At 34.8% G+C, this 52,670-nt stretch overlaps 3 protein-coding genes across 4 annotated transcripts; 1 reads left to right on the top strand and 2 right to left on the bottom strand.

Annotated features, from left to right (window-relative positions):
* The first annotated feature begins 14,262 nt into the window (after positions 1-14,262).
* On the top strand, positions 14,263-18,083 carry LOC145018214 (protein kinase family protein / protein phosphatase 2C (PP2C) family protein). The gene is made up of 12 exons (XM_078976117.1): positions 14,263-14,532; positions 14,608-14,725; positions 15,054-15,220; positions 15,313-15,380; positions 15,776-15,999; positions 16,094-16,145; positions 16,261-16,804; positions 16,892-16,964; positions 17,053-17,266; positions 17,366-17,470; positions 17,553-17,648; positions 17,736-18,083. Exons 1-12 carry the CDS (start codon positions 14,367-14,369, stop codon positions 17,928-17,930), a joined length of 2,022 nt encoding a protein of 673 aa, XP_078832243.1. The 5' UTR covers positions 14,263-14,366; the 3' UTR covers positions 17,931-18,083.
* Positions 18,084-18,603: 520 nt separating this feature from the next.
* On the bottom strand, positions 18,604-21,941 carry LOC145018215 (SNF1-related protein kinase catalytic subunit alpha KIN10-like). Its single transcript, XM_078976118.1, has 11 exons — positions 21,671-21,941; positions 21,064-21,290; positions 20,788-20,972; positions 20,442-20,624; positions 20,241-20,372; positions 19,981-20,166; positions 19,774-19,863; positions 19,607-19,687; positions 19,380-19,460; positions 19,018-19,257; positions 18,604-18,858 (listed from the first exon to the last, which is right to left on the bottom strand). The coding sequence occupies exons 2-11, from the start codon at positions 21,245-21,247 to the stop codon at positions 18,751-18,753; spliced, it is 1,470 nt and encodes a 489-aa protein (XP_078832244.1). The 5' UTR covers positions 21,248-21,290; positions 21,671-21,941; the 3' UTR covers positions 18,604-18,750.
* Positions 21,942-24,570: 2,629 nt separating this feature from the next.
* On the bottom strand, positions 24,571-32,175 carry LOC145014862 (transcription elongation factor SPT6-like). 2 transcript variants are annotated; one of them, XM_078973301.1, is made up of 13 exons: positions 31,673-32,175; positions 31,520-31,573; positions 31,127-31,226; positions 30,959-31,043; positions 30,718-30,859; positions 30,498-30,612; positions 30,153-30,405; positions 29,835-30,047; positions 28,368-29,756; positions 28,140-28,263; positions 26,844-28,048; positions 26,539-26,748; positions 24,571-26,437 (listed from the first exon to the last, which is right to left on the bottom strand). In XM_078973301.1, the coding sequence occupies exons 1-13, from the start codon at positions 31,701-31,703 to the stop codon at positions 24,719-24,721; spliced, it is 5,640 nt and encodes a 1,879-aa protein (XP_078829427.1). In that variant the 5' UTR covers positions 31,704-32,175; the 3' UTR covers positions 24,571-24,718. The 2 variants fall into 2 exon arrangements, with proteins under 2 accessions (XP_078829427.1, XP_078829428.1); XM_078973302.1 differs by having other exon boundaries at positions 28,140-28,254.
* Positions 32,176-52,670: the final 20,495 nt, after the last annotated feature.

The following is a 52,670-nucleotide window of genomic DNA, read 5'->3' as shown; positions in this document are numbered from 1 at the left end:
ATAATAATGTTACTTAATTTAAACCTATATTAACAACTAATATACCATTTTTTTCATTGCGTTAAATATTGTTAACTATTTCATTTATTCAAATAAAGTCATAGAGTATAATTTATGGAATGTTAAATGTTATATGGATTTAATTTTAATATTAAATATTGACAACTATTTTATTTTTTCAAATAAAGTCATTGGGTTTCCCATGACCAAGATATGATCTTTCAAGGACAATGATAGAGTAGGAAAAATGTTGAAATAAGGGCTTTGGCTTTTTAAATCAAAAAAATCACATACACACATTGCTATTAACTAAATATGTTAAAAACAAAATAAAAATTACAATACACTTTGTATCCTCTGAACATAGTTACAACAACTCAAAAGAAATTTAGAAATTATAATTCAAAACATTATAGATTAAAGTCAAAGTACATTGCTATTAACTAAATATGTTAAAAAGCAAGAATTATGGACAAATATTTCAAATTAATAGCAGTATAATATTGATAATTAAAAACATTGAAGGGTAAATGGTAGTTTTCAATCATCAACTACCATGCAATCCAAATAATCTCAAATAAAAAAAATCAAGACACACATAGATACATATAGTTAATCAAAAATCACTATGCTTTTCTCATGAGCATTTTATCCAACATGTAGAATGCAACATTAAATGCAAGGTTAAAAAGACAAAACTAAAATATTTCAAAGCAAATACTGACCCAAACATCTCTGGTAGTTGTTCCTGGAACAACGTGGCAACCTCATCATGCAGGATCTCTCGAATCCTGGCGTCCAACTCATCTGTCCCCATCTGCACCACAGGCTTAGGTGTTGCTGGCCTCTCCTGACCTTCGTCTCCGGATCCGGATCCCATCAAAATGCATCTCGTCATCACCATTCTGAAACATACGAAACGATATCAGATAATCCACATAAATAACTGGGAACCAACTCCCGACTATACTCTAGGGATTGTAACTTCCTTGCAACGTGTATGGGTCATGTGCTTTCAGTAGTACGGGCTCATACTACCTTCCACACCTACCCATATTTTTCTCAAGTATCACCACAACACCCTAACAATATACATAAACATCGTGAGCGCTCAATCCTCACTCCTAGAGGGATGCTAACATCACATAACTGGCCTCCCGGCCTTTCACAACTCACCTATCCATGAAACTTCCATCAACCCTGTAGCACTAGTGTATGCTATCCATACATAACGTTGGACCCAATAGATTTTCGAATATCCAATCCTACCCTAAGCCCCCAATCAGACAAGAACAGAACGTAAGGCCAAATCAAACATTTTCATGCTATAAGATCTTAATTATGTATAATCGTGACGCATACACTAAACAACTACGGTAATGATGTCATTCTCATATAAAGGAAACCCTAGGCTAGCATGCATCATGTAATCAGGCAATTCTATCATGCAATTCTTGAAGATCCCTAGCTAGTACTAGCATGTTGTTCTAAACATATCACAATATCAAATAACCGTATGGTATTTTGGGGTCTACTTACTGGCTCCGGCTGATCGTACACTCTGCATCCTCCTTTTCTTATTTTGAAAACATTAAAAAAATCATTTAAAAAATCCTTTCCTTGATTTGAGACTGGATTCACACGAATATTCCTCCAATTCACTCAAACCAAGGCTCTGATACCAAATTGTAACATCCAAAATTTCAATTTAAATTTTTCCAAAACATTTAAAACCATTAAAAATCATTATAATATTGTTTTCAACATATATAATATCAGAGTTTTCCTAGAAACATAAACAAACATGAGGAACTGTACGATCATGCCTTCGCCTTATCGCGATCCCCTGATAAACCTGAAACAATAAACTAAAACTGTAAGCCCGAAAGCTTAGTGAGTTCCCCCAAAATACCGATACACATACATTCCAATAATACATGTACAAATAACAGCACGTATCGGGTCCACGACCTTACATACTAGAATATCCATGGGCCCACAGTGTGAGTCTGGATTGCCTACCGGGCCCACAACTCACATTTGGATTGCCACCGAGCCCATAATACGAGTCTGGATTGCCTACCGGGCCCACAACTCGTATCAGAAATGCTCCTAGGTTTTTTTGGCTACCGCACGGAGCAGTACAACCTCAACCCATCCCACATAACATGTCGACATGTAACAGATAAATGCACACACCAATAATAATTAATATCACAGGTAGTCCTACAGGCCTACCAAACTATTATATCCAACTAGTATGCATATCTAACACATACTTATTATAACAACTACTAGGATATTAATCCAATGGGTCAGCCTTGGTGCCTTAGACCCCTTAGTATAGTGAGGTAACTCACATCGCACTGTCAACTCGAAGATAAACTCAAGCTCATGGATTGCCGGTACAAACTCCACCACATAAATGCACCATAGAAGCATGCTTGTGAATTTCCAATTTCCCAAAATGTCCCAAAAGTCCAATAGTCAACCCTTGGTCAAAGTCAAAGTCAACTATCAAAGTCAACAATCCATGTTGACCTCAACTCGTCGAGTACAACCAACCACTCGCCGATTTTCTTGCATAACTCGCTAACTCGCCGAGTCACTTGAGCGACTCATCGATTTCCTAGTGTCAGTGTTCGTAAACTCCTTGGCCAACTCATCGAGTTTCCCTTTACAGCTCGTCGGGTTCATACATGTCCAAAGGTTGGGAAAACCCTACCCGACTCGCCGAGTTATTCGACTGACTCGCCGAGCCCAAGGCAATCTTCATCAGACTCGCCGAGTCGTTCATCCGACTCGTCGAGCCTACGACTATCTTCATCTGACTCGTTGAGTTGTCCTGACACTCGTCGATTCCATTCGGTACTTCATCCGTACAGAGGCTTTTTAAGCCATGCTAAGGCTCCATATCGTAGATCCAGTCCCCCAAGGCATGTTTATCACGTAAAGTTGCAAACTTTACGTGCATGCAAGGTGCTAATGAGCTAAATCAAGAGAAAGAATAGGTTCTAGGAAAAAGAGCTTCACCAACATGCTAAAGATTGAGACTTTACGATGATAAGAGCAAATATGAGCCTAGATCTGAAGTTGCAACTTCAGATCTTGGTTCATCACTCGAAATGCAACACCAAATGCCCAAGATGGCCCCAAAACTCAAATATAAAAGGGATCTAGCTTGAAGAAGCTCAAGGTGGTGAATTGATACCTCCAAATGATGATAAACTGAGGTAGACTTCAGATCCCCAATCGTTCCTTGCTCAAAGCTTCTTGATCTTCAAGCCTTTCCTCACCAAGATCCACCTTTCAAGCTTAAACACACAAGTATGGAGAGAAAATGGAGATTTAGGGTTTCTAGACTCACAAGGGCTGCAAGGGAAGGCTAAGGGGGCAAAGGATCCTTTAAATAGGGTGCAAAACCCAGGGGATTCAGGTTTCACCTCCAGCTCCAACTCGTCGAGTCACTATTTTGACTCGGCGAGTTGGTCACTTAAATATGTGGCCCAATCCTGCTCCTACTCGACGATTCGAGACATCCACTCGTCGAGTAGACCTTGAAACTTGAAATTTAAAGTATATTATCAATACCTGAGAATCAGGGCGTTACAGAAATGGTAACTTTCTGCATTTTTTTAGTATTGGACTTTTCGGATTTCTTTTTGTATTTTGTCATTGAGTTCTTGAATTACACGAAGAAAAAATAATTTCTAAATTCAACTTTTTTGCTTTTTGTTTCCAGTGAATTGAAGTTGGAATTCCTTTCTTGGAAATCAGTTTAAATGATTCCATAGTCATTACTGCTTCCATCAAAGGTACTTAATATTTTCATTTTTTTTCTTTTTTATTAAAGACCAAAATACTCTCATTACACATATTGAAATAAATAAAAATAAAAAATTTAGTTTTATGCATTTACAATAAAAAAAATATTTAAATATAAATACATATTTCATTTTTATTATTTAATTCCATTTCGTCCAACCAAAATTTCACATTTCAATTTCAATTCCAATTCAAATCTTGAATTTACATATCTACATTTGTATCATTCCAATCATAACAATTTTCCAATATTTAATTTACATATTTACTACCCTTAAATTCACATGTAAATCACAAGTGAATTACATAAGAGTTACATGTGCTTTGTGAATCACATATGAATTCACATGTAAATCACAAGTGATTTACATATGAATCACATGTAAATCACAAGAGTTATGAGTGAATCACATATGAATTACGTCTATATGCATACATGTATTTTGTGTGAGGGTTCTTCGTTTTTATTTTCTTGTAAATTTCACATTTGAATCTTAAAAGATACAATCACATGTGAATATCATATTATATAATCGCTTATAAATCTTACATGATATATACATATGCATATTTGTGAGTGTTCTTGCATTAATAATTTTTTTAAGATAAAATTACAAAAAATGGTCCCTGTGGTTTGCCTAAAGTAACAAAGTCAGTCCCTGCTAATTTTTTTGATGCAAATGGCCCCTGTGGTTTGCAAAACTTGCATAGATGACCCTTTTTACTAACACCATTACTATTCTGCCGTTAGGGACTGAATCTGTAAGGACATTTTCGTCTTTTCAAGTATAAATGGACTGAAATCGTGACATTTACTAAACCACAGGGACCATTTTTGAAATTTTTATGAAAAAATTAATTAAATTGCTAAGGGAAGGGCTCAAACTCATAACCTCAACCCCTTAAATTACGAAAACCTTAACCAATTAAGCTGAATGCTCTTTTGGTTTATTCTTTCTTAAAACTAATTTATATATTAACAAAATCGTTAAAACATAAACAATAAATAAATTATAAAAAACATTTTTTTACATAATTTTTTTTAAATAAAACAAAATGTATTTTAGTCGTACTATAAACAATAGTTTTTCACAAACAAATTGTATGTATTTTTATGTATTTATTTTACATAAAGTATATATTTTTTGTCTTTGAAAAATATGTTTTTGTATAAAAAATACGTTTTTGGAAAGAAAAAAAAAATTATGTCTTTGAAATATTAATAATTAAAACTACACACAACATAAAAAAATGTATAAATTCTTTTAGGTAGCTAGTTCTAAAACCGTTTTTTCGGTTATATGTATTAAAAACAAATTAACAACGATTTTGTTATCTATCTAAAAAATTAATATGGTTTTTTTATGCCAATAGTAATGTTAATAATTGTTATTTCAAAAAGATATATCACTATGTCTTTTCATCTTCATTTTAACCATACAATTTAAAACTTGTGATTAAAATGAAATACGTATTTTAAAGAAGATATATAATCAATATGTTTTTTTTATGTTTTTTTACATACATATAAAAAACCGTATGTCTTAAATAAGATATATACATATTCAGTTATATGTATTTTAACCGAATAAGTTTGTTATGTATCTAAACAATTTATACGGTTTTTTTTATGTTTTTTTTAATACGATTTAGAACCATACATATTTTAATTAAGATATATATGTATTCGGTTATATGTATATAAACAATTTATACAGTTTTTTTTTTTTTAAGTTTTTTAAATACGATTTAGAACCATACATATTTTAAATAAGATATATATATATATATATATATATATATATATATATATATATATATATATATATATATATATATGTTCGATTATATGTATCTAAACAATTTATACAGTTTTTTATGTTTTTTTAAATACGATTTAGAACAATAGGTATTTTAGATAAGATATATATACATATCCGGTTATATGTAGCTAAACAATTTATATAGTTTTTTAGGTTTTTTTAAATACGTATTTCATATTAATCGCAAATTCTAAATTGTATGGTTACAATGAAGACGGAAATACATAGTGATATATCTTTTTGAAGTAACAATTATTAACACTACTCTTGATATAAAAAAAACCGTATAAATTGTTTAGATACATAACAAAATCGTTATTAATTTGTTTTAATACATATAACCGAAAAAACGGTTAGAACTAGTGATCCAAAAGAATTTATACATTTTTTTATGTCATGAGTAATGTTAATTATTACTATTTCAAAGACATAAAAATAACATTTTTTACAAAAACATATTTTTTATACGAAAACGTATTTTTTAAAGATAAAAAATATATACTTTACGTAAAATAAATACATAAAAATACATACAATTTGTTTGTATGGAAAAGTGAAATTGAAGAAAATATGGAAATCTTGATATAAAGAAATGATATCACTATGAATCTTTATAGTTTTTATTTTTTTATTTTTTTATTTTGTATTCAATAAAATACTTGTACTATTATATGTATAGATTGATTAATAAAAATAAGATTTTTTTATAATTTACTTATGAATATTATAATATAAGAAATATGCAAATATGCATTTGAAAAAATTTGCATATATACACCTACAACGTTGATTTTTTTTATTAAAAAAAATTAGGGTTTTTTTTTTTTAAATATTCTAGTTTTTTTTCTAAATTGGAGTTTTTTTTTAAAAGAATTACATTTTTTATTAAAAATTAATTTTTTTCATTGTTTTTTAAATTTATGTTTTCTGAAAAAATTAAAAAATCTCCATTTAAAAAAAATCAAAAATTATTTTTAAAAAAATCCAAAATTTGATTTATTATGTTAATTTTGTTCAATATCAAAAAAAAAAAAAAAAAAAAAACATTAAATGAGATCGCTAAAATTACGATCAATGCCCTTAATGAATTAATTTTGATCTAACACTTCACCTTTAGTTTTTAGGTTCTCGGAAAAGTATGAGTAATATATATATATATATATATATATATATATATATATATATATATATATATATATATATATATATATATAACGAATATACATTACATCCCCACCTAAGCTTAGGTACTAAACCTCTAAAATATATCGTTTTAGCATGCTAAATATACCCGGTTTGGTTTCACTTGGTAAATATATCATTCTCCATAATATTTCTTTCTTTCATTATCGTTTTATCATCTCCGTTTTCTTTCCTCAATTATCGTTTATTACTTCATCCAAGTGAACATTACTAAACCCTAAACCTAAACCTAAACCCTAAATTTAAACCCTAAATACTAAAGCTAAACCCTAAACCCTAAATCTAAACACTAAACCCTAAACCCTAAACATAAACCTAAACCCTAAACCCTAAACTTTAAACCCTAAACCCTATTGTGTCGATCTTGAATTTACATCTTGAAGTATTAATCGTGAATCCATTAACCGTAATCTTTATATAGTAAAACAATGTATTTTCAAGAGATTTAGTACCTAAGCTTAAGTGGGGTTGTAATGTATATTCTATTATATATATATATATATATATATATATATATATATATATATATATATATATATATATATACTAGCAGTGTACCCGCGCAAAGCGGCGGGGCGTGTAAATTCTTTCGGTGATATGTTTCCTCTACAAAAATGTTATTTTACAAAAGAAAGTACATGTCGAAGACAAAATAATCAAACTATGGTGTTATTTGGGAGATGAAGTCATTTTTTGTTCCTGGACGGTGGGCTTTATAGCAGAGGAGGGAACAAAGAGGTATATGCGATTGGAGGGATATTTGAATCAACATGCTAAATTTAAGGATATCTAAAAGGGTTCAAAATTTGAATGAATCCGGGATTTGAGGGAACCATATCAAATTGTTGAGAAATATAAGGAGATTTGATGATAAATATTTGAATTCAAAATGTGGTTAAAATTTAATATTATTTTATTAATGGTTACTTGTACTATCAGCTTCATCATTTGGACGTCTTAAAAAAATAATATTATTATAATCAATCTATTTTTAGAAATAGGTAGATTTCTTTTATAAGATAGTAAAGATATATATATATATATATATATATATATATATATATATATATATATATATATATATATATATATATATATATATATATATATATATATATATATATATATATATATATATATAATTAGCGCACTTGTGCATATATTAGCCCATTTATGTATATCTTAACTTTGGGCCCAAGGCATTTGATGTATGTATTTATTTGTTGCGTAGATTGTGATTTGCTTAGTAAGAAAGATAGTAAAATACACATTAACATGCTATCATAACTTACATCTTGCGCACGTTATAAGCTATTATTCCATCCTTTTACGAGAGACGTTAAACGATCCGTTTGACCCAATTGAAATTTAAGTGTATTCTTGAGATCGTATATAAACGATTTACTTAGAAAATAAATAGTAATCGAACAATCTGACCAAATAGTAATTGAGATCGTATATCGGGTTTGACTTTTGAGGACCACTTTGACCATTCCAGAAGTGAGTTCGCATAGCCGGTTGATTCTTGGTATCACGATTGTTCGAACATGTGGATTGTATTGCGATTATGAAAGAATTACGAAATGTATGAATGAGGTATTAAAATATATATCTTATATAAAAAAGGACAAATCATGTAAAAGACATAGACATAACATTTGTTGCTAAAATGTTGAGGAGACATTCAAACGTGTTTTGTGTGATATGAACCATTTTTTATAACAAGTCAAAATAAAACGGGAATAACAACACCCCATAGATCATTTTCCTTATTTGTAAGCGCAAAGAATGCAATAACCTTCTTAGTTACGATCTTCTGGTATATTTTAATATTATTTTTTATCTAAATAACCATAGACATGTTCTTGCATTTTATCTTTTTATATTGTTTTATTACAAAAACGATTTTTTTCATTTTTGCATGGACATGCATATATCATACATATAACATAACAATGTCAAAGTAGTGTAAATTGTACATATGGTTTGCACAAAAAGTACCATGAATAGTTCTTATGATAACTTTTTGACACAATGATCTTTGTGGTTTGAAAAAATTGAATCCTGATTCTTTATAGCTAACACTCTTAGAAAATAAGAATTAAACACATATGAAATATCAAACATACCCCTAGTTATTTTTTCAATTTTTTTTAAATGACCAATATCCAATGGGACCCACATATCGCCCCCACCTTACCCCTCCTCCAACTTCACATGTTATTGTGGGAAATATATCAAAGGAAATAGAGAGGACTCTAGTCATCTGGTGACTCTAATAGTAGCGATGATAGAAAAACAAGAGAGATAAGAATTGAGATGATAAGGTTCAATTTCAATCGTCACCTAGTGACGTGAATGATCCTTGTGGTTTGAAAAAACTTACATTGTAAGTCCTTATGGCTAATATCATTAGAAAAATAAAAGTTAAGTATATATGAAATAAACAATATACCGATTGTTATTTTTTTCCCCTTTTCTTTAAGTGACCAACATCTAATGGGACCCACATATCAAGCTCACTCAATCTCTACTCCAACTTTACATGTTATTACGATAAACGGAGAGAGAATGTAAGAGAAATTTGGGAATAACTTTGGGCTCATCTTCTCTGGTGACTCGATATTAGTGATGAGAGAAAAACAAGAGAAATAAGGAATGAGAGAATAAGAGTCTATTCTAGTCATCACCTAGTGGCTCACTTGGTTAAGACAAAATAGGGGAGGTCACCGGTTTAAATCTGGATGGCTTCAACTAGGGGTGGCTAGGAAAAAGCTCATAATGTCGTTTGGCAGTCGTATCTAAATCTTTCACCAAACTGTGAACTTTCTTCGGAGGAGCCCATAAACAACACAAGTACTCTTTTAAAACAAAACAAAGAATAAGATTTCATCCAATAAATCTTTATGTGTTCTATGGCCAACATCAACATACTAGAAGTAGGAATGAAAGAGTAGACAAAGTATCATTTAGCATTCGGTATGTTATAATGGACTTCTTATTTAACAGTCTTTTCAAGATAAAATTCATTATTGAGAGATAAATGGAGAAAGATATATGTTGGTGGGCTTCGATGACCCCTGATAGTGACTAGAAGAAGACAAAAGAAGAATTGGAAAGAATTAATAATGGTATCTAATGATCCTTTAGGTGTTACACTATGTTGGTACTTGATCCGGTTCACGATTTATTTAAACTTAAAAGATTATCTCTTTTGGTCTTATTAAGGCCATCTACAATTTAAGGCTAAAAAGTTTTAACATGTGTAGTTTTCCTTTGTGTATATATATAGCCCCATATTGGTTAGTTTTGTGAAGTGCCCCCTGCTTTTTTAATTACTATAACCTTAAAATAATCCATATTATACCTTGAATAATAAGATGGGATAATGACTTAAAAAGATAATATATTTTTTGATTTGTAAACATTTGGTAATTGAGTTTTTTTTCGTCCACATTACCCATTCATCTTCTTCAACTGTATACATTTAGTCATTATGATCGGCTACTCCAGATAAGCTGGAAAAATGACTTAAAAGGGTAATATATTTCTTACTTTGCACACATTTAGTCCTTAAAATTTTTGCACATTTAGTCTTTAATAAATTTTTGTTGTAAAAAAAATCCTTATTGTTTTTGTACACATTCAATACTCATGACCGTTTTTTATGGTTTTATCACGTCATCCTACATGATACAATCATTAATAAGGTGTTCGGGATTGTTCATGATTATGGCCATCGCGACATCGGCTATTTGGTTGCCTAGTTCTTGTGGTTTGGCTTAGGTCTTATGTGTTGAATGTCGTAGCTTCTTCATACGATCACAGATTTTAATGATCTTTATGTCAACACGTTCGTATTTGAGTCTACTAAATTTTCTTTTAGATTACTTCAGTTAAAAAGTAATATATTTTTTACTTAGGATCTTTATATTCATGTGTTCTTTATGAATGTATGTATGCACATTTTTTTTAAATATTATTAAAAATATATTATTTTTATAACGGGAGTAATCTAAACGAAAATTGTAGTAGAGTCAAATACAGACATGTGGATATAAAAATTGTAAATATATGTGATCGTATGAAGAAGTCACGACGTCCACAACACAAGATCTAAGCCAAACCACAAGAACTAAGCAACCAATCAGTCGAATTTGCGGTGACGCTGGCCATAAGCATGAATAGCCGTGAACACCTTATTAATGATTGTCCCGCGTAGAATGTCGTGAGAAAAACCTAAAAGAAAAAAATACGATCATAAGTACTAAATGTACAAAAACAACAAAAACTTATTTTGCAACAAAAAAATTATTAAGGACTAAATGTGTAAAATATGAGAAATATATTACCCTTTTACGTCATTTTTTCCGGCTTACCTGGAGTAGTCGGTCATAAGAACTAAATTTGTATAGGTAAACAAAGTGAAAGTATAAATGTGGACGAAAGAAACCCTCAGTGTCCAAATATATACAAATCAAAAAATATATTAATCATTATAAGGTAATCAGGTATGACTAACTTTTTGACATGTAAAAGCTAAGGTGGCAGGGTTGTTCACGCGTGAACACCACCCCCTAGCCCGTAAATGTGATGTGGAATGATACCGGCTACGCATTCTTACGACCAAAGTCAAAAATTGACTCGTTAACCAATTTTATAAAAAAATTACTTTCTAACTTTAAATTAAACTATATAAATACCAACACTTTTATACCGTTTCACACCTCAAAACCACTCAAATATCTTTCTATTTTTTCATCTTTTTTCTCAAATTATGAATCAAAATCAAAATGCTCCAAACACCCCAACAATCTCAAACACTCCAAATGATCAATATCAACATCTTAACTACGTGCAGATGTTAGCATACTCAATCCAACAACATCTATTTACCAACATTATATATCAAATCAAATTACTTCCAACAACAACAACCACAACAATTCAATCAATCTCAATAAACACAACCATCTCGAGTCTCATTATCTCAATCGCAACCTATAAACCTCAACAACGACGACAACGAACGGGTCCACGAAACACAACCATCTAGAAGACAACCAAAAGGAAAAGCTAAAAAATATGAGGAACGAAGATGGGTAGAAAGCTTTATCTAAAGCTTAGATTTTTATATCGTGTGACTCGAGGACGGACAACGCGCAAACGGGAAACAATTTTTGGTTTTGTGTTTTAGACCACTTTCACTCGCTTTTGGGAAAACAAATGGATCAAACGTACGATGCGGTTAATGGAAAACCGCATGAACTACAAGCGACTTGCATCAAGTTTAATGACATTTGAAAATCTGAAAAAATATGCATAAAAGTAGTAGCAACTATTTCAATATTTTGTCAGCCACTTGCCAACAATACAAGGTTACGAACGACGGTAAAGCATTCGGCCACCAAAAAGCATGAGAAATTTGTCATAAGAGTCCAAAATGGGTACTTAAACCGGAGGGTTCGCATTCGGAATTCACCACCGGTTCCAACAAAAGGCAAAGAACTTTCGAGTCAGATGTGGGTTTTGGTGTCGACCTCAAAGAAGACTTCGACGACACCGAGGAGAAGGGTCCATCGGGAAGGGACAAAGGGAAAAAGACGGCGTCTTCATGCGGAAAAACGACTAGTGAAGACGTAATTGCAGAAAAAATTGACAAATTTTTTTTTTACAAAAATAAAATGAAGCAACGGAGGAAGCTCGTTGTCGAAAACTAGCACTTATTGATCTTCAAATTTAAAACACAAAGCCGCAACCGGATATCAACCCGGAAAATTTAGCCGCGTTTCTACAAATCCAACAAGTTCGTGACAAGTATTGGAATTAGGTTTTAACATTTTAGCATTTATTATGTTTAATTTTCTATGGTTTTTAAGTCATTTAGGTTTAAATTTCTATGGGATTATGTTTTTTTTTTAGTAATTTAGGTTTGAATTTTATGTTTTTATGTTTTTTTAGTAATTTAAGTTATTTAATGTGTTTTTATGTAATTGAAATATTTATTTATGTTTATTAATTATGTTTTTTCTTTAATTTAAATAACATAATTTTTTTTAAAGATAGGTGTTGTGGTGCATAGGTAGCATCAATTTTCTAGTGAACATAGCTCTACTCATAGCTACAAATAATGTGTAAGGAACCAACATACGATTTTGTATGGAGTTGACAAAAATTGGCTAAATCCACTAATCCAACTCGAATCCAATCCAAAATTAGCAGGTTAAGTTAAGATTTTCAATCCATTTAGGATGAATAGGTCAACCCGCCTAACTCATTTAATTAAATAGGTTGGGTAGGGTAAATATTGTCGGTACGTTTTCAACCTACCAATCCATTTAACTTAATATATATTTAATTTAATAATTATTTAAATATTACCATGTACTAATCTATAGGGCTGACAATTCTCGACACGACTCGCAACACGAACCGCGACACGACACAAAATAAATGGGTTTGGGCTGAGTTTTTCAACCCGTCAACCCGTTTATTAAACGGGTCATATATGGGTTTTTCAAAAAATAAACGGGTTGACCTGTTAACCTGTTTATCTTCTTAATAAAAAAATTGTTTTATTTTTAAATGTATTCATGTATCAAGTACTAATATTTAATAAGTATTATATAATATATATATCATTGATTCATAGACCATTTGATTATTTCGATATTTTAACTCGTAGTGGATGGTCTAATGTGTAAGTCGTAACTTATAAGGCTAAGTCTGTAACATGTTTCTATGAATGTTTTTAATTTTCATTTGGATGTTTAAGACTTAAATGTCTAAAATTCGGACCCACGAATCGAAATCTGACCTACGAATCCGCCAACCTATGAACCTGTATAAATAAATGGGTTGACAGGTTATATATGGGTTTATATTCCAAACCCGTCAACTCGTGACTTGTATATTTAAATGGGTCGTGTTTGGGTTGACATATTTTGACCCATTAACCCGTCAGTCCGCCAACCCGCGACACCGCAACCCGAACATAACACGATTATCAGACCTACTAATCTAAGTATTAATTTATAAATTACAGTGTTATATTATTATTTATGTTTTAAAAAATCCAATCATAATTGTTATATTTTTTTTCTTTGCACCGACAACAGTAGGAACTCTTCAAAATTATTTTAAAATTATATATCTTTAATATTATTTGAAATTTCTCTTTGTATTTGTGAACTGGAATTATTATACTTTAAAAATTTATTTAAGCTTTAAATACACCATTTAGTTAATTTATTTATTCTTTTAATTTTAAGTGGGTTAACCTATTTATTTAATAGATTGGTTGCCGGTGAAAACTCTTTATTTGAAAGGTTAAATTGTATTTGAAATATCTACCTATTTAAATACTACTATTTAAATAAAAAGATTAGACTGGATTGCTCTATTAAAAACCCGTATCAACTTAGATCGACCCGTCTCTGTTTCTTTGATTGTGTCGCTTTTCGATTTGCCTCCTGTTGCCATTAAAGTGAAAAGCCTCTGTAGTATGTAGCTTGCATGATACATATACATACACCAATCATTAGCCGTCCCCAAACCAAAATCGGGATGGTTTTAGAGATCGTACATCCTAATTCTTGTATCAGAGGATGCTGCAGCAGCGATTCGATCCCTCTGCACCTCCCTTCGTCTTCCTACTCTCTCTTACTTCCAATTGCTCGAGGTATGAACCACTTCCATTTTTAACTTGAACTAAAAGGAATTAACATATGCAGAAACCCCAATTTTACGGTAGCAGGTGCTGAAAGTGTTGTTTATGATGCAACTTTGGAGGGGAAAAGAGTTGCTGTTAAAAAGCCCGTTTTATCCACCTCCGACGACATCAATAAGTTTCATAAAGAATTGCAATTGCTATGGTCAGTTCTTCTATTCTTTCCTATCTTCAAATAAGTCATGTGCTTCGTTCAGATAACTGGATACTCCCTTAGTTCTATTATACCTTTTGATGTCAAAATTCTTATGCAAACATAATTGGCACAGATTTTGATACCAAGTTTGTTGCACTTCTTATAAACTTATGTAATTTGAAATTTCCAAATAAGCCAAGGGTTCATAAAAGTTAAGTTGCATACCAACTGTTTGATTCTTCAAAAAGACAAAATATGATCTGTTTTTCTGCAATGGAAGGAGAGTATGAACTTGCTGGCATATCTTTAACTTGTTTGTATGATTTGAAACGTGAAGCAAGTTAAATCATCAAGGGATTGCAACATTGGTAGCAGCACATGCAAGACCACCAAACTACATGTTCTTCTTCAAGTTGTATGAGTTTGGAAATCTTTCTCAGAAGTTACATGTTGAGGAATGGAATCCAAGTATCAACCAAGCACTTATGATCACCAGACAGCTAGGTAAAAACACTTGCACTCCTTATTAACCGACTTGATAGTTTAATTTGGGTACAAAAGCTAAGTTAACATTATTTGTGATGTCTCTTTTGCAGCAAATGCTTTACAGTATCTTCATAACATTGGAATTATACATAGAGATGTGAAGCCAGCGAATGTTCTTGTAAGTTAATGTAGTAATTTAATCTCAAATTTCTAATATATATATGTGCGTCTAAATGCAAGATTTGCAACACACTTTCATATATTATGTCCTCCTACTTATATTTCTTTCTATTGCACCGTTTACTTTCAATATTTTTCTTATTAAAGCATCATACTTTGATGAATCTACCCACTTTCAATTCTTTTCATATTCTAGCAGTGAAAATTGCTTTGTCTTTGGATGACATTGCTATAAGTAGGTAGATTTTTCAAAGTAAGATGTTATGGGAAGAAGTTGAAGGATGATGCTATAATAAGCAAATTGGTTCTCTATCGTTTATATAGAAGCTTTTGCTTTTGCAGTTCCATACTGTGTTTTTAGTGGTTGATTACATGATTCTGACTTTGATGCAGCTTGACAAAAGCCTGCGTCCACATCTTGCAGACTTTGGTTTGTCTGAATACAAACAAGATCTTAAACAAGTCACACTGGAAAACTGGAGATCATCAGGAAAGCCAACAGGTGGATTTCATAAGAAGAATATGGTAGGTACTCTCATTTACATGGCACCTGAAGTATTGAGAAAGGAGATTCAGACCGAAAAATCCGACGTATACAGTTTTGGAATTTCAATCAAGTAAGAATCCAATGACAGACCTTTTATGACATAATATTTGTATTTCCTTCAGTTATGAGGAGAAATCCAAAACTTGAAGCTTAACCCATTGTAGTGAACTTCTCACAGGTGTTGTCCCATATACCGATCTTCGCACTGAAGCACAGGTTAGCTATTTTAATCGAGCTAAATGCAAGAAATAGCAATGTAGTTTCATTTTCATATATTGATGTATTATATTTATAAGTTATAACATAATAATATAATATCTCCTGATGTCAGGCTCACACTGTGCTGGAAATGAACTACACTGAACAGCAACTGACAGCAGCTGTTGTGTCTGAAGGGTTAAGACCTGCTCTTGCAGGGACTGAATCAGGTGCACCACCAAGATTACTATCTCTGATACAAAGGTGCTGGGATGCTGACATGCACAATAGGCCTTCATTTGATGATATCATCACCGAAGTTGATCTCATCATGGAAAATAATAAGATGTTAAAAGTGGAGGAGAAAGAGAATATTCTCCCTCAATCATCCTCAAATGATGACATTGGTCGGATAATCCAACCTTATAAAGAGAACATCAACTGGTTTGTTCAGGGTGAAAATATTTTGAAGACTGCAAATGGAAATGGCAGTGGTGTAGGTGTGAAAAATTGGAATATTGATTCGGATAGTTCTTCAGTGTATCTTCCTGTTCTATCATGGGGTTCTTTTGCTACTTGTGGAAGAAGGGAATCCATGGAGGATACTCATTTCCTTATGCCTCATGTGGAGAATCAAAAAGATGTCCATATGTTTGGAATCTTTGATGGCCACAGAGGTACATACTACATACACAGTATGTGAATTAAGGTATGATTGTTTTAAGAAACTTTAAGTATGTATTGTTGGGTATTATCATATGCAGGTGGTGCAGCTGCAGAATTTTGTGTTGGAGCACTACCAAGACTGTTATTGCAAAGTCTAGATCATGCCACCAGGTTCGTATTATCATAAAGTATTATTTATTTTATTTTTTTAAACGAAAATTTACCTTTAGCTTTTTTATTATACTAATGACAAATGCAGTCCGCATGATGCACTTAAAGAAGCATTCATCAACACAGATGTGGCATTCAGAAAGGAATTGAATTCCAATTCTGAATGTAAATCCAAGAAAGATTATCATCCAGGCTGTACAGCAATTGGTGCTGTTATAGTTGAAAATAGGCTTTTTGTTGCTAATGCTGGTGATTGCAGAGCAATCTTATGTCGTGCAGGTTCTGCCATTCCTTTAAGTAAGGTTGTTATCAATCTCATCCATTTTTATGACATATATATTTTTCTTCATTGATTTATACATACATTACATACATGCTTAATTTATATTTGTTTTGTGTAGGACCATGTTGCAAGTAGTCACGAAGAGAGAGAACGGGTTATGAGTGTAGGTGGTGAGGTCAAATGGCAGCTTGACACGTGGAGGGTTGGTCAAGCTGCCCTACAGGTTAATTTTGTTTGCTTAATTCAGTATAGATAAACCCTAGTTCTATTATATATAAAGCAAGTGTTTAATTTTTAATTAATAGGTTACACGGTCAATTGGTGATGATGATCTGAAGCCTGGGGTAACTGCAGAACCAGAGGTTACGGAGACCATACTTTCAGATGAGGATGAATACCTGGTATTATTATTATGCACTTTACCATGTTTGATAAAAGTAGGTAGCTGTAATGGGTAAATAAATATATATATACACTGAAAATTTCAGGTAATGGGTAGTGATGGACTGTGGGATGTTGTGCGGAATGATGAAGTGGTTGAGATAATGAAGAAGACAGTGAAAGAGCCTGGAATGTGCTCCAAGAGATTGGCCATGGAGGCTGCAGAGCGTGGCAGCAACGATAATATAACAGTCATTGTTGTCTTTCTTCATCCCGTATCCACTGCTGAGAGAATTTACTAGAAATTTATATATAATATATTACTTTTGTAGTTTGATTCTTAACAATATTTATGTATTCTGTTTTACTCATACAGAAGTTCAATGGACTACTTGTATATTCATTTATCTGTATCTGTATGTTGATTGTTGATTAAGATCTTTTTTTGAGTGAAATTTTTAATAAACTTGTATTGTTTATCAGGTAATTACTTGTTTCCTCCTTCCCATTAGAGAATGAAGTATCATGTTAGAAAATATTTTTCAAGTTTAGTGAACTATATACACAAATCAAAATGAGGGGTTATTACAAGTTTAGTTTAGTTGGAATTAAAACTAATTTGTATTGCAACATAAAGTAGAGATTGCTTAAGGAATAAGTGTAATCAAACATATTCTTATTCATTAGTTCCTATGTATAGTTCAATTTCTTTCTGTCTTCCAGCCAAAACATTATCCCTTTGCAACTCTTATATCCAATTTGTGGCTTCAAGGCAAAACATATTTCCTGCAGAAAATAGCATTTCCTTTTCTTAGTTTTGTAATTTGTCTTTAGATTATCAAGTAAAAAGTAATGTACTTTCACTTCATTTCTAATTTGTTTACCTTTTACTTGTGAAAATTGATTATTTACAGTAAATTTTCCCTGCAAACTTGTAAAATGCTGACACATAATGGTTTTTTTAACACATTGATATGATTACCATGCCGCCGATTATAACTTGCCTTTAAGATGTGTATAGTTTGTTACAAAAGAAAACCGAATTTACAAAATGTACATGATAATTGATAAATGGAGTCCTGGATGTTATAGAATATAAATCATAATATTGAGGCTATGCAATTACACAACACAAGCACGAAATCCAGCACAAAGTTCCATGAACAGAAAAGGAGGTCCAATAACTCTTTGCCAGTCCACAAGATATGATTCTGCACTGCCTTTGTATAGCTGATCCAACAAAAAATATTTCCTTCATTACCAATATTCTAAAACACCAAAATGCAAGAAATGACAACCTACTTTCATTTATTTGTGCATTATAGCATCCTACTTTTATTTTTTTTATAATTGAGCGAGTAAAAAAAAAAAGTAATTTGCATTTCTTGCCTGAATTTCAAACTTGACTGCATCACACAAACTAAAGGCTTCCATGTTTGAGGTCTTGATTGGTATACTCTGACAGGTGGCATCATCTCTATGGATGCCTATAGACTTGGAATAGCTTTCAAGTGCTGCTGGTTTCCATAGACATTTCAAGTTGTATGCCCCGATCTTCTTCCATTGTACATTCAAGCTCTTGAGGACGCTTAAAACATGTCTCATAGTTTCATGTGGTGATGCACAGGACTGCATTCAGAAATATATACTACCAATTTATATCCAAAAAGATCTAGGGCACCAAATTTTATGAAGTAACCCAAGAAAGTTTGTCCAATCCTGTTATAACAATGCATAAAGACGAAAATGACCTTGAATCCAAGTACCCATTTCCCTTGAACAGGAGAAACTGGTCTTACATATATTTCTCGCCGATCTGTGCATTCCAGTGGCTACAAAAACAAATAAATAAATAAATAAGACCCCTTTTTTTTTTTTTAATCTATGTTATCTTTTCATGATGAAAATTATACTTTTGTCTTCCCAAAACGGTAATACAAGTTGCAATTCATGATAATAAAAGAATAACTGAAGTTACCAAAGATGCTAGAGGATTGTCTTTGTTGTAATTATGGTTACTCAACAACTTATGCAATAATATAGAATATGTAACAGTTGCCTGAAAGGAAAATATTTAAAAAAAAATGGTCACTTTTACAGTTGAAATATATGTAATGGAATCAACAATTGAGAGAGTTTCATCACCTGATTTTGCAACAGGTTGTTCAAAGATCCAATAACTTCTTGAACATTGAACCCTAAGATATCCATCTCTTCTAGGACTCTAACATCAACCTTGGAATATACATACACATGATTATTAGATTTCAGATAACTGTATCAAGAACGGATAAATAAAGAAGTTACTTTTTACTGATTATAGAAATTTTGAAATTTGATAACTTTATACACCTTTCTTGCACTCCATGAAGTATCGATCGAATGGCCTGCAATGTATTTTGGAAGATGTTCTTGAAACCATGGATGCTTGTATATTTCTGGAATAGTAATACGATTAACTGAATCAACAATAAGCATCTTTCTAATCAAGTCACGTGCTCCAAGAGACAAGTAGTTTGGGTATGTGTATATTCCACTCTGATAACAAGTGATTAATACCCATGTCAGTATATATATAAGTTTCACTTGGGAGCTTAAATATATATACAAACCTTTATCTTTGCATATAAGCCAGAAAGATTGTCATCATCAAAAGGAAGACTTCCGCATAAAAGAGCATATAAAATAACCCCACAACTCCAAACATCAACTTCAGGTCCAGCATAAAGACGTTCTGAGATAACCTACACCAAAAAAAAAAAAAAAAAAAATTATATTAAGTTCATTAAGTAGAAAAGAATCAACTCACACACCTCTGGAGAAGCATAATTAGGGCTTCCACAACTAGTTTTTAGAAGATGTCCATCTCGCATGATATTAGCAAGTCCAAAGTCAGCAATTTTGACATTTCCTTTTGAGTCAAGAAGTAGATTTTCAGGCTTAAGATCTCGGTGAACCACCATGTGAAGGTGGCAACTCTCTACACCTGAAATAATCTACATGGAATCATCATCCATTAGCTTGTGCCTTGTGGAATGGAATATATAAATTTGTATCTTTAAAATCTTGAAAAATTCAACAACAAAACACAAGGTGATAGTGTGATATAAAAAGAGCAGGATGAGGATGATTTTGTGCAATAAACATGAGCATGGATACCTGTTGAAAGAGATGGCGAGCTTCACCTTCCTCAAGTCTACCATTTTCAGTGATATAATCAAATAGTTCACCTGAGTTCATATACTCCATGATGACATATATGCATGATCGAGTCTCTATGACTTCATAAAGCCGAACAATATGAGGATGGGAAAGAAGCCTCATTATATTAATCTCTCGTCTCACTGAAAATACAATCATGAAGAAGTAAAGGAAATCATCAACTTCATCACTTCACAGGAAAGAAAGCGGCAATTGTTGTAATTTTAGGAATACCTTTCTCTGCAGCAGAATCATTGATTGATTGACGAGCAAGGATCTTTATGGCCACTTTGACTCCGGTCAAAATATGTTGGGCTACTTTGACTCTACCGAATGCTCCAATCCCAAGGGTTTTCCCCATTCTATAGTTTGATAGAGGTGGTATTGGTAAGCTTCCATTACCACTGGTTTCACCCATTTTAAGAGACCCGGAGTTTCAATACCCTCAATCTTCAGGGTGCCTACATAAGAAAAAGAAAGGGAACACATAGTAACAAAATAGATCGATCGTTCATCGTTTTCACAGATTAACAAATAGATCGATTGTTTTCACTAGGAAAGAACACATAATTAATCAAAATATAAGAAATTGAGGACGCAAAAGCGATTCACCTCTGAAAATTAGCAAATACCCATATGATTTGATGTACATGTATTTACAGTTTCCAGGAAGCGAAACGAATCATAGAGCCAAATAGTGAACTTGTTTCAACAAAAAGTAATCTAACCAAGTTGGAAAATAACACTCATCTGTCTTTTTTTACAAGCAAGGTAATTTACATATAATCAACTCATATCAAATTCCCTGTTGGTAAACAAATGATGAATTTCTGCAACTAACCTGGGAGCAGAGTATTTCTAGGCTTCTAGCAGTGATCACTCGAAGAAAAGGTGTAAGTGGCAATGATCAAGTTAGGGGGGAAAGATGGACACGGAAAGTAAGAAATGGAGTGAGTATTACATTTTTGTCTCCGGTAGAAGCCATTGATACATAGAGACAAAAGCTTTGACGGAGTCGCAAAGAGAAATTGCCGGAAAACTCATGGGTTTATCCGTTGAAAGAAGGGCAAGGACATAAAAGCCATTTACCTCCACCTTCCTCAACTTTTCAAATTATTTTGGGGCACTTTATTTTATACATTGTTTGGAGATTTTGCAATTTTAGTCACCCTGACATAGTTGGATCTAGGTTGTTTGTTTAAAAATGAGTTTTTTTTATATATTATCCGTTTCATATGGGTATAAGTTAAAAAAAAATGTTTGGATAAAATAGTTTATAGCTTGGTAAACTTTAATAAGTCAAAAAGTGATAAATAAGGTACACTTTATTTATTAAAAACTTTTTATTTTACCAAATAAGTTATAATCAAAAAATTATAACTTTTTCTAAATAAACTTGGCCAAACACCCTCTTAAGACAATGCCAAAAACATAATTTATTATACATATTGTACAACCCAAAAATATTTTTATAATAAACTTTATGACATGTTTGGATATCAGTCGAAAAATTAGCTACTAAAAAATAATGTTTTGTAAAATTAGTTGATAACTTAGATTAAGATATAAAATAACTTCAAGGATAATGAGTATTTTATAACCAATGAAGGATATTTTTGAAAATATTTTAAAAAAACTTATGTTTTTTTTAAAAAAAAATGTAAATGTGAAAATTTATAAAAACTTGAAAATAAACTAGCTTATAAACTAATTGTAGTACCAAACAAAACCTACGTTAAGTTATTTATTAGATACTTTCATTTATCGATAAATTTATTTGGTGGAAACACTTAGACCATTTCAAGGTTATGTATTTAATTCGTATAAAATCTATTTCAAACATAATTGTGATCATGGTATTTGGAACATTTATATTAGGCTAATTAAATATTAGAACACTCACCTTGGCGTAATTTATTTAAAAGTCAAATCATCAAAAATTTCTTTTGATTGGTGCCACAATGCTTACAACAACGTATATTTTTCAATCAAAACAATACAAAATATGCATATGCAGGCTTAAAGATTTCATGAAGAAAAAAAAAATGATATTTTTTCGGAACTAAAAAAATCATTTTTCTATATTTTTTTTCAAGAGAACCCTATAATCACCATTATATGGTATATATTACTTAAATTAAGATGTATTTTAAAATTGCAAATTAGTTATTGATGTCTTAATATGTTTTCTTTGAAATTGTGTTATTATTTTATTTGTATGTGTGTAATTGAAAAGGTTATAAGACACAACTGAAACATCATTTGTTTTTTATTTAGGCCTTCAAGAGTACTCTCCACGTTAATAGTTATAGAGAGCTTTCAGATCAGCTATCACGAACCACCGGAGTACTTTCCACCTTAAAGGAGAGAGAGAGAGAGAGAGAGAGAGAGAGAGAGAGAGAGAAATAAGAAGATTTGCAAGAGAGAAGAAACCCACCACGATCACTGTCATAGACGGTGTGCATAGTCATCGTCGTTGTCAACTCAATCAAGAATTTTTTTCAAAACATTTATTCTAGAAGGTCTTAGGCTATGGGGAATTGAGTGCGGTAAGAATGACGCCTATGTGGCATAGTAAACACCGCCCCTCTATGCAGTTTGAGGTGTGCGGCCAAAATTAAGAGAGTCCTCTCTCTATCTCTTTCTTATTTCTCTTTTGTCTTTTCATGGTATACCACTCCTTGAGTGTGGTAAGGAAGTGTGGCAAAATAAGGGAGTGATATCATTCTTTCGAACCTTATAGCCTTTAAAGTATTGAATCTTGTATTTTATGTTTCTGATAATTATTTGTTTTTTATATAATGTAAATATATAATATATGTTATCTTTAATCATTTTTATAATTTGTAGTTATTTTATGTACCTTTTATCTTATTAATTTTTATTATTTAAAAAGAATTAATTGATTGCAAAAGTTAATAATAATTTTTTTAAGTGAACGTATTGGTTTTAATTAGTTGTAAACAAATTTATAAAAAAATTTAATATTGCATTTAATGGTGATCATATTTTAAAGTCATCATATTCTTTATCTTAAATTTCTTTTAAATGTGATTAATAATCTTGTTTCAAGTAACCAACTATTTGATTACTATTTTGTAAAATGTTTGAAAACATTTAAATTATGTTTGATATGTGCCTAACAAAGCAACGATCATAAATAACTTTTAACTTTTTTGGTGAACAATGTTCTTACAAAAAATAATTATTATATTTTATTATTAGTTATTAACTTCTAAATAAAATATTTATGTTTAGATATATTTTCTTTATACTGTATTTTTATATATTTAATGTAATTAATTAATATTGGTGTCTAATTTAAAAAATATAAATTAAATTATATACATTAAATTAATATTTTAAAAATGACATTTTGATACAAATTATATTTTTTTAAAACCTTCTTTAATTCAAGTATTTAAACTTTTAAAGGTATTAATGAACTATTTATTTATAATTGATTTGTACAAAAAATAATATCTTATAATACAATTATGATTATATTATAATTGACTTATACCTCTTAAAATTCAAAATATAATTATTATGCTTTATAATATAATATAAAAAAATTTGATCAACCGTTCTATTATTGTAATTATAATAATGTTATTTACGAAAAAAAAATATGTATATGTTATTATAATAAAGAGCCACTGTGAACGCATAACGCATTGAGAAACAAACTTAAAAACTTAAAACGATCGAGCAAACATGTAGTAGTTGGCTAAGAAGAAGTTGTACAAACTACTACATTCCCATTGGATTTGATTTCAACAAAAGACAGGTAGAATAAATAGGATCCGAATTTCCACATAAACATTAAAACATATCCTAAAAAAAAAGTCAAGACAGAAAATAAGATATACCAGATTTACCATCACCATCACCAACCACCACCCCCAGAGCTTTTCTTACCCCATCCACTGTTGTTATCTGCATCTTTGTTGGCGTCACCTGAGCCAGATGCACTGTTATTCTTCGACCCCCAACCACCACCACCAGCACTGCCACCACCGCCACCGCCACTTGTACCACCACCACGGCCACCACCTCCAGACCATCCACCACGGCCACCGCCACCAGACCATCCACCACGGCCACCGCCACCACCAGACCATCCACCACTTTCTCTGCCGTCACTGCCGCCACTTGCACCACCACCTCCAGACCATCCACCACGACCACCACCACCATCACCACGGCTGCCACCACCAGACCATCCACCACGGCCACCACCACCAGACCATCCACCACTTTCACCGCCATCACTGCCGCCACTTGCACCACCACCTCCAGACCATCCACCACGGCCACCACGACCTCCACCGCCACCACCACCAGACCATCCACCACTTGCACCACGGCCACCACCACCACCAGACCATCCACCACTTTCACCACCATCACTGCCACCACTTGCACCACCACCGCCAGACCATCCGCCAATTGCACCACCACCGGTACTTTTCTTTCCGCCACCCCACCCTGTATTATCTGCATCCTTGTTGGCATCACCTGAACCAGAAGCACCACTATTCTTCTGTCCCCAACTGCTGCCCCCACCACCGGACCAACCACCACTTGCATCACCACCAGCACTTTTCTTGCCTCCACCCCACCCAGTACTATCTGCATCCTTGTCGGCACCGCCTGAACCAGAAGCACCACTATTCTTCTGTCCCCAACTACCGCCACTGCCACTTGCACCCCCACCACCACCAGACCATCCACCACCTGCATCACCACCAGTACTTTTCTTGCTGCCACCCCACCCACCGCTATCAGCTTCCTTGTTTGAATCATCAGCACCACTATTCTTCTTCCCCCAACTTCCACCGCCACCGCCACCAGACCATCCACCACCATCAGTACTTTTCTTAGTGCCACCCCACCCACCACTATCTGCATCCTTGATGGCATCTCCCGAACCAGAATCGTTACTTTTCTGTCCCCAACCACCACTTGCACCACCAGACCATCCACCACTTTCTCCTGCCTGAGTACTTTTCTTGCTGCCACCCCACCCACTATCATCTGCATCCTTGTTGGCATCACCTGAATCAGAAGCCTTTTGCCCCCAACTGCCACCACCACCAGCACCCCCACCCCAACTGCTGCCACCACCATCTCCATAACCTGAATCCTGGTTTTCATTCTCAGAATCATTTCCCCTGCCACGACCACGCCCTCTCCCCCGCCCCCTACCTCTTCCTCCTCTTCCCCGGCCACGACCACCACCATCATCACCGACCCCGCCCCAGCCAGCAGAATCCCCAGGACGTTCACGGGGATCATCAATATGTTGTTGAAAATATGCTACCAACCGATCAACTTCCTCAAACATATTCTTCCGGAATCTAAACCCTTTTGGATACAATCCAATATACTCATGATGCGCGTTGGAAGTCCTTATGTATGTCAGAATGAAGGTCCCCGGATGTTCATGAGAGACACCAAAAGAATAAACAATTCTTGAAGGGTGCTCCGACTTTTCCTTCCTCAGTATCTCATCTACCTCAGCTTTTGTCCCATGCTTAAACATTCGGTAGCCTAACATTTTCTTCAAATGTCCTGCCAAGGGTTCCGCATATCCCGCAATTACCTATCAATCAATCAAAACAATACAACACAAACATATAAGAAAACAGCAACCTACTTTCATTGATTTTTTTATAGCAAAACAAAAAAGAAAAACTGACCGACCTCATCAAGGTTAGCAAACACATCCTCTCCTATTTTAAGTGTTTTCCCAAGACGAAGCAAGCTTGTAATGTCCTTATGCTCTTTTCCACCTTCTAGAATGTCCTTGTGAGCATACACCCCATTGTAGACTTTGAGCGTTAACGTTAAATATGAGGCTCCACGAGAGCTAGGCCGGAAAACACTCTCACCGGCTTCTTTCTCCGCCAGTAACTGAGTAAGTAAATTAATATTTAATATTTAATATTTAATCAATCAACAATAAAAGTATGCTATTATTATTTAATTTAATAGTAAATAATAAGTACCTCTATGGCTTCATCTATAGTAACATTCTTGAAGCGAGGATGAGCAATCATTCTTGGCTTGAAAAGCTTCTTTGTTATCTCCTTAACTTTACTGCTACTACTACCACTCGGAGTCGGAGGCTTTTCCCCTGAACTGTCGCGAACTTCATTATAATACGGATCCACGGGTTTGTCATTTTGTGACACCCACTTACTCCTCATAACATTTTCCTTACAACTAAGGTAAACCTGATACCTATCTTTCACAACTGACTTTATCTTGCAAGTCAAAACATCACCTTCCTTCAACTTCTCAGTCAACTCTTCATCGTTTAAATCATCACTATAATCTTCCTTGTTCAGCATACCACTCAACCCGGACTCAAGACTACATATCGCCCTCTGAGGTAGCACACGCCGGACCGTAGCCTGCACGATTCTTCCTTCCGAAAGCGTGCTCTCCGTCTCCCCGGAAATCATCAAGAACTCCTCGTCCTGACTCGGTTCTACATACCCTCTTCGCCAATCTTGAAACCCGTTTATCAGTTCTTGTTTTATAAGGTTAAAAGTCTCTTTTTTATCTTCCCGCTTCTTGGATTTGGCATATGAGTCGATGTCAAGACTCTTCAATAGGTCCGGATTTTCTCTCACGTGCTCCATTGCTGTCTCGATGACATCATCATCATCATCATTGTCATCATTCACAGCTACATCATCTTGGGCATCTGCACGATAAATCTCTTTAGCCAATTCCTCAGCTAAATTATACGATTCCGGGTGAATCCTTGTATCGTCTAGCAAATCAAACGATTGGCTACTGCTAGTGGCATTCCCACTTCTTTTTACACGTAAGAAACCAACCGAATTTATGAACACCTTTCTGCCAAGACCATGGGTCAACAGATCCTTCCGGGTGCATATCGAACCCGACCGAATTAAAGATCTTTGTAAAGAAACCGCCTTTGTGGGTCCCAGCCCAGAAATGAACTGTAGAGGAGCAAACAACCATTCGTGGGTTATGGCCAAATTTAACTCCACCCCAACTTGGTTGGTTGCATCTACCATGATTTGTTCAACTATGCTGTACTTCTCATCCGAAGTTATAAAGCTCTCTAAAGGACTAAGTTTCCAGGATAATATCTCTTTCCCGGGCCCACAGAGAGTTGCAGCCATCGTTAACGGGTTTTGAAGGTATCGTCCAAGTGCAATACCACGCTTCACAATGCCTGAAAAAGATTAATGAATTAAAGTTAAGGGCGTTTTTGGAAGGAATGAAATATGTAAAGAAATCGACAGGATTCAATCAAAGTAACTTGCCAGATTGAGACGGAAACTGCTCAGATGATATATTTGAATTTTCATACAAACGGGGTAGAGACTCGTCGCCATATACAACGCTTAGTCCATCTTCTGAACTATCTTCCAGCGCCTTCTGAATTATCTTTCATCATAAATAATATATTCAGACAGAATTATGTATATATGCAAACAAACCAATGATTGTTGCAGCATACTGTAAAAATTACTATATGAAAACACAATCACCTCAGTAATATCCTCTTTCAGCCTGCTGCAAGGCACATTCACAGCTCCCAAAACAACAACATCAGGTTTGTGATCCATCATGAACTTCACAATCCGTTGTTGATCGTTTTTCTTCCTTTGTTGATCATTCACATTTTGACCACGGATACTGAGAGATCCCGCAGATAAAACATCAACAATTTCACCAAATGAATCCAACATCACAAAAGTGGTTGCAGGCCTTCCGGGACCCCAACAGCATGCCATGACTCTCGCTGGAACTTTTGATATATTCCCATCTTGTCCCTTCTTCTGATACAGCCCCACCGAGACTTTCTTCCATAATATCCTTCCATATTCCATTAACAACCAGCTTTTTGCTCTGCTTCTTAATAAAGATCTTGCTTCCTTCTCCATGGAAGGTAGAAGAAAACCATCAAAAGCATCTTTGATTATCTGTCTCCTTTGTTCATTCCATAACTGTGCGTATTTGCTCACACCACCACTAACATAATACTCCTGAGCATCACTTATTAATTTATCGTGTGAAGATGCGGGAAGCTTGATTGAAACTTGAATCAGGTTGTCTTCTTCAGCTTTTTGAATAAGAAGCCACTGTGCATCATCAAATTTTGTCAGAGGCTTTTCTTTTAACCACTTAATCCCTGCAAACTGATGATGGGAATCTATGGTCGCCTTCCCTTCAGCAGTGGGGCTTGTTGATATTGTTACATTTTCCATAAATACCCCCCGAACATGTTTCCTGACAAATGGCTCACAGCTAATCTCAAGTGCAGCCATGTGTCTAGCTCCTCTGAGCACAGCTTGTGGATTCTCAAACGTTTGACATGTAAACTTTGATGCCACGTCATCTGGTGTTTCTTCAACATCCTCAAGTTCATCCATTCTCATTTGTTCAAGAGAAATCAATAATCCAAATTCTTCAGAACTATAGCCGATTTTGCAAGCAACTTCACGCAATCCAGCTTCACTGCAAATCCCATATTGTGATTTTCTTCTTGGTCTCTTGAATTCTCCTTCATCTACAACATCACCTGGCGGGAAGTGGAGGTTGAACTTTGAGTCCACATCATCGATTTCCCTTTCTGTTTCTGCTATATTGAGTGACTTGATAATCGACTCAAAAAACTTTTGATCTAAATGAAGGCGTGTTTCATCGTATATGTTTCGGTCTTCATCAAATCGCTTGTTGTAGTACATTTGTAGAGCACCTTTTCGTTTTTGAAATAGCAACCACTTTCTGTCAAGATCCATGATAGCCCAAACCACCTTGTGCCACCTCAGCATGGGTTTATCATCAGAGAAATCTTGATTCTCCTCATCAGCTACTTGTATATCCTTAAAAAGACTAGGACACTCCTCCTTTCTATACATAGCAATAAAAGGAACCTGATACAAGAGGAAATAATTAAAAGAAACAAACTTCACAGATCCCCACAAAAAACACAGATAACATGCAACACTTACATCTAATTTCTGAACATGCACAAGCTCTAAAAACCTTTTAATATCGTCTTTAAGTATAGGCAACTCGTTTCCTTCTTCAGTTGCTGTGCTTGTACTACCTCCTTTGTGAAACCAAGGTACCATACCCATTTTGAATTGATTAAGAATCCAGATGCTCTCCCTGTCTATGCTCATATCATGTGGTGGTAGAGGACCAGTGGTTTCCTCAGAAATCTACAACAAAAAAAAAGAACTTAAAAAAATATGGAGCCCTTGACTTTATCTCCAAAAACCAAATGGACACAGTGGGAAAGTAGAAAAGACTTGTTAGCATCAAACCTGCATTCTTTCTGGAATATCTGTCTCCCTGATATGCTCATCCTTCTTGGTCATGTACTTCTCTGGAACAAGAATTGGTTCAAATTCATCTTCGACCTTTTTTTCCTTCGATTCATTGGGTTCACTGTATTTGCTAACATTTTCTGGTCCCAACTTGTAGATGTCATCAAGACCACCAAATATGTCATTAACACTCTGCCTTGAAGAGTGTCCTGCAGACTTCTTTGATTTTTTCTTGTTAGCTTTGACACTCCTGCATGAGGGTTTAGGGTTTAGGGAAATCATGTGGGAAATAAAACACAAAGAGAAAACATCCACATTACTACGAAGCAGCAAAAGCCACACCTCGATGGAGCAGCAGGTTCAGTTTTTTCGACTTCTTCAACAATGAAATCGGCCATTTCATCCTCACTGAGCAAAGCATCCTTCCCCTCATCCAGCAGATCTTCAGAGCTATCACCTACAAATAGACTAGAAATTGTGGGCAATTTGGAAATATCTCAAATAAAAAAGCAATCTATTTCATTGCAATCAAACAATAAGTTTTGGTGTATTTAAAATCTACCATCATCATCCCCAAATAAAGTACGTGTTAGCTTCTCCTTAGCCATTCCACTTCTGTCATATTCTTCCGTACCAAAAACCGCTGATGGTCCTTCATCACCATCAACTCTTGCTTTCTTCAGCCGCTTGAAGTTTTCACTTTCCTAACAGATTCAAAAGCATAAAACGGTCAAAGAATGAGAGAAAGCGTTGAAACATGAATTAAAGTCTTAAATTATAAAGTGAAGAAGCAAGAGACTTACAAGTTTTGGGCGATGATAGCCAGGGATGTTTTCTTGAAGGAGCTCATAGTCATCTTCATCCAGAACATAAGTCTTCTTTGATTCTCTTCAAAATTGGCAACACAGGTGTCAGAAAGGTAGTAATCAGTAATGCATCAACAATTAACGGTAGAAGGTAAAAATATTTACCTCTTTTTCTTCCTCTTCTTTTGCTTAGCATCATCGCTGTCCTCTCCGACCTCATCTTCTTCAAGATCATCCACTAAGAAACCGTCATTCTCATACTGGTCTGGTGAAGGCAAGAACCACAATCATATCAGAACATGAAGCTGAATATGAATGTAAATAGAGTAGAGAGACATCTGTTACAGATTGTGTTAATAAACATAGAGTGATCAAGATAAGAAATTATAATTTTGCATGCATATAAGTGGTAGCAAAAGATCTAGAGTAAACAAGTAATGCTCTACCAAAACAAAATACACTGGTACACAGACGGAACAAGTACGCGGTAAAGAAACTTCAGAGAATCGGAACCATGAAAACAAACAAATACTCAAAATCATGCAAAAAAATCCATACCATCGTCTTCATCGTCAAGGTCTTCAGGCTCTATCCTCCGGTCGACTTTGACTTCTATCACATCGATACACATAAATATGCATGCACATAAGTAGGAGAGCAAGATGAAAGAAAAATACTCGGTAAATGAAAATATAAATCCGATGAGGTCACCTTGTTTTGACATTCTGGATTTTCTGCCCATTGTGCGACTGTGTGAAAAAAACAGAGGAATGAAAGCAAAAACCCTAAGAATCCACAGAATATGATGGAATTCGAGGAAACCCTAAACTCAAACGCTTGGAAACAACTTCTAGTCAGGGGGTTTCTACAGGAAGGTTGAGAAGATGATTCGATGTGCTGGAAATGAGTTCGTTACTTTATGTGATCAAAATGTAGTGAAAATCATTTAGGGTTTTTGTGTATACTTTCATTTGGACAGTTTGCTACTATAAACTTCACCGTTCATTTTCGTGAAACCACAATCGTTAATCCATCAAAGAGATCGTCTCCAAAAACATAAAACCACCATAAGAATTAAAAGAGGCTCGAGCACAACATTTTCATGAACGTCTTCGTACCTCCACCATCAGCGATTTGAAAAGGTGGAAACTAGTGAAAACCCTATAATAGTCCAAATGAAGAGAGAGGTTTTGTTTATTTCAAAGACGTTGTACCTGTCTCTAACACTAGGAAAAAGTAAAAACCCGGAAAATAATGATTAACGTATCAGTTTCATTTCGCCAAAAAGTATTCAACAAAATCATTAAATTTTTTTTATAGAAAATAAACAAAACATAAAATTAGTCTATTGAGATTTATTTTAAAAAAAAAAAAAAAAAAAAAAAAAAAAAAAAAAAAAGGTGTCTACAATCTAAAAAAATTTCAACTTGTATAAAGAGGTTCAAAAATAAAAATAATAAAAAAGTGGTTTTGATCCATGATACATTTGAAAAAATCAATTTTGTCCTTTTCATTTCATTCTTCTATTTTTTTTATTTTTTTTAATATTTAAATAATTATAAAAAATAAAAAATAAAACCCCACCCCACCCCTCTCCACCCGTAACCCTCTTTCTCTCTCTCAACCACCTGCAATTTGCAATTTTGATATACTTGGATACTGAAAAAGAACCCAAATCTCACTAACGTAATCAAAAAGTTAAACTCATATCACCATTTTTACATCAATTGTAGAGATTGGTCCTAGTAGGAGCACCAACAAAACGTAACAAAGTCTTGTTGATCATTTCTTCACAACTTTACCTTCAACCCACAAACTTTTAGCCCTTCGAAGTGCATCAACTTTCTTCAACAAATCAAAATCTAAACATTTCTTCTTCAACTCTTCCACACACTTCCCTAGTAACTTCTCATCTTCTTTCCCCCTCTCTGGTAACTTCTCCATACGCAATTCCATATGTTTTGTAACGAACAACCCAAATTAATCCCAGATAACATAGGAGCGAACACAACAATTTCGTTTTTGTACCAAAAAACAATTGTCGAATAAATTTAACTAAAAAACAATGATTTTAACTGAGAAATTGGAATTGGGAATGACGAAATGGGTGACTTACTGATGAAGGGGAGGTACATTTTGATTATGATATGTTCAAGGAGTTTGATTCCATCCATGTTTGGCATATGAACATCGCTTAGAACTATATATTGTCTGTTTTTGTTTGTATGTGTGTTTAATATGGTTAAGAACCCTAAATCCACGACTTGGCTTTAGGTTTACAAACCCTAACAAACATAGTGATTGAAGATGATTGGTGACCAGCTGGATGGAAGGTTAAGGATGTGTGTTAGATCATGTAGAAAAAGAAAAGAGTCGGATAGAGAAAAAAAAGAGGTGGAGAGAGATGTTCGAGATAAGAAGAAGCCATGAAGGTACCATCCAGTTTCATTATCAGATGGGAAGTGTAACGTGATGGGTTTTAGCCATAAGAACTTTCCTATGTGCGCATGCAAAACCCTAATGCTCGGATCTAGGCTTTCTAATTAAACATGCTTTGAATCCAAAACTTCTAATGGCTAATTAGGTTAAATAACAACATTGAAATAGATCTAGAATCATACCTTTGGATTCCTTGTTGATCTTGTTGTCTTGGAGCTTCTAGAGTCACAAACGTCACTCCTCTAATGGCTTACGAACACCAATAGCAAGCAAGATGATTTGGGAGAGAGGAGAGGGGAGGAATTCGGCCAGAGTATCTCTACTTTAGATGGTGTGTCGAATTCCCTTACCCCTAGGGTCTATTTATACTTGTAGACTCCTTAAGGGTTACAACCTAAACCATAATTGGATAACTCAGACTTTAAGTTGATCCATATCCTTTCCTTGATAATCCTATGGACGATTTTGGCTTATCCAAGCCCTAGAAATCGTCCATCCTATCTAGGATAAGGATTTATAGTCTAAAGTGTAACTATCAAACAATTGACAGTTTATACCCTTTTATTTAATTAATCTCTTTAAGTCACCAAATTAATTCCAATTAAATTATGACTTATATTAATCAAATAACCATATATTATTCCTTATAATATTTACTCTCTTTTAACAAATCATCCATCAAGTTGCTATGGTGAAGGCAACCCAAAAGGACCATGCATAACCGGATCAAATACTTGCCTAATATAGTTGCAGCCTTAGACACTATTCCAACAGTCTCCCACTTGGATAAGTCTAGTAACTATACAAGTACAATTCGGTTTGCAATCGTAGCTCTCAAAGACGCTGTCAACTCTGATCTAATCAATCTTGTCCTTTAGATAAGGGATCGTACAGTCCTCTGTTAGATATCATGCTGACAATCCTATGGAATGGTTAGTCTAGCATTTAGTTTCTCGATCTCCGATTTATTCGACATAGAACTTTATCAAACACATCAATTCAGTTCTGACCGGGCCCGGCACATAAGTCAAATCAAATCATCGAGTGGCCAAGATATCTCTTCTACCCTCTTAGGATAAAATTTACAGATAAACTTTGACTTATATGTATTTACTTATTCATTAACCAACTATACACAACAATGCGTTTTATAACACCAAGTTACTGATGCGTTTTCGCATTATCAATGTACAATCAATTAACAAATAATAAACCATATATCTAGGTTTTAAGACTATATGATATTATCGTCTTGCGATCACCTTTTATATCATATTCCATAAAGTGATTCCAGCAAGCGCGGGTTTGTTCCAATGCTCAAAACCAGTTCATAAGCACTCATGAACGTTGCAGCAACCCTTGCTATGTCTAACACCATTTAGACAATCTACACACCAATTCATGACAATCTTCATTCATATCTACTTCCAACATATGAACGATTGTGGACAATTTGAATAATTCGATTATTCCTAATAAACTCAATTATTCTGGAAGTCAAAACATGCAAAGTGAAACAATAGTTAAACAATTAACATATGACAGTAACTTTACTCATAAATAAAACTCCTTTATTTAATCATCAAATGTTAATTACATTTATCTATTATACGTTTCTAATACTATCTAATCTATACTAATATCATCCTTCAGCCCAATACTCCTAGCATGCTACAAGTGCTTAACCCTACTCAGTCCCTTCGTAAGCGGATCTGCTGGGTTATCCTCTGATGATATCCTCTTAACTATGAGTTGTCCTTCTTCTACACGATGTCTAATGAAGTGATATTTTCTGTCGATATGTCGAGATCTACCATGATCCCTCGGTTCCTTGGTCAAGGCAATCGCACCTTCGTTATCACATAAAATCTCCATGGGCTCCTTTATGGCCGGCACAACTCCAAGATCACCAATGAAGTTCTTTAGCCATATTGCCTCTTTCGACGCTTCGCTCGCTGCGATGTACTCTGATTCGCACGTTGAATCAGCTACGGTTTCCTGCTTGGAACTCTTCCATGTCACTGCTCCTCCATTTAGGGTAAAAACCCAGCCCGACTGCGAACGGTAGTTGTCCCTGTCGGTCTGAAAGCTGGCGTCACTATACCCTTGCACCTTCAATTCATCACTCCCTCCGAGGACTAAGAACCATTCCTTCATCCTCCAAAGGTACTTAAGGATGTTTTTCACCGCAATCCAATGTGCTTTGCCAGGATTCCCTTGATATCTGCTAACCATGCTCAAAGCGAAGGCTACATCAGGGCGAGTACAAGTCATAGCGTACATGATTGAGCCAACTGCGGAAGCGTATGGTATTCGGCTCATTTCTGCAATTTCAGCTTCGGTACTCGGACTTTGAGTCTTACTCAACTTAGCATTTCCTTGTATCGGTATTTCTCCCTTCTTTGAGTTTTCCATACTAAAACGTTTTAGTACCTTCTCTAAGTAAGTATTCTGACTAAGTCCAATTAGTCTCTTACTTCTTTCTCTTAATATCCTTATTCCCAAAATTTAAGAAGCCTCTCCGAGGTCCTTCATAGCGAAGCACTTCCCGAGCCAGGACTTAACCTCCTGCAGAGTCGGGATGTCGTTTCCTATGAGTAATATGTCATCGACATATAGAACGAGGAAGCTTACTATACTCCCACTGGCTTTGACATATACACAATATTCGTCTTCGCTTCGTACAAATCCAAACTCTTTGACTTTCTCATCGAAGCAAAGATTCCATCTGCGAGACGCTTGCTTAAGTCCATAAATGGACTTCTCAAGCTTACACACTCTATTTGGATGCTTCGGATCCACAAACCCCTCTGGCTGAGCCATGTAAACATCCTCAGCCAACTTTCCGTTAAGGAAGGCGGTCTTGACATCCATTTGCCAAATCTCATAATCATGAAATGCGGCAATTGCTAGCATCACTCTAATAGATTTAATCTTCGCAACTGGTGAGAAGGTCTCATCATAGTCAACTCCGGGAGTTTGAGTAAAGCCCTTCGCGACCAATCGCGCTTTATATGTGTGTACGTTCCCATCCACGTCGGTCTTCTTCTTGAAGATCCATTTGCACCCAACGGTCTTACGTCCGGGCACATAATCAACCAAATTCCAAACTTGGTTATCGTACATGGATTGGATCTCGCTATCCATTGCCTCTTTCCATTTCGCAGACTTCGGGCCTGCCATGGCTTCCATATAACTATTAGGTTCATCAAGATTTACTAGTGTACCATCACTAATATACGTGTCCCCTTCGGTAGTAATATGAAAACCATAAAACTGGGGATGAACTCTAACTCTATCGGAACGTCTAAGAGGTAAGGATTCGTCAATCGGTTCAACCGGAGTTTCCTCCTCGAGTTGAATGCCAGCGGTAGAGGTTCCTTCATCTATCGACTCTTGAATCTCTTCAAGTTCGATTTGCCTCCCACTGTCTCCTTGGCTTATGAGTTCTTGCTCTCGGAAAACTCCTCTCCTCGCAACAAAGACAACATTGTCTTTCGGTCTATAGAAGAGATATCCAAAGGATGTTTGCGGGTAGCCGATGAAAATACATCGCTCACTTCGAGGTTCAAGCTTGTCGTGAGTATCTCGTCTTACGAAAGCCTCGCAACCCCAAACCTTGATATGTGCCAACGAGGGAGCTTTCCCTGTCCACATCTCGTGAGGTGTTTTGGCAACCTTCTTAGTAGGGACTCGGTTAAGGATATGGGCGGCAGTCTCTAAGGCATACCCCCAAAAGAAGATAGGTAGTGAAGCACGACTCATCATAGAGCGAACCATATCCAATAAGGTCCGATTACGCCTTTCTGCCACACCATTCAACTGCGGTGTCCTAGGAGGCGTCAATTGCGAAACTATTCCACACTCCTTGAGATAATTGTGGAATTCAAGACTTAGGTACTCTCCTCCTCGATCGGATCGAAGCATCTTGATTTTCCTGCCCAATTGATTCTCCACTTCATTCTTGAACTCTTTGAACTTTTCAAAGGTGTCTGACTTTTGCTTGATTAAGTAGATATACCCATATCTACTATAGTCATCGGTAAAAGTCACATAGAAGCGGTTCCCATCCTTCGTGGTTGATCTAAAGGGTCCACATACATCGGTATGTATTAGGTCCAATAGCCCCTCACCCCTTTCACAAGTACTCGTGAAGGGTGACTTAGTCATCTTTCCAAGCAAACAAGACTCGCATGTGTCATCTTCCCTAAGGTTGAATGATTCCAACTCTCCATCCTTTTGGAGTTGGGCTATGCGTTTCTTGTTGACATGTCCAAGATGGCAATGCCACAAGGATGATTTATCCATACTAGTGGAAGAATCAATATTCAAAACATCATTTCCTAAGTTATCAACAATCATAACAGTTTCATATATTCCATTACATGGTATAGTTTCAAAGTAAAAGACACCATTTAGATAAGCCAAAATAGAACCATTCTCATTATTAAAAGAAAATCTAAATCCTTGTCTATATAAACCATGAAATGAAATGATGTTTCTAGCCATTTCTGGCGAATAGCAACAATTGTTCAAATCTAAAACCAAACTATTCCTAAGCACTAAAGGATACACTCCAATCTTGGTCACAGGCGATGATCTTCTGTTCCCCATGATTAGATTGATCCTTCCTTGCTCTACATCCCTACTTCTTCTTAGTTCCTGCACATTAGAACAAATGTGATAACCACAACCGGTATCAAGAACCCAAGAAATAGCATGATTAGAATCGTTAGATTTGATTGTGTATATACCTGCGAAAGATGGCTTGATCTTTCCTTCTTTGATCGCTTGCAGGTAATCCAAGCAGCTTCTCTTCCAATGTCCTATCTTGTGGCAGTGGTGGCACTCTGCCTCCTTTGGGTTGGAGCAGGGCTTAGGGGGATCAACTTTAGTCCCACTAGAAGAGGCACCATCTCGGGCTTTCACCTTGCGATAGTTATTCGATGAAGCTTTCCTCTTTTTTCCCTTCCCTTGACCAATAGCCAAGACAGGAGCAGCGAACGGATTGGGAGCAGGTGCCACAGACTTGTCCTTGAAGTTGCTCTCAGTGACCCTCAAGAGACCTTGGAGTTTGCTTAGGGTGACCTCTTCTTTGTTCATGTGGTAGGTCATCCTAAATTGGTTGTACATTGGAGGCAAAGAGTGAAGCACCATGTCGATCGCCAACTCTTCACCGAAGTCAACATTTAACTTGCGAAGGCGGTCGACATACCTTTGCATCTTTTGCAGGTGCACGGTAAGAGATTCTCCATGACCCATCTTAGCGGAGATCATGTTAGTGAAAATCTCGTAACGCTCTTGTCTCGCGTTTTGGTGGTATCTCTCCAACAAGTCTTGATGCATCTCGTATGGATACGTGTCCTCGTAGGACTTTTGAAATTCGGAGTTCATGGTGGCGATCATGATGCAATGTACCTTCGTTGCATCTCGCTCATGAGTTTCAAAGGCGGTGATTTCTTCGGGAGTAGCAACTTCGGGGTTGATTTTCTCGAGCTTCTCATCGAGGACATACTCTTTATCCTCATAGTGAGCAATGGTGCGAATGTATCTTATCCATTCGCTAAAGTTCGTTCCATCGAAGGTGACCTTTTGGCAAAGGCTCATCAACGTGAAAGAACTAGCAGCAGCGTTGTTTGCGTTCGACATCTTCAATTAGAAAAGGACAAAGATAGATTAGAATAATAATCCCTAATTATCACCCAATAAGAAAATTAGGGCTAGGATCCAACAATAACATTTACATACTAGAAAATGGATGCCGTAATCTAACATGCAAATAAATTGAAGGTAAGTGAATGACGATTCACTAATTCTCCATTACAAAACTTAAACTATTAGTCCTAAGTGTTTTTTGAGAATTCCTAGGTTCGGATGAGATTCATTGAACTATTCAATGGCATGTTTAAATCTCGATATGCCCCTCTTGTTTGTGACTGGGATGCCGAGGATCACAAAGCGGGTGTGAATTACCATGCAAATTCACATGGTGCCTTCATTGTAACAATCACCTATTCGATGTGCCGGTAAACCACACATGCTCCATCGAACTATGATAAACAATGAATCACCCTTTGCCACCTTCGCTTAGAACCAATTAGTGTGCCGGTAAACCACACACGCTCCACTAACTTCTTAGCAAGGTGCAAAGTGTAATTTCATGGGATTGCATCAATTCACTTTTCCTAAAGTAACTAAGATTGGAAAATTTTTAAAACGTGTAGTTACTTTGTATTTCTTATTATACTTTTAATGAGAATATGAGGTTGCCCTATCCTACCCGTTCGGCTAACGACCCTCCACCAATCAAGCAAGCGGTGGGTGTGAGTGTACACCCATTAAGCGCCATTTTATAGGCCGCAACCTTATACCCACCTTATAGATCGGCTTCGTGAATGAGGCCTACTAACGGTAAGACTAGCATTTAGTTATACATATATATATATATTATTCTAGTACTATCATATTAGTATAGGGTTGTATTTTAAAACTTTTCAAAATCTAGGGTTTGAAATTTAAGTTGTCTAAATTAAAACTTTTAATCACAAATATAAATTTCAAAACTTTAGGGTAGGTTTTAAACATTTAAAACATGGAGGATCAAATAACAAATAATTCCAATTAACAATTAATATCCTAATTATCTTTACTTGATTTATCCAAGATTTCTTTTAAGATAATTATCAAAATAATTAATCATTTATCACATAAGGAAATTAAATATTTTATTAGATGATAAATATCTTTAATTAGATCAAGATTATAGTCATATATATCAAAAAATCGGATTAGGGTTGATCTAATATGATTAAGGTAAGTTTCCATAAGATAAACATGAAAAAATCCCGGTTTTGCCTAATCCTGACGCCCGGACTCGCCGAGTACGGCCTACTCGCCGAGTCCACTTTGGAACTCGCCGAGTCCATGACTCATAAACCAAAAATCGAATTTTGCAGGTTTGTTTCAGTCAACCAAGCAACAATTTAAAGAAAACCAAGCTAGGCTCTGATACCACTGATGAGTTTTAGTCATAAGAACTTTCCTATGTGCGCATGCAAAACCCTAATGCTCGGATCTAGGCTTTCTAATTAAACATGCTTTGAATCCAAGACTTCTAATGGCTAATTAGGTTAAATAACAACATTGAAATAGATCTAGAATCATACCTTTGGATTCCTTGTTGATCTTGTTGTCTTGGAGCTTCTAGAGTCACAAATGTCACTCCTCTAATGGCTTACAAACACCAATAGCAAACAAGATGATTTGGGAGAGAGGAGAGGGGAGGAAGTCGGCCAGAGTATCTCTACTTTAGATGGTGTGTCGAATTCCCTTACCCCTAGGGTCTATTTATACTTGTAGACTCCTTAAGGGTTACAACCTAAACCCTAATTGGATAACTCAGACTTTAAGTTGATCCATATCCTTTCCTTGATAACCCTATGGACGATTTTGGCTTATCCAAGCCCTAGAAATCGTCCATCCTATCTAGGATAAGGATTTATAGTCTAAAGTGTAACTATCAAACAATTGACAATTTATACCCTCTTATTTAATTAATCTCTTTAAGTCACCAAATTAATTCCAATTAATTTATGACTTATATTAATCAAATAACCATATATTATTCCTTATAATATTTACTCTCTTTTAACAAATCATCCATCAAGTTGCTATGGTGAAGGCAACCCAAAAGGACCATGCATAACCGGATCAAATACTTGCCTAATATAGTTGCAGCCTTAGACACTATTCCAACATAACGTCCCAAAAATTATGAGGTAAAATTTTTAATTTTAATTTAATCAAAACACTAATTATTTTCTATTTAAACATCCAAAAGTATTTCATAATAAAATAGTCATCATATTACAATCTCGAAATGATCATAATGCAGAAACATGGGTGGATGCATTGCGATCACGTGAGACCCTTCCTTTTCAAACTGGAAGTACCTGAAACCATAACCATAAAAACCATAAGCACAAAGCTTACGTAAGTTCCCCAAAATACCACAAATAGGCCTTGTCCGACATACCATGCAAGAGTCACAAAGACATCTAACATAACAGAACCTAGTGGGCCGGCATTGGTGCCTTCGACCCACGGGTATAGTGAGGAGACTCACGTCAATCCGCTAATAATCAAATAACTACTCGGGTCACTGAATCGAATAACCTCGCACCAACTAACAATAAATACAACCATAATTAATAATTAACCCAATAACCCAAAATCCAAGGCCCAATCAATTATCCAACTTCATAAAGGGTAAAAAGACCATTTTACCCCTCTATAATTGGTCCAACCTCAAATGGCCTAAGGCCCAAAATGGATTCATGGGGAGTACGTCCAGCATACTCGAAATATATGCCATGTATACCGACTGCTAAAGCACAATGTACAAGACGTTAATGCGTAAACCATGCATTACGATGAGCGTACTCCTATATGTTGGGTTTTGAGCATTCTAACACTCCTAAGTGTACATGCAACCCTAAATACCTTGGATCTATGTTTTCTCTATTATACATGCAAATATGAACATCCAAGGTATTATCATAATCTAGCATACAAAACAATGAATATAATAAGATAGAATACATACCTCTTTGATGTAGAATGTCTTCATGAAGCTTGAGTGTCTAGTACCTCAAGTGTGACACCTCAAATGGTTCATACAACACCAAATACACTTGGAATAACTTGAGAGAATTCTTCACTTCATGAAAATCGGCTAGCCCTTCGTTTACACACACTAGTGCCGATTTTGGTCAAGAATAAGATGCATATATAGTAGGGTTACACCATGTAAACCCTAATTGACATGGCCTTTCATTTCCATGATACATGGGTACAAAAACACCATGGAGCATCCATGAAGCATCATATGGGTTTTAGCCCAACTAGATAATCCATGGAGCATTAGCCCACTATACAAGTATGGATGTTTTACACAATCAACCCATATATTTAATTAGTCTTCTTTTGATCACTTAATTAATCCTAGATTAACTCTTGATCAATACTAATTAAATATTCTTATTAATATATTAGAACTTATAATATATTAACCAACCTTAAGTGTTATTTCTCTCAATATAGTATATCCAAATGCATGATGCCATGCAAACCCAAATGGACCATGCCGGGTTGGGTCAAGTCTTACCAATTATAGTTATGGACTTAGACATTAATCCAATAGTCTCCCACTTGGATAAGTCTAAAACTATTATTGCGTATGACTTCAAGAACCGGCTGACAATCGTAGCTCTCAAAAGCTTCTATCGAACTCTGACCTTGTAGATGAACTCTGACCTTTATCAATGACATCTCCATTAGATAAGGGATCATATATTCCTCCATTATAGATATCATACCCTTAATGAATTTATTTTTTTGGATTGGTGGTCCTTTTGAGCTACTTTACTTGCACTTTTAGTCCTTGTCCAAACTAAAAAGACTATTATACCCTTAATGAATTTATTTTTCATTTTCTTTCACTTTTTAATCTTATTATTATTAAATATAAAAGTGGGCCTACTCATCCACCCCACCTCACACACACACACACACTCTCTATCTAAATCCATTACTGTCTTTTTCTAGCCCTCTCGTGTCCATATTTTTCCTCCTATGATCTGCCCCAAGTCTTTCGTTCCTTCTTCTTTCTTACCCTTGCCATCACCTACGCTTTACTCGATGATGGAGATGATAATGGAGAAACAAATCAGAGATTCCCACATCAACCCACTTTTAACTGCATTGTTTTTTTTATGTTAACAGGTTTTGAGGAAACACTATTCCAATCAACACAAACCTGGATTCCCAAATCAACCCACCTCCGACCCATTCCATTCTGCTGATGAAATTGACAACAAATCAACCCTAAAATTACCAATCTTCCTCCATACCTGTTTTCCTTTCGCCTAATTCGCAACCACCACCATTAGCAACCAACGACCCTCCAATGAAATCCACATCTTCTCCGTTAACATTCTTCTCTTCCTGAATACCAGATCTTTCACTTTAAACTTCAAGATCAAAAAAACCCAGATGCCTCACTACAGAGGAGGTATTAATCGAGTCATCTGAGATAAACATAAGATAATCATGGTTCGATTCCACCCTTAAAATTGATTTCAGATACAAAATGAATTTAATATTTCATTAGGGTTTGTTGGGTTTGAATCGTGAGAGATCGAAGGTAGTTGAATCTTGACATATATGAAATCATTTTCGTCCCCCGATATGTCTTCGACTTCTCAATCGATTTCAAAAAGTATGTGTGTGTGTAAATTCTTCCTAAATCGTTAATGAGGTAAGAAGAGATTGCATATAAATTCAGAGAAGAAATTGTCACCTCTGTTGGATGTATGTTTCTTGGAATTCACTTTCTTGTTAATATTTCTTGTTACCACAGATTCTAGATTCAATTGACAATAAGGAGATAAGAGAACATATGAGGAAATGTAGAAGTAGAAGTGTAGATGTGTGTGAATTTGCAAAGAGAGAGAGAGAGAGAGAGAGAGAGAGAGAGAGAGAGAGATGTGGGGTGGATAAGTGGGCCCACTTTTATATTCAATATTAAAAAGTGAAAGAAAAATGAAAAATAAATTCATTAAGGGCATAATAGTCTTTTTAGTTTGGACAGAGACCAAAGCTGCAATCAAAGTAGCTCAAAACGACCACCAAGCCAAAAAAGTCGAGGTTTGGACTAAAACCCTCAAAAAATGCATACCATAGAGACCAATTTTGCAATTTAGTCTTAAATTAATAATTTTAGTATTTTATATAAATTATCTTACAAAATTGTATATCTAAAATGATAATGGTTTACATCCAATAATACATTAAAACTAATAAAAGTGTAACATGTTAAAAGTTAAAAACATAACTTTATAAGTAGAAGTAAATATTTTATTTTAATATTTAAATTTAGTTTATATATGATTACACTTTTGGTTTGATATTTATTTAACCTAATTAATAAAATTATAATTATTATTAGAAAGGAATTGAAAAGTGATGAGGGTTTCAAATGAATGTGGTGAAAGAAAAAATAAATGAGAGTTTCAAATGAATGTGGTGAAAGAAAAAATGCTTGATTTATAAGTATATACTAGGCGAATGTTCGCGCGTTGCGCAGAAACACCTATATAGTTGAAGTACTAACAAATATATGTTTTTTTTAATATATCAATAATGTTGTTAAATTTGATATAATAATCCGTATACTAAATTGATATAATATATTGATTATTTTGAATTATATGATAATATATACATCTATTATAACTGTATAATCTTAATCGTTTGAATCACTTTTACCCGCAAGTTACACATTAATAAAATTAAATATAATATATGGTTTAATGTTATTTATAGTTATCGTTATTGTTAATTAATTTTTTAAAATTGATTTTCTTAATGTTTTAATTTCTATCGTTATAATTATTTAAAACATCAAACATTGTTTTTTGATTTTAAAGGTAACAATATAATCATTTATATATAGTTATTTTATAACTATTGTTATTGTAAGTTATTTTAAGCTACTTATTTGAAAACTTTTAACGATTATAAAAATATCTTTAGGAAATAGTTTAGTTAAATTGAGATTAGAATTTAGTTTTTGCAATTATCACTACATTTTATCCATTTTAACTATTTAGAAAATATTCTTTGGTTTTTAGTGGGTTTTTTTAAGTGGAACTGAAATTTATATTTAAGATGACATTGTAATATTAAATTTAAATTAACAATTTTAGTATTTTGCCCAAACTGTTCAAAAGTTATAGCTTTAAACTGATAATGATTTACATACAACAACATATTAAATCTAATAAATTAAGTATAATATATTAAAAGTTAAATAAATAACTTTATAAGTAGAAGTAAAGATATTATTATAAAACTGAAACTTAGTGTATTTATAATTACACTTTAGGTTTGATATTTATTTAACCTTATTAACCAGCTTATAATCATAATTCGAAAGACACTACAACTAATCACTTTTTAATTATTTACAAAATAGTCTTTGGATTGTTTAAGTTTAACTAAAATTTATATTTAAGTTGACTCTGTAATGATATATTCAAATTAATAATTTAAATATTTTATACAAATTGTTCCAAAATTTTATATTTAAAATGATAATGATTCACATTCAACAATATATTAAAGTTAATAAATTAAGTATAATATTTTAAAAGTTAAAAAAACATAACTTTATAAGTAGAGGTAAATATATTATTTTAATACTGAAATTTAGTTTATATATGATTACACTTTAGGTTTTATATTTATTTAACCTTATTAACGAACTTATAATTATTATTAGAAAAAAATTGAAAAGTAATGGGAGTTTCAAATGAATGTGGTGAAAGGAAAATGCATGGGAGTTTCAAATGAATGTGGTGAAAAGAAAAATGCTTCCTTTATAAGAGAGGACGGAATCGTTTATCTCCTCCTGCTCAAGCCGCTGGACCCAAGGTGAACAGAGTCGAACTTGCCCAAGCCGAATTCCTCCCAGCCCGTCTTCCCCAAATTTCTTCTTTGGTTTCAACCTCCAGCGGGTTCCTCAAACCGAAGCACCCTTCTCTTTCTATCTTACTCTCCTCCCGCTAATCCCTCTTCTCCTCCAACCCGCTACGACTCCTTCCCCCTTAATATAGTATGATATGATATGATAATGATTAATCATATGATGTCATGAAAGACCATATATTTTGAGTGTTTTTTGGATTAAACCTCAATTTAATTTTTTTTTCTTGATAAAGACCATATATTTTAGACAATTTTTATGGAAAACCCTAAGTTTTTTTTTCCGAAAAAAGAAATATTAAATGTGAAGGTTTTTTTTAGAAGAATAAAATAAAAATCTAAGGTTTTTTCGGGGAAAAAAAAGTTGAGTTTTTCCAGAAAAAATTGTCTAAAACTGGAAGATTATCGGTAAACCTGCTAAAATGGCCAAATTGAAAAAAGAAAAAAGAAAAATGCAAGGTACTTTTAGGAAAAAAATAAAGTTGTGGTTTAATCTGGAAAAAATCCAAAATATATGGTCTTTTATGATATCAAAACTCTTTACTTCTACGTTTTTAATCAAACACTTGACTGACATGTAGCTATAATCAGTGTTGTAAAACTCGTCAAGTTGGCCGATTACTCCTCCGAGTACTCGCTACTCCCCCCCTTGCCGAGGTGAGTTACATAATCCCGAGTACTCCCTGATCGACCCCTTACAAACTGAGTAGTGTTGTGAAATTCGGTCAACTCGGTGATTAATATGTATAATATACTTAATGATTTATTATTTATCACACACACATGTGATTATTACTACATATATATCTTATATTTTCAATAATTATTCACAAAGTGAGACCATTATGTGCTTTTCATTTTTTGTGTATTCACATTTATCCAATTTTGTTATATATTTCAATCAACTTATGATTTTATCTTATGATTTTGACATATATAAATTCCCCAAAAGTATTTCTGCACAAATTTCCAAATCCGAGTACTCCCCGAATACTCCCGAGTACTCGCTACTCGGTAGTCGGCCGAACAGGTACCGAGTAACGAGTTCTACAACCTTGGCTATAATATACAAAGTATGTGTTATACGTATCTTGGTATATTATCCACACAAAACATATACAAATATATAATAACCTCAAAATGAAAGAAAAAGAGACATACTTATACATATATGTAATATAAGTAGGAGGAATTGGATATCAACGTTGCAAAGGTAGAAGTTGTGCCGGTGAAGATGGGAACGTAAATTGAGCGCATTAAAAAGGAATGAATGAGAATATATTTGGTTGCAAATAAATGTCAAACAATCTCTACTTAATTGGCTTAATTTTGGAATAGAAAATTATCTTCATGACATTATTCCCATTCCTAGGTTGATTTCGAAGCAAATTAAATTCGTTATAAATATTCCGTCATTTTTATTTGAGAATATTGTTAAAACATTCTCTAAGAAGATAGTGCGTATGTTGCTCCCTTAATGGAATTGAAGAAACAATTCATCATATTAGCGAATGCCATATTGACAAGGGTTAACATGATAACAATAGTTTACATAAAATTGAATAAACTTTTTTTTTTTTTTTTTTCTGGTTTTTACATGCTATGTCATTTTTGAATTCTAGAAAATTGTCTCATGTTTTAAATTTTATTACATTTGGACCAAATTTTCATTTTTTTTTTTTTTTACAAATTCGTCTTAAAATTAGTGCTATCTTTGCTTACAAACTGACTTTTTTTTAAGATCCTTTTACAACTAAGTGATTAATTACAATATAACTTACTAAGCACTTGCATCTTAAACTTGGCATCATCAAGTAATATCATATACATGTCCCAATAGCAAACTTTAACTATTGAAGATAAGTGCATACGTTGCTCCCTTAATGGAATTGAAGAAACAATTCATTGCATTAGCGAAGGCCATATTGAATTTGGGGGTTTTCCATGCTATGTCATTTTAGAATTTTATAATTTTGACCCGGGTTTTAAATTTTATTACATTTGGACCTTTTTTTTTTTTTTTTTTTTTTTTTTTTTTTTACAAATTCGTTTCAAAATTAGTGTTTTCTTTTCTTAAAAGTTGACTTTTTTGCAATCTTTTTACAATTAAGTGAATAATTACAAAATAACTTACCAAACACTTGCATCTCCAACTTAGCATCATCAAGTAATATCATATACATGTCCCAATAGCAAACTTTAACTAGCTTCCTAATCATAGACTTGAAAGTTTCATTCTTGTGTAGAGTATGACTTTACCAAAAGTCAATGTTGTCTACTGTTACTAAATTACTTTTACAAACTCGAGAGTTCAAATTGCTTTGTTCTTTGATGTTTATAACTCGTTACCAAATGTATTTCTTGAGTCTAAACTCAATTTCAATATATTTTGAATGTATGCCAAATAATCCCACTTTTATTCCTGATATTTGACTCCTTTAAAATGTCAAAGCTTTAAATTGAACTAACTTGGTATTTCAGTTGATCATTTAAGGACCGGTGTGACTTTTTTTTACCTTCCTAGACTTTATATATATGTTATCTACATAAAGTGTTGTGTTTTTTTACTTAATATCTTGATGTATTTTTTATTTTTTCTGTAAGTTGAATTATACTTTTTTTTTGGGTGAAAGTTTTGCAGGTTTGACAACGATGTATCGTCCGAACTCACAAATGCTCATCCCAAATTGCGGATTATACGTAGGGAAGTTGCAATTATTCTTGGTCAATGGTTTTCTTAGGTAATGTTATTGGGTTTTTGATTTTTTTTAATTAATATAATTCCCATTTTGTTGGTCTGGCCAACCTTCGTTCATGTTACCAATCTTTTTAAAAAATGTTATATACCCTCTGTCCCAATTTAAATTATTTCTTATACAAAACGTAAAATGAAGGAAAGATTATATCGTTTTTGCATGCAAATGACTACATTTATATAGATATAACTAAGTACAAACTTGCGTTAGTAATATGACTCCTATAATCATATGCATCATTACTAGAATCACATTATATTGTTACATTTTTTACAAGAAATACTAAGTTCTGTTTTGTTAGGTAATTCTTTGTCACATTATTTATTTTATTATTGTCTTCAATATTTGATGTTTTTGCAGATTCAAGATTACACCAAACAACCATTTTATTGTGCTCTCATTAGGTTGCTGCAGGACAGAGACTTGTGTGTCAAGATATAAATTACAATGTAAAGTCCATTGTTATTTTTTTAGCATAAAAAAGATTCCATTTTTGTTTTTTTATAGATAGATTAATATTTAATAGTAGTCTTAATGGTAAATATTTGAAGCAAGTTAATTGGTGTTGTAATCCCATACCTAACATTTTATTCTATTGATGTTTTGAAAAAAATCTGACATTCTTTCTTTTTTTCATTAATTTCTGGAAAATACATAGATGGTGATTCTTTACCATATTGTCGGACCATAAGGTTTATGTATTGCAACTTTTTTCATATCTTTTGTTGCAAGATAAATACCAAAATTTCCGAAGTTCATCCCAAAATACTATTAGACAAAGAGAAACCATGACACCATAAGGAAAACAACACCTTTAATGCACTTTATGTACATAACAAGATTCTTATATTTTTTTGGAAAACGAAAGATCTGTACTTTATTAAATAATTGAATTTTGAAATGGAGTTGCGTATTTTTCACAAGAGAATATAAACTTGTTCACAAAGCAAATGATTGACACCAACCGTGACAACCCAAAAATTTCCTTTAGTTTTAACGTCGGAGTTAACGTCGAAATTAATTTGTAACGATCCAAAATTTAAGACCAAAAATTTCTTTTAATAATTCACTACTCAAAGTAAAATCATCATTTCCAAAACATAATATGAGTATAAGTTTTCAAAACACATGTTTATTATCAGAGTAAACATTCCCAGGCTGTCTAATCTATGGTGTGTGCCATGCGATCACCCCGAGCTCCTCCCTCCGCTACCGGAAGTACCTGAAACCAAAACTGAAAACCGTAAGCACGAAGCTTAGTGAGTTCCCCACCCTACCACATACCATGCATAACCACATACTGCACATACTGGGTCACACCCTCCATCTTGGGCCTCGCCCGCTTCAACGGCCCCGCCGCTCCAGGCCCCGCCTGGCTTCGATCCCCGCTCGGATACAGATCTGTTTTACTTAGGCCTCGCCTGTCACAGGGCCTCGCCCTCCAACAAATAATAACACATAAACATTTCACAACACATAACTAACACATGCAACTGGTTCTGTCCTAAGGCCTCGCCTATCCTGGGCCTCGCCCATGTCCTACTACTGATGAGTCATGGGACCCCGTCCACGCTCCTAATGGTAGTGAGGTACGGGCCTAGCCCACTCTCACTCCTGTTCTAGTTTGGGCCTCGCCCCTATTCTGCTACTAATGAGATATGGAACCCCATCCACACTCTGCTATTGGTGAGATACGGGACCTCGCCCACACTCACCTCCCTACCAGGCACATACATGTATCACACAGACAACAAGTATAAACTATCATATAAACAATTCTTTGGGCACCCGCCCGCTATTACTGGACCTCGTCCTGAAAATCATACTAGCATACTATGCCTAGGGCTAACCCCCGGGTCTTCTACTCATAACTACATGGGCCGACATTGCGGCCTTAGACCCATTCACACAAAGCGAACTCACCTGCACTGGCTGAACTTGTTGATGATCTCACTAGTTGCTGCCCGACAACTCACGGAACTCCTGCTCCCCTTGCTCCCCGAACTACCAATATCAATGCATCACTGAGTCTAACTGACCCCCGAAAGATAACCAAGTCAACCCTGGTCCAAGGTCAAAGTCAACCTTCCAGGTCAACCCTACTCGCCGAGTCACCGTACTGACTCGCCGAGTTCAAAATGATCAGATTCCTTCCATTCGCGACTCGACGAGTCTACCGATTTTTGAGTCCTAACCTGTCCAACTCACTGAGTCTCCACCCGACTCACTGATTCGAGTCTCAACTCGAAGGGTTTGGGGTTTCGCGACCCGACTCGCCGAGTCCAAGAACAGACTCGTCGAGTACAAGGCAATCTTCATACGACTCGACGAGTTGTTCATCCCACTCGTCGAGTTTCTCCACAACTTCATGCTACTCGCCGAGTCCACTCAAAGGACTCGCCGAGTCCGTTCAGTTCTCCTTACATGCAGAGGACTTTTGAGTCATGCATGGACTCCAAGCTGTAGATCTACCCTTCCCAAGCCTATTCCACACGTAAATTTGCAAACTTTACGTGTAGAGAAGGGGGTCTAGGCAAAATATGCCATAAACTAGGGTTTAAGGCCAAGGGGCTTCAAAATCAATTCAATGGATGATACTTTACGGGGTTTTAGATCAAAATAAGCATGGATCTGAGGTAACAACCTCAGATCTGAACCCCTAGCTCGAAAAGGTCACTCTAATGCCATGAATGCCCAAATACACACATAGATCTAGGTGCAAAGAAGGGAAAAATAGCAGCTTGTTACCTCCAAGATGAATACCACTGAAGTAGATCTCGGATCTACACCTCCTCCTTTTAAGCAACCCACTTGATCTTCAAGTTCCTTTCCCCAAAGTTCCTTCCTCCAAGCTTTATCTCTCAAATAATGGAAGCTCTTACGAAATCAAGGGTGCACTGGTTCTCTAGGGTGATATAGGGGCCGAGGGAGGGACATAACACCCTTTAAATAGGGTACAACTCCCGGGATTAGGGTTTTCCCCGTTCAAACCAGACTCGTCGAGTCACCTTGGCCGACTCGCCGAGTCGGTCGCTTACTCCTCGACCCAGATCCCGCTCGGACTCGCCGAGTCCCTCCTTGGACTCGCCGAGTCTACCCTTAAAATTAGGGCTTCTTTCCTTTCTTGGCCTTCAAAACTTTGGGTGTTACATAATTACGTCAAAAATTAGCCAAATTTATCCCGAAAATATTTTTGACCGGAGTTAAACCCGTTGGAATATTTTAATTAATATTCGTCAGGCGAAAATAAAAACACGTAGGTAATCTTTCCATTTATTTGGAAAAAAAAGTTTATTTTTATTTACGGCCATTTAACCGGGTAAAATTTTAAACCCCGTTAAACATAAGTATCGGGTAGTCGTATACCGGGTACAACACCCAAGCCCTATATAAGGGAGGGTGGACACTCCTTAGAACCCTTTTACCACCTAGACCCACTTTCTCTCTCTACTCTCTCTCCTCAAGTCTGATTTCACCTTAAAACCGCAAGTTTTCGTTTCCAAAACGTAAGTTCCTTTACCCTAACTTGTTCTAAACATCATTGCTTGTTGCTATAGTTCAAAAAAAACTCAAGAAAGCCAACTAAAAGGAGTTCACCGCCTAAGAACCTCCTTAGGTCGTAAACACCTAAAATGGTGCCAAAATGCCCAAAACTCCCTCATTTAGGCTTAGAAACTAGTTTTGGGTTAAACCTAGAAGTGTTTGAGCCTTGAATCATCAAGTTTGGGGGCTTGAAAGAGGGTTTACGGCCCAAACATATGCTTAGACCGTAAACACCCTCTAAGCATGCAAATCAAGCCCAAAACACTTCCAAACCTCATTTAGGCTTAAGATATGACTAAGGGACTTACCATTTCGGACTTGGAACACCCAAACATCATCATTTGGAGAGCAAACTATAGTTTACGGCCCAAGCATATGCTTAGACTATAAACTCCCCTAAAACATGCCAAATAAAGTTTCTACCC

This window comes from Lactuca saligna, chromosome 9 (genome assembly GCF_052625555.1).
Source record: "Lactuca saligna cultivar CGN05327 chromosome 9, ASM5262555v1, whole genome shotgun sequence".
Lineage (NCBI taxonomy): Eukaryota > Viridiplantae > Streptophyta > Magnoliopsida > Asterales > Asteraceae > Lactuca > Lactuca saligna.
Note: the sequence above shows the minus strand (reverse complement) of the source record. Positions and strands in the feature narration are given on the sequence as shown.

Excerpts from the sequence above, each read along its gene's own strand:
- LOC145018214 (XM_078976117.1), top strand. The coding sequence starts at position 14,367 with ATGATACATATACATACACCAATCATTAGCCGTCCCCAAACCAAAATC. Across the intron at positions 16,965-17,052 it reads AGTCTAGATCATGCCACCAG|TCCGCATGATGCACTTAAAG; the intron begins GTTCGTATTATC and ends TGACAAATGCAG. Across the intron at positions 17,267-17,365 it reads CTGCCATTCCTTTAAGTAAG|GACCATGTTGCAAGTAGTCA; the intron begins GTTGTTATCAAT and ends TGTTTTGTGTAG.
- LOC145018215 (XM_078976118.1), bottom strand. The coding sequence starts at position 21,247 with ATGGGTGAAACCAGTGGTAATGGAAGCTTACCAATACCACCTCTATCA. Across the intron at positions 20,373-20,441 it reads CTAATTATGCTTCTCCAGAG|GTTATCTCAGAACGTCTTTA; the intron begins GTGTGTGAGTTG and ends TTTTTGGTGTAG. Across the intron at positions 19,258-19,379 it reads AATGGGTACTTGGATTCAAG|TCCTGTGCATCACCACATGA; the intron begins GTCATTTTCGTC and ends TTCTGAATGCAG.
- LOC145014862 (XM_078973301.1), bottom strand. The coding sequence starts at position 31,703 with ATGGGCAGAAAATCCAGAATGTCAAAACAAG. Across the intron at positions 31,227-31,519 it reads CCTTGACGATGAAGACGATG|ACCAGTATGAGAATGACGGT; the intron begins GTATGGATTTTT and ends TGCCTTCACCAG. Across the intron at positions 30,048-30,152 it reads ATATTCCAGAAAGAATGCAG|ATTTCTGAGGAAACCACTGG; the intron begins GTTTGATGCTAA and ends TTTTTGTTGTAG.